The sequence below is a fragment of the Pongo abelii genome, chromosome 10 (assembly GCF_028885655.2).
Source record: "Pongo abelii isolate AG06213 chromosome 10, NHGRI_mPonAbe1-v2.0_pri, whole genome shotgun sequence".
Lineage (NCBI taxonomy): Eukaryota > Metazoa > Chordata > Mammalia > Primates > Hominidae > Pongo > Pongo abelii.
In genome coordinates, this window is record NC_071995.2 from 54,045,106 (window position 1) to 54,097,467 (window position 52,362).

At 49.5% G+C, this 52,362-nt stretch overlaps 3 protein-coding genes and 1 non-coding gene across 19 annotated transcripts; 3 read left to right on the plus strand and 1 right to left on the minus strand.

The window, feature by feature from the left end:
- The first annotated feature begins 8,983 nt into the window (after nt 1-8,983).
- Nucleotides 8,984-15,891, plus strand: MYL6B (myosin light chain 6B). 4 transcript variants are annotated; one of them, XM_063711827.1, is made up of 9 exons: nt 8,984-10,215; nt 10,290-10,515; nt 11,763-12,003; nt 12,724-12,751; nt 12,965-13,108; nt 13,331-13,504; nt 15,379-15,456; nt 15,609-15,646; nt 15,793-15,891. In XM_063711827.1, the coding sequence occupies exons 3-8, from the start codon at nt 11,830-11,832 to the stop codon at nt 15,635-15,637; spliced, it is 627 nt and encodes a 208-aa protein (XP_063567897.1). In that variant the 5' UTR covers nt 8,984-10,215; nt 10,290-10,515; nt 11,763-11,829; the 3' UTR covers nt 15,638-15,646; nt 15,793-15,891. The 4 variants fall into 4 exon arrangements, with proteins under 4 accessions (XP_063567897.1, XP_063567896.1, XP_003778107.1 ...); XM_063711826.1 differs by having other exon boundaries at nt 11,784-12,003; XM_054527301.1 differs by having other exon boundaries at nt 9,732-9,903; nt 11,784-12,003.
- A 2-nt stretch (nt 15,892-15,893) lies between these two features.
- On the plus strand, nt 15,894-19,438 carry MYL6 (myosin light chain 6). Of its 2 annotated transcripts, NM_001132731.2 has the most exon segments (7): nt 16,237-16,282; nt 16,548-16,575; nt 17,448-17,591; nt 17,835-18,008; nt 18,103-18,180; nt 18,485-18,529; nt 19,246-19,432. In NM_001132731.2, coding segments are annotated over 6 exon segments (456 nt in total). In that variant the 5' UTR covers nt 16,237-16,279; the 3' UTR covers nt 18,514-18,529; nt 19,246-19,432.
- A 780-nt stretch (nt 19,439-20,218) lies between these two features.
- On the minus strand, nt 20,219-47,359 carry SMARCC2 (SWI/SNF related, matrix associated, actin dependent regulator of chromatin subfamily c member 2). 12 transcript variants are annotated; one of them, XM_024256368.3, is made up of 30 exons: nt 47,162-47,342; nt 44,992-45,111; nt 43,953-44,038; nt 42,834-42,915; nt 42,644-42,736; nt 41,975-42,044; nt 41,662-41,731; nt 39,795-39,870; nt 39,496-39,627; nt 39,275-39,390; nt 38,772-38,896; nt 36,788-36,847; nt 36,601-36,638; nt 36,195-36,325; nt 35,814-35,885; nt 32,440-32,553; nt 31,477-31,630; nt 30,715-30,807; nt 30,368-30,484; nt 30,217-30,279; nt 29,468-29,726; nt 29,060-29,221; nt 27,937-28,001; nt 27,569-27,704; nt 27,320-27,486; nt 25,860-25,994; nt 23,178-23,559; nt 22,508-22,591; nt 22,163-22,228; nt 20,219-21,618 (listed from the first exon to the last, which is right to left on the minus strand). In XM_024256368.3, exons 1-30 carry the CDS (start codon nt 47,270-47,272, stop codon nt 21,542-21,544), a joined length of 3,456 nt encoding a protein of 1,151 aa, XP_024112136.1. In that variant the 5' UTR covers nt 47,273-47,342; the 3' UTR covers nt 20,219-21,541.
- Nucleotides 47,360-48,178: 819 nt separating this feature from the next.
- On the plus strand, nt 48,179-48,260 carry TRNAS-CGA (transfer RNA serine (anticodon CGA)). The gene has a single exon. It is a non-coding gene; the product is annotated as a tRNA-Ser (tRNA).
- The last annotated feature ends 4,102 nt before the right edge of the window (nt 48,261-52,362 follow it).

Here is a 52,362-nt window from a genome sequence, read left to right on the forward strand (position 1 = left end):
GACTTTACTATCTTCTCTTGAAAAATATAAACCTTAGGATGCTGCCCACTGGGAGAAGAGGGAAGACAGGGGAAAGGATTCCTGCTCAGCTCCACAAGTTGTCGAAATTTGCTTAATTAGCAAAAACTGAATTTAAACTCCACACTGTCCACAAACTCAGCCTCTATATTTTCAGCGACCCTTTTGTATTCACTGCTGGTTCCTCTACCATCTCCACTTCCTTCTCATCAATGTAAGAGGACCCCAAGCCTTGGCTTTGAGCAAGAAGGTCTTATTTATTTGCTCCATTCCCCAACTCCAGCTCTAAAAATCACAGGCAGAAAAACTCCAAAAACAGAGCAGAGAAAATTTTTAAGGTCTCTCGTCAAATTTCTAGATATTGGCCGTGCACAGTGCCTCACACCTGTAATCCCAGCACTTTGGAAGGCCGAGGCAGGTGGATCACAAGGTCAGGAGATTGAGACCATCCTAGCTAACACGGTGAAACCCCATCTCTACTAAAAATACAAAAAAATTAGCTGGGCGTGGTGGCAGGTGCCTGTAGTCCCAGCTACGGGGGAGGCTGAGGCAGGAGAATCACTTGAACCAGGGAAGCGGAGGTTGCAGTGAGCCGAGATGGCGCCACTGCACTCTAGCCTGGGCGACAGAGCGAGACTCCATCTCAAAAAAAAAAAAAAAATTCTAGATACTAGCTGGGCATGCAACCCAAGGCCTGTTGTTCTAGCTGGCTTCAGATAATACAACCTAGGATTTTGTAATGTGTGATTTTAAGAAAACATTCTTGAGCTAGTTTATCACTTCAAGTAATTATATTTCCAGAAAACTAGAGGACATGGCACAAATTCTTCCGTCCCAGAAGGGTCCCTACTCTTTCCTAACCTTTTTGAGTTCAATATATATAAGGGAAGAGGTACTACTCTACATATTAAATACAAGATGATGGCTAAGTGTGATAGCTCATGCCTGTAATGCCAACACTTGGGGAGGCTGGCTGAGGCAGAGGATCCAGAGAAAACCCCCACCCTTAAAAAAAAATTAGCCAGGCTTGGTGGTATGCACCTGTAGTCCCAGCTACCCAGGAGTCTGAGGCAGGAGCATCGTTTGAGCCCAGGAGTTCAATGTAATAGTGAGCTAGGCTCGTGCCACCACTCTACTCCACCCTGGGTGACAGAGTGAGACCTTGTCTTCAAAAAAAAGAAAAAAAAAAAAACTAAGATGATGACAACCAGAAAAAAAAAAAACAACGAAATACATACAAGATGAGACACAAAACACAATTGCACATTTATATATGAAGATGGAACACATTTTAAGGGTCATTAGTCACATGAATTAAATATACTTCTGTCATTTCTCAAACAACTGACTTTTGACACACATACACAATGCATACCTTTTCCGGAGAAAGACATGACTGCATATGGTTACGCTATCACTGATGTTTGCAAATACTATCCTCTTGGAATGTTTTTATTGGACCAAACAACGTGCTGTAGTTAACTAGGTGTGGCAACACAGTTGTCTACCCAACAGCCATTTCCCCTCTTCCCTACATACAGAATCCCAGAATGTCCCTGGTGGCAGTATGCCAGCCCCAGGAAATTAATCAAGATCCCTTTTGCTGAATAATCACTTTCCCTTGCAAGTTGAAATTACCCTGACCCAGTTTTGAAATTACCCAACAAGATGTTAGAGGAAGTCAGTTAGGGACTGTAGCATCTAAAGAAGAAAGCCCTCATTGCCCCTTCCTTTCTGCGTAGGTTATTGGTATGAGGATATTATGTCTGGAACTGCAGCAGCCTTTTTTTTTTTTTTTGAGACAGAGTTTTGCTCTTCTCATGCAAGCTGGAATGCAATGGCGTGGTCTCGGCTTGCAGCAACCTCTGCCTTCGGGGTTCAAACAATTTTCCTGCCTCAGCCTCCTGAGTAGCTGGGATTACAGGCACCTGCCACCATACCCAGCTAATTTTTGTATTTTGACACAGGGTTTTCATCACGTTGGCCAGGCTGGTCTCAAACTCCTGACCTCAAATGAGCCGCCCGCCTCAGCCTCCCAAAGTGCTGGGATTACAGGCATGAGCCACTGTGCCAGGCCAGCAGCAGCTTTTTTTTTTTTTTGAGACGGAGTCTCATTCTGTTGCCTAGGCTGGAGTGCAATGGTGTGATCTTGGCTCACTGCAACCTCCACCTCGCGGATTCAAGTGATTCTCCTGCCTCAGCCTCCTGAATAGCTGGGACTACAAGTGCCCGCCACCACACCGGGCTAATTTTTGTATTTTCAGTAGAGACGGCGTTTCACCATGTTGTCCAGGCTGGTCTCGAACTGACCTCAGGTGATCCGCCTGCCTCGGCCTCCCAAAGTGCTGAGATTACAGACATGAGCCACTGTGCCTGGCCACTGAGATATTTATATACATCTCACATTATTTCCTTAAGGTAAGTGGGGCCAGGCGCTGTGGTTTACACCTGTAATTCCAACACTATAATCCCAGCACTTTGGGAGGCGGAGGCCAGCAGATCACGAGGTCAGGAGTTCAAGACCAGCCTGGCCAACATAATGAAACCCCGTTTGTACTAAAAAGACAAAAATTGCCCGGCACGGTGGCTCACACCTCTAATCCCAGCACTTTGGGAGGCCGAGGCGGGCAGATCACGAGGTCAAGAGATCGAGACCATCCTGGCTAACAAAGTGAAACCCCATCTCTACTAAAAAATACAAAAAATTAGCTGGGCGTGGGACGCCTGTAGTCCCAGCTACTTGGGAGGCTGAGGCAGGAGAATGCCATGAACCCGGGAGGCGGAGCTTGCAGTGAGCCGACATCGAGCCACTGCACTCCAGCCAGGGTGACAGAGTGAGACTCCTTCTCAAAAATAAATAAATAAATAAATTTAAAATAAAATAAAAATAAAAATACAAAAATTAGCCGGGCATGGTGGCAGGTGCCTGTAGTCCCAGCTAGTTGGGAGGCTGAGGCAGGAGAATCGCTTGAACCCAGGAATGCTGGGATTACAGGCGTGAGCCACCATGCCCGGCCAACTTCTATATTTTAATGACTTTTAATACGTTCTTCCAAGCTGCATTCTAAGGAGGTTATATCCATCTTCTATATTCCCACCAGCATTATGTGAAAATGTGTTTTCCTATATTCTCTCCAACCCTGAATTTTTTTTTTTTTTGAGATAGAGTCTCGCTCTGTCGCCCAGGCTGGAGTCCAGTGGCTCGATCTCGGCTCACTGCAACCTCCAACTCCCAGATTCAAGTGATTCTCCTGCCTCAGCCTCCCGAGTAGCTGGGATTACAGGCTTGTGCCACCACACCCGGCTAATTTTTTGTACTTTCAGTAGAGATGGGGTTTCACCGTGTTAGCCAGGATGGTCTCGATCTCCTGACCTTGTGATCCACCCGCTTCAGCCTCCCAAAGTGCTGAGATTACACGCGTGAGCCACCGCGCCCGGCCTCCAACACTGAATATTATAATTTTTAAAAATCTTGCTGGGTCAGGCACAGTTGCTCACGCCTGTAATCCCAGCACTTTGGGAGGCCGAGGCGGGCGAATCACGAGGTCAGGAGATTGAGACCATCCTGGCTAACACGGTGAAACCCCGTCTCTACTAAAAATACAAAAAATTAGCCAGGCATGGTGGTAGGCACCTGTAGTCCCAGCTACTTGGGAGGCTAAAGCAGGAGAATGGCGTGAAACCGGGAGGCGGAGCTTGCAGTGAGCCGAGATCGCACCACTGCACTCCAGCCTGGGCGACAGCGAGACCCTGTCTCAAAAAAAAAAAAAAAATCTTGCCAATTGATGGGTACCATTTTGCCTAGTTTTATAGATTTTCCTGCCTCTCTCACTGTCAGACTAACCTGTCATTTAACTTGTCATTTCTGGCCAGGCACAGTGGCTGGTGCCTGTAATCGCAGCACTTTGGGAGGCCGAGGCGGGCAGATCGTGAGGTCAGAAGTTCCAGAGCAGCCTGACCAACACGGTGAAACCCTGGCTCCACTAAAAATAGAAAAATTAGCCAGGCGTGGTGGCACATGCCTGTAATCCTAGCTACTCAGGAGGCTGAGGCAGGAGAATCGCTTGATCCCGGGAGGCGGAGGTTGCAGTGAGCCAAGATTGCGCCACTGCACTCCAGCTTGGGTGACAGAGCAAGACTCCGTCTCAAAAAAAATAAATAAATAAAAATAACTGTCATTTCTTGTTGGTGTCAGTAAGACTCTTCTCCAGCACCAATCCCCTATCTGTCAATTTTCATTTCTAATCTTGGGCTAGAATCCCCTAAGATGAATGGAGCATTTCACTAGGTAAGTACTACTAGAAATAGTACCAGATTTCCCTAAAGAATTAAAAACCTAAAGCCGGGCGTGGTAGCTCATGCCTGTAATCCCAGCACTTTGGGAGGCCAAGGCGGGTGGATCACGAGGTCAGGAGATCGAGACCATGCTGGCTAACACAGTGAAACCCCGTCTCTACTAAAAATACAAAAAAAATCAGCCAGGCCTGGTGGTGGGCGCCTGTAGTCCCAGCTACTAGGGAGGCTGAGGCAGGAGAATGGCGTGAACCCAGAAGGCGGAGCTTGCAGTGAGACAAGATCATACCACTGCACTCCAGCCTGGGCGACAGAGCGAGATTCCATCTCAAAAAAAACAAAACAAAACAAAATAAAAAAGGGCTGGGTGCCATGGCTCAAGCCTGTAATCCCAACACTTTGGGAGGCCGAGGCGGGTGGATCACAAGGTCAGGAGATCGAGACCATCCTGGCTAACACGGTGAAACCCGGTCTCTCCTAAAAATACAAAAAATTAGCCAGGCATGGTGGCGGGCACCTGTAGTCCCAGCTACTTGTGAGGCTGAGGCAGGAGAATGGCGTGAACCCGGAAGGCGGAGCTTGCAGTGAGCCGAGATGGTGCCACTGCACTGGACAACAGAGCAAGACTCCGTCTCAAAAAAAAAAAAAAAAACAAAAAACTAAAACTGGCCCAGCGTGGTGGCTCACACCTGTAATCCCAGTACTTTGGCAGGCTGATGCAGACGGATCACCTGAGGTCAGGAGTTCAAGATCAGCGTGACCAACATGGTGAAACCCTGTTCCTACTAAAAATACAAAAATTAGCCGGGCGTCATGGCGGGCGCCTATAATCTCAGCTACTTGAGAAGCAGAGGTAGAAGAATCACTTGAACCGGGGAGGCGGAGGTTGCAGTGAGCCGAGATCGCGCCACTGCACTCCAGCCTAGACCACAGAGTGAGACTGTCTCAAAACAAAAACAAAAACAAAAAACTTAAAACCAAAAGGAGTAGAGAGATCAGGCAAGTAGAATAACTATAACAAGGCAGGCGCAGTGGCTCACGCCTGTAATCCCAGCACTTTGGGAGCCTGAAGCTGGTGGATCATCTGAGGTCAGGAGTTTGATACCAGCCTGACCAACATGGCAAAACCCCGTCTATACTAAAAATACAAAAAAATTAGGCCAGGTGAGGTGGCTCACGCCTGTAATCCCAACACTTTGGGAAGCCGAGGTGGGTAGATCACAAGGTCAGGAGATCGAGACCAGCCTGGCCAATATGGTGAAACCCCGTCTCTACTAAAAATACAAAAAAAAAAAAAAAAAAAAATTAGGCCGAGCGCGGTGGCTCACGCCTGTAATCCCAGGACTTTGGGAGGCTGAGGCGGGCGGATCATGAGGTCAGGAGATCGAGACCATCCTGGCTAACACGGTGAAACCCCATCTCTACTAAAAATACAAAAAATTAGCAGGGCGTGGTGGCAGGTGCCTGTAGTCCCAGCTACTTGGGAGGCTGAGGCAGGAGAATGGCGTGAACCTGGGAGGCGGAGCTTGCAGTGAGCCAAGATAGCGCCACTGCACTGCGGCCTGGGCGAAAGAGCGAGACTCCGTCTCAAAAAAAAAAAAAAAAAAAAAAAAAAAATTAGCTGGGCATGGTGGCACATGCCTGTAATCCCAGCTACTCGAGAGGCTGAGGAAGGAGAACTGCTTGAACCCAGGAGGCGGAGGTTGCTGTGAGCCAAGATTGCGCCACTATACTCCAGTCTGGGCAACAGAGCAAAACTCCATGTCAAAAATATAATAATAATAATAATAATAATAATAATAATAAATTAGCCGGGCGTGGTGGTGCTGGGATTGCACCACTGCACTCCAGCCTGGGTGACAAGAGTGAGACTCTGTCTCAAAAAACAAACAAACAAAAAAAAACTATAACAACTAAATATAAGAAATAGCCAGGTACAGTGGCGCATGAATTTGAGGTTGCAGTGAGCTATGATTGTGCCACTGTATCCAGAGCCTGGGCAACAGAGCAAGCCCCTGTTTCTCAGGGGGGAGGAAAGGAAATGTATACAGAGGCCGGGCGCAATGGCTCACGCCTATAATTCCAGCACTTTGGGAGGCCAAGGCGGTGGCTCACCTGAGGTCAGGAGTTCAAGACCAGCCTGGCCAACATGGCTAAACCTTATCCCTACTAACAATACAAAAAAAAATTAGCCAGGTATGGTGGCACACACCTGTAATCCCAGCTACTTGGGAGGCTGAGACATGAGAATCACTTGAACCCAGGAGGTGGAGGTTGCAGTGAGCTGAGATGCACCACAGCACTCCAGCCTGGGCGACAGAGCAAGACTCTTATCTCCCAAACAAAACACAAAAAGGAATGTATACTGAATAAACGCGCTTGAAGAGAGCAGCTAAAGGGCCCTAATACAATCTCCTTCTGCTTCTCTTCCTCTCAACCTTTTCCACTGTGCTCTCTGGCAGCCTATTTCCACATAACACTTCCCACCCATTCCATCTTTTTTTTGTTTTTGAGGGGGGTACAGAATTTCACTCTTGTTGCCCAGGCTGGAGTGAAATGGCATGATCTCGGCTCACCGCAACCTCCGCCTCCCGGGTTCAAGCGATTCTCCTGCCTCAGCCTTCCTGAGTAGCTGGGATTATAGGCATACACCACTGCGCCTGGCTAATTTTGTATTTTTAGTAGAGACGGGGTTTCTCCATGTTAGGCTTGTCTCGAACTCCCGACCTCAGATGATCCATCAGCCCACCTCGGCCTCCCAAAGTGCTGGGATTCATGAGCCACTGCGCTCAGCCTTTCTTTTTTTTTTTAGATGGAGTCACCCTCTGTTGCTCAGGCTGGAGTGCAGTGGCACAATCTCAGCTCACTGCAACCTCTGCCTCCTGGGATTCTCATGCCTCAGCCTCCCAAGTAGCTGAGATTACAGGCGTCTGCCACCACGCCCGGCTAATTTTTGTATTTTTAGTAGAGACAGGGTTTCACCATGTTGGCCACGCTGGTCTCAAACTCCTGACCTCAGGTGATCCACCTTCCTTGGCCTCCCAAAGTGTTGGGATTACAGGAATGAGCCACTGCGCCCGGCCTGCTTTTTTAAAAAAATTTTTTAAGGACAGGGTCTCACTCTGTTGCCCAGGCTGGAGGGCAGTGGCACAAACGTGGCTCACTGCAGCCTTGACCTACTGGGCCCAAGTGCTCCTCCCACCTCAGGCTCCTCAACAGCTGGGATCAGAGGCACACGTGCCACCATGCCTGGCTAATTTTTGAATTTTGTTTGTAGAGTTGGGATCTCTTGCTATGTTGCCATGGCTGGTCTTGAACTTCTGGGCTCAAGTGATCTTCCTACTTTGGACTCCCAAAGTGCTGGGAATGTTGATGTCTGATTAACCCCAGTTTTGGGAATGCCTCTAAGATTTCTATTTTATCTACTGTTCCTTGTGTAAGAGCATGTACTTACCATAATTTCTCCTTAGATCAAAACAATCTTGATCATAAGCCCTGGCCTTACTGAGTATTCTTGCCTTTCCCCGCAGGGTAGACTTCAATTGTCCTAGAGGTTCCTTCTCTGTGGTAAGTCCTGGGGTCAGGACTTACTCCAGGGGATAATGTCCTGGGGATCTACCATTGTGTCTCACCACTACCCAAGACACAGACATGGCTTCTGTTCACAAATTCCTATTAAATATTTCTAAGAAACTGGATTTGTCAGCCTCCTTCCTCAACCTCTTAGCTTCCTTGGACTTTGGGGGTAAGTGTGCATAGACCTGTGCACTGCAGAACAACTCCCCAGTGGCTTTCCATATTCTTTCAATCTAATGGGCCACTCTGGACAGCTGAACATGTGGAGGTTCCTGGAAGACGGCATGCCTAGGGAAGGCAAGCAAGCTCCGGACTCACCTCCCTCCCTGCCCACAAAATGCAATCTCTAAGAATATACAGGCCAATCAAGGCAGGTCACACCTATAATCCCAGAACTTTGGGAGGCACCTGAGATGGGAAGATCACTTGAGCTCAGGAGTTTGAGACTGGGTAACTCAGTGAGACCTCATTTCTAGAAAAAAACAAAATCAAAGAAAAATAAGAATATACAAATCACATGCTAAGCGGGGAGGGGAGAGAGGAGAGACAGGCATTTCTCACAGATAATTCACATATATAATCACCCTATGCCCAGTTAAGACCATGTTTCGTCCAGTTTATGTTATTTATGATCAAGACAGGGATGGCACAGAAAATGAAGGATAGCCTTCCAATCTCTCCAAGGGTCTTAATGTTTTTTCCCTGTACTACTTCTCTATAGAAAATGCTAGAAAGTCAGATGATGCCATAACCATTCATACTTGGCAAAATGCCAAAAGTGGGAAAAGGAAAGAAAAAAAAATTACAAGAGCCATATTTTGAAATCAATGTCTGCAAAAGTGATGAAAGTCACACAAAGGCATCTATAATGTGGCCCTTTCCCAGTCTTATAACCACTTAAAAATGTATTCCTTCTTCCTCTCCGTCTCTTCACAACACCTATTGATCCTTACTTCATTTATGTAAAATGGGGAAAATATCAGCGACCTCATACCTTGGGAAGATTAAAGGAAAGTTATTTAACAAAAACCTATACAGCACTTATGCTGTGCCAGGCCTAGTTTATTTTACACTTTTTTTTTTTTTTTTTGAGATGGAGTCTCACTCTGTCACCCAGGCTGGAGTGCAGTGGTGCGATCTCGGCTCACTGCAACCTCCCAGGTTCAAGTGATTCTCCTACCTCAGCCTCCCAAGTAGCTGAGATTACAGGCGCCCACCACCATGCCGGGCTATTTATTTTTTTTTTTTTTCGTATTTTTAGTAGTGACAGGGTTTCATCATGTCGGCCAGGCTGGTCTCGAACTCCTGACCTCAGGTGACCCGCCTGCCTCGCCTCCCAAAGTGCTGGGAGGCGTGAGCCACCAAGCCCGGCCCTATTTTACCAATAATAACACTTCGAATCCTCCTAAGAGCCCTATGAGGTAGGTACCATTATCATTATTTTACAGATGAGGAACTGAGGCCCAGGAGAGATAACTAAACCTGCTGAGAGTCACTAACCAGGACCTGGTAGAACCAGGATTTAAATCTGAGCAGGCTCGTCTGAACCCCATGCACTTGAGCACCCTCTGAGATAATTTAGCCCCTTCACCGGTACCAGATCTATGGCGGCCTCCAGAAATGGTTGCTAACTTACTATTATCGTTATTTCTGTCGTACAATTCATTTCTACCTTTCCAATAAACTTTCCCCAACCAGTGAACCTCACTTACTGCCCATAAAGTTCACCTGTGCCTCACCACCCTACCCTCGCCCGAGTTTTCTGCTCTGATCTAATCCTCATACGCCTGTGCAGCACCAGCTTCCAACACCAGGTGCACCGCCAGGGTATTTACTGATACAGTGAGTGAAGGTGGCCCGGCCGGGCTGGTTCCCATCCTCTGATCAACGCCTAGGGGAACCAGTGAACTCCAATGCTGACCATAATTGTCTCAGAAAGTAGGGCTGGAAAGCCCAGCTCTCCACTCAGAGACCTGTGAAGACCGAGGAGGATGGCGCATATGCAGCCGCAGGATGGTAATCTCGATCAGAGAAGGCTGGGGCAGGTGACTGGGCTTAATTGCAAATTTTAACATTTACTTCAGCAACCAGATCATTAAAAACAAACTACTCTGAGGCCTCTTTTTTTCCTGCCAAACCGCGAGAGGAAGCGAAAGAGAGTGCAGCGGCTCTCCCCGGGGCGGTTAAGTGCTTCCAACTATGTGACCTCCACGCTGCCTGCTGCAGCCTCAACCTTTCCCCAGGTTGTGAGTTCTTTCAGCAGTAGGTCCAGGAAAACAGTCGCCGCGCCCCCTCCGCCTCCCGAGACTAGGCGCCCGCCAGGGCTAAGTAGGAGGGATACCCCAGGGGCCCCGCAGGGTTTTAGGGTTGGGGTGGATTGGAAATTGTTCATTGCCTTTCAGTTCCGGGACATAAAGCGCGCTGGAAGGACACTGAGTCACCAACCACCGCCATGGGCCGGAAGCCACCGCCCTCGCGTCAGCTGTAATCTAGAGCGCGGCGCATCCCGTGAGCCCGTGGGGGACTACGACTCCCGGCATGCTCCGCGGCCATCGGAATTAACCCTTCAGGGCTGGGGGCCGCGCTATGCCCCGCCCCCTCCCCAGCCCCGGACACGGACCCCGCAGGGTGAGTTTTTGGGGGCTGAGGAGAGCCACTTTCTTTAAGATTCAGTGGGGGGTGCGTGAGTATGTGTGTGTGTGAGTGTGTGTGTGTATGTGTGTCTGTGTGTCGTGTGTGTGTGATGTATTTTGTAAAAATGGGACAATTTGCAGTCATGAGATTCAGACGCTGTTTTGCGAATGGGAGACCCAGCATCAATCCCGGGGCCTAAGTGGAATCACTGCTATCTTCCTCAGAATGCTACCTAAATCCTTTCCTAATTTCCCCCAGAACAAAATTAGCCCGCAACCCCTCCCCACTCCCAAACGCCCCCCAACTTGGACTCTCTCCCAGCGCCCCCGGCAGGGTTTGTGACCTGGCGCCTGAGTCAGGATTTTTATTATACCCCTGGTTGTGGGGTGAATACTCATGGAGGCCATAGGAGCACCCACATCCTCTTGGATTAGGGAATTTAAGCTGTCTCCCAGAGCCTGCCCTTCTCCTCAGGTGCCACCACAGGGTCCCCACAGGTTCAGCAAGCACCCTACCTTTTGTTTGTCTTGAATGACCCTGAGCTTGTGGAAGAAGGTTCCTTCCATGGAAGAATGGGTAGCAGATGTTAAACCTGATCTTTGCCCCCACTCCTGCCCCTAAAACAACACTGGGCACAGGAGACAATGAGGGATGTCATACTCCTGTTTTTATGACTATTCTTCCTTTATACTGTGAATAGTTCCAGTTCTTGGCTGGGTGGGGGCTCAGGAACTACAAGTATTAGGGATCATTAGACTCTAAGGTTAACTACCCCTGCTCTTTACAAAGCCATGGTCAGAAGGGAGTGGAGGGGCTGGGCAGATGGGCTTCTTGTTTTTGTCATTGCTCCCAGACCACACTTTAACTTGTTCCAGTTCACACAAGCCTCCCTGACTGCTACCCCTCACCCCACCCTTCAAGAAGACTAAAGCTGCTGGATCACCTGCTTTGCCTCACCACCCCCATCTCAGTGCCACTGGCAAGCATCCTTTCCTCACCCTGGAGGTTAACTACCTCATTCTGGGCAGTCTCTGGCTTCCTCCCCTACCCCTAAAGGAAACATTGTTCTTTTCTGGTCAGCCTTTGGGGATAAGGGGACAGAGGGAAGAAGACCTTGGGGCATGAGTCCTGAACCATAGGAGGCCAGGGGAGTGAGGGCAGGCGGTTATATCTCTCCTCTACCTCACCCTTGCCACAGCCAACTGGCTCCCTGCCCCTGCCCCCGCCCCTTGACATCCCAGACTCCCTGGCTATTTAAACAGAGATGGGTGCCCCCATCCGCACACTGTCCTTTGGCCACCGGACATCATGCCTCCCAAGAAGGATGTTCCCGTGAAGAAACCAGCAGGGCCCTCCATCTCCAAACCTGCTGCTAAGCCAGCAGCAGCAGGGGCTCCTCCAGCCAAGACCAAAGCTGAGCCAGCTGTCCCCCAGGCCCCTCAGAAAACCCAGGAGCCTCCAGTCGATCTCTCCAAAGTGGTGGTGAGTCTCTGGAAAGTGAAGATAGAATTGGAGGGGGTGGTTTGAGGGTGGGATACAGCCTAGGGGATTAGGGGGTATCTAGACGGTAGGGAATCAATGAGCCCTGGAATGAGATTGGGGCTTTCCCTTAGTCCCCCATTTGGAAGCATCCAGTCTTATGACTCTGCTGTTGTCTTTGCTGTTCTCTCCCTCTAACCTATAATCATGTGTGTACAGCACATACACACTCACTTACCCCCTGCTGGAGGCAGGGACTCTTAGATGGGGAACATCTGGGTTCTGAGGACAGTTTCAAGGTGAAGGGAAGAGAGCTGTTGCCTGCCCCTGGCTGGTGGTTCAACTCAAAAGGCCTGCAGCTCTGAACTCCAGGAGGGGAGGCTGAAGAGGACAGACTTGTTAGACAATCACAGCTGGGGGCCAGGGGTAAATTTAGCCTTTGTTCAGCCCCCAGTTATGTGAGGGATGCAGGGCTCAGGGCAATGGAGGGAGGGAAACAGGTGGCATGGGATTAACCCTGTTCCCAGGAAACCCTCCCCACTGTAATTCCTCTTCTTGGGATTCTCCCAAGGCCCAGAGCTGGGAATGGGACTGAGGTGGCTGGGCTTCCAGCCTGGTCCCTTTGGGCCCCTCCTCAGAAGTGGCTGCCAGTTGGTTGGGAGGAGTGTGGGAGAGGGATTGAATAAACTGTCATCTCTCCCCACCTGCTTTTTTCTTCCACAGATCGAGTTTAACAAGGACCAGCTGGAGGGTGAGGAGAAGCTGGTCTAAGCCCACTGTCCCATCCCCAATCCCCTGGTCAGATTCTCTTTCTATTCCCCTAACCCCAGTCCTGACCTTGAAACCTCCCATACTAGTCCTCTTTTCCTCCCTTGTTCTGTTCACATAGTTTCTGAAATTCCTTCTGTCTGGGGGTGATGGGAACCCTAGTCAGTGTCTACACTGATCCTTCCTTATACTTTAGAGTTCAAGGAGGCCTTCGAGTTGTTTGACCGAGTGGGGGATGGCAAGATCCTGTACAGCCAGTGTGGGGACGTGATGAGGGCCCTGGGCCAGAACCCCACCAACGCCGAGGTGCTCAAGGTCCTGGGGAACCCCAAGAGTGATGGTGAGGGGACCCTTGGGAACAATTTGGGTTTTTAGTTTTCAAAAGTTGGATGTTGGTAACAAAAAGAATGAGGTAGATCTCAGGACTTCAAAAGCTGTCAAACACAGAAGCAGGAAAATATCCTAAATGCTGTGAATAGGATGAAAGCATTGTGGTAGGGTTGGGAGCTGGGTCCTATGTGATACTACAGTGACCTCTCCTTTACCTCTCTCCAACCTCCAGAGCTGAAGTCCCGGCGTGTGGACTTTGAGACTTTCCTGCCCATGCTCCAGGCAGTGGCCAAGAACCGAGGCCAAGGCACATATGAGGACTACTTGGAGGGGCTTCGTGTGTTTGACAAGGAGGGGAACGGCAAAGTCATGGGAGCAGAGCTCAGACATGTTCTCACCACCCTCGGTGAGGCAGGCAAGGGGGACCAGAATTCCTTTAGAGTGGAGAGGGGGATGGGGTGGGCCAGAAAAAAGACTGGCCAGATAAGCAGAGCCAGCAGGAGGATTACTATCCTGCAGGTGGTCGGCAGGAGACTGAGAAGGTCAGAGCTATGGGGGTACATCTGAAGGACTCGCTCTTCCAGAGGCTAAAGTGCCTTCCGGAAGGCAGAGGAAAAGGGATGAGGCGGGAAACCTGAATTTTCATTTTGGAAGAGACGTGTGGGTTGTGTGTTTTGGTATGTCTCGTAACCTCCTGGGATTGTTTCCTTGTGGGTCAATACTTTTCACCAGTACTAGGGTGAAATAGAAAGCAAGAGGCATCCATGACCAGGGGAGGATTCCCTTGAGGACTGAGGCTATGGGAAGTCTCCGGGGTGGGAGAAGAAGAGGTACCACTCTAAAGAGCGTGTCCTGGCTGGGTACGGTGGCTCATGCCTGTAATCCCAGCATTTTGGGAGATCAAGGCGGGCGGATCACCTGAACTCAGGAGTTCAAGACCGGCCTGGCCAACATGGTAAAACCTCATCTCTATTAGTAATATAAAAATTAGGCGGGCATGGTGGCACGCACCTATAGTCCCAGCTACCCAGGAGGCTGAGGCAGGAGAATCGCTGGAACCCGGGAGTCTGAGGTTGCAGTGAGCCGAGATCACACCACTGCACTCTAGCCTGGGGGACAGAGGAATATTCTGTCTCAAAAGGCCAGACACAGTGGCTCAAGCCTGTAATCCCAGCACTTTGGGAAGCCAAGGCAGGCGGATCACTTGAGGTCAGGAGTTCGAGACCAGCCTGGCCAACATAGTGAAACCTCATCTCTACTAAAAACAAAAATTAGCCAGGCATGATGGCGGGTGCCTGTAATCCCAGCTACTCAGTAGGCTAAGGCAGGAGAATCGCTTTAACCCGGGAGGTGGAGGTTGCAGTGAGCCGAGACCGTGCCACTGTACTCCAGCCTGGGCGAAAGAGCAAGACTCAGTTTCAAAAAAAGCAAAACAGCATAGGCTGGCCGCGAGCAGTGGCCCACTCCTGTAATCCTAGCACTTTGGGAGGCCAAGGCAGGAGGATCGCTTGAGCCCAGGAGTTCGAGACCAGCCTGGGCAACATAGTGAGATTCTATCTCTATTAAAAAAAAAAAAAGTACAAGGCCAGGTGTGGTGGCTCACACCTGTAATCTCAGCATTTTGGGAGGCCGAGATGGGCAGATCATTTGAGCTCAGGAGTTCGAGACCAGCCTGAGCAACATGGCAAAACCATGTCTCTACAAAAAAATTAAAAAATTAGCCAGATGTGGTGGTGCACAGTTGTAGTCCCAGCTACTTCAAAGCCTGATGTGAATCACTGGAGCCCAGGAGGTGGAAGTTGCAGTGAGCCATGATGATGTCACTGCACTCCAGCCTGGGTGACAGAGGGAGACCCTATCTCAAAAAAAAAAAAAAAAAAAAAAGTACAATTGTTATGTTTATATTGTTGTTTACAAAAATATATGGAAAAAGCCAGGCGCGGTGGCTCACGCCTGTAATCCTAGCACATTGGGAGGCTGAGGCAGGTGTATGACTTGAGGTCAAGAGTTTGAGAGCAGCCTGCCCAACATGGCGAAACCTCGTCTCTACCAAAAATACAAAAAATTAGCCGGACGCCTGTAATCCCAGCTACTCGGGAGGGTGAGGCAGGAGAATCGCTTGAACACGGGAGGCGGAGGTTGCAGTGAGCCGAGATCGCTCCACTGCACTCCAGCCTGGGCGACAAGAGCGAAACTCCGTCTCAAAAAAAAAAGGGAAAGCGTGGCCTGGGTGAGTGAAGGAGGGAAAAGAGGGCCTCAGACGTTGTGTCTGGGATTCAGGAGAGAAGATGACTGAGGAGGAGGTGGAGACTGTTCTGGCAGGACATGAGGACAGCAACGGCTGCATCAACTACGAGGGTGAGGGGACAAAAAAGCGGGAGCGGGGCCGAGGGAGGAGGGCAGCCAGGCGTCTTGCCGCGTGTGGGCGGGGGCACCCCTGGATTACCTAGAGTCAGATGTATTATCCAAAGGCCTGCTTCTGAAGCCCCTCTTGCCTCCTCTCTCTGCAGCCTTCTTGAAACACATCCTAAGCGTCTGAGTGCTGCAGGTAGGGCCCTCCCACCCCTTCGCCGCGCCTTACGAGGCAAGTCTCCCGCTCTTCTCTCAGCCAGCATAGAAAAGCAGCGGAGTTCATTCTGCTGTCCGGTTGCTGCACAGGCTCCAGCACTTCGCAACTTTGGTTTTTTTCCACAGATCCAGTGGGGTCCGGACACTGGGCCCCGCAGGCGGAAACACGTTCCAGCCACCAGGAGGCCACCTATTGTTTCAAAATAAAGACTGGGTTCCTCTCGGTTTCAGACTGCTATTTTTTTCATGGTTGGGGGAGCAGCGGGAGACGGGGAGGGTGCTAGGAGGAGAGGGCGGGAAAAGAGGGCTCTCTCCTCTTCCAATCTGATCTTCCTGCTGTTGGGAGGTGCAGATTCATTGTGCCCCCGCCCACGCCCCCCCCACCTCCCCCCCACCTCCGAGCGGTTCTGTGCCTAGGTGACGCTGGAGAAAGGAACAGCGGACCCCGCCCAAGTCATTACTAATGTAGCAATCATCTGCATAAACCCAGGCCACGGTTCCTATTGGCTGAGTCCGCTGAGGGTGACGTCATCGGGACGTACTAAGACTAGGGTTGGGCCGAGAGTCGCAGCCATTACTGCAGGAAAAGGTCCCGCAGAGCTGAGCAGTCAAGATGGTGGGGCCCAGGTCCTGGGAGATGGGCAGGATTGGGGACGAGAGGCGGGAAGAGACGGGTGGGGGGCGAGGAGAAGGCAGGGGTAGGAGGCAAAGGGAACCTGAGGACCCGAAAGGTTGGAGGTGGGGTTGGAAAGCCTGGGGCCCTGCGGGGAAGCGAGTCTGCAGCCTGAAACAGGAGTTTGTGGGTCAGAGTTTGTGGGGCTGGGATAGAAACTCGGGGGATTGGCGTTCAGATGCTGACCACTTCCCTCTTCTCTGAGCAGTGTGACTTCACCGAAGACCAGACCGCAGGTAGGTTATCTCTGATCCTTACCGAGGTCACCCTTAGGGAGAGGGACACCCCCCCCCCCAGCACCTATCCTGTAATCTTAATCTGTCATCTCTTTAGCACCCCCATGAGATTACCCCCTGGATTATTTTCTCTTTTTCTGGATCCTCCATTTTCTTTTCTCACTTTCTTCCTCCCTCCCCTTCCACTCTAGATCTGAGTCCCAAGCACTGGGTGAGTTTTAGGTGGTGTGGGTATGTGAAAAAACTTGGTCACCTAATGCCTGCTGTGTGTGGGGTCTGGGGAGGGTGTATAAAGCTGCCTGCTTTCCTTTGTCCTTTAATCAGCTACTTCTGCCTCTTTTCTCCTCCTGTGATAACTGTCCCCGCCCTCCCAGCTTGCAGTTGTGAAGATTGTAGAGCGGTGACCTGATATTCTGTGTAGATGGGGACAAGACAGGGGAGTTTGCTAAGGATATGACTGTAGCTATACTCTCTGGAAGTTCTCTTTGTACTGGAGGGATGCGAAGTGGCAGGTTGGGATGACCCTAGTCCCAGGCTGCTGCTCCCACTTCCTTATAAGGACAGGACTGAGACTGGGCGGTGGCGAATTCCTGCCCTGAGAAGTGTAGCAGCAGTAGATTGGCAGGCCTGCTGCAGGCAGAGGGGGTGTATAAATGGATGTTACCAGGCTGCCAGAGGGGGAGGAAGGCTCTATATAGGACACCTGAGTTGGGAGGAAGAGAAATAGAGCCCTCTTAAGTAGACTTTGGTGTACAGTTTGGTGCAGATATCTGGTTTCCTCAGCATGATCAAAGTTGAATGGGCAGCAGAGCTCTGAGGTAGGGTTTGGATTAACCCTCAAATCCTGTGTTGACATTCATCTGAATCCTCAGAGTTCAAGGAGGCCTTCCAGCTGTTTGACCGAACAGGTGATGGCAAGATCCTGTACAGCCAGTGTGGGGATGTGATGAGGGCCCTGGGCCAGAACCCTACCAACGCCGAGGTGCTCAAGGTCCTGGGGAACCCCAAGAGTGATGGTGAGGGGCCTAAAGAACAACTCCTAAGTGTGGTCATGGGCCCACAGTTCTTCAGCTAAGAGCTTCCCTTTATCTTCATAGGCCCCAAACTCGGCAAGTCTGGATTAGCAAATCCCATGGATTTCTTTGCTTTTAGGGGGGAGTCATCTGTCATCTCTCTGTTCAGTTGAGGTCTCTATAATCCCCTGTCCTGAGAACTTGTGTTACTTCTCTGGCCTGACACTTCCACCTCCTTTATGGCAGAGATGAATGTGAAGGTGCTGGACTTTGAGCACTTTCTGCCCATGCTGCAGACAGTGGCCAAGAACAAGGACCAGGGCACCTATGAGGATTATGTCGAAGGACTTCGGGTGTTTGACAAGGAAGGAAATGGCACCGTCATGGGTGCTGAAATCCGGCATGTTCTTGTCACACTGGGTAAGGTTCTGTGTCCTTGTCCTTGAGCTGAGATGGCACCCTGAGATACCTCACTTATCACCCAATTCCAAAAATGCTTTCTTTCCCCCTGCAGGTGAGAAGATGACAGAGGAAGAAGTAGAGATGCTAGTGGCAGGGCACGAGGACAGCAATGGTTGTATCAACTATGAAGGTAAGAGGTAAACTGCGCTTTCTCAGAGGAAGCAGCCATATGGGGCAGGTCAAGTATAGTGTCTGGGGCTTTCCCTATCCCTGGACTTGGGCTCCAAAAAGAGCCAGGAGGCAAGGTGCAGGGCCCTGCCTAGCCCAGCCCAGGAGTGGGAGGTCAGGGTGGTATAACAGGAAAGGAAGGGGTAGTATTGTAGAGGGTGGGAAGGAATGAGAAGTGAAATAATGGAATGTCTGTCCCCACTGCCTGACCCCTCACCCCATGTCTGTGTCTTGTCTTCACCATGAATGTCTCTTCCTTCCTGCAGCGTTTGTGAGGCATATCCTGTCGGGGTGACGGGCCCATGGGGCGGGTACGGCTCCTCCCAGCCTCTCCTCTAGTTGATCTCCCCAGTGTTTCTTTTTTCCCCAACCTGTGCTCTTTATCCCCTGCCCTTACCCTACTACCATCTGACTTCCTCCTGGCATGTTTCTGCATGGAGCTGACTAGGGAGGGGAGGGATTCCTCAAAGAGGAAGACAACCTGGGGGTACGGTACCTCCTTACCTCTAGAATGGGCCCTGAGGTTTTACTTATAGGGCCCTGGGTGCTGGCGTCTGGGAACTCTCACCAGCCTGTATACCAGTCTTGCTTTAGGGTGACCTTCTGGCCCTGGAGCATGGGTAGCTGGCATAGAGGGGTATGGGTTGCCTGCCCCATTCTGCTGCTATAGCTGAACAGTCCTTTCCCCTTCCCTCGCTGGGCAGCTTGGAGGTACCCTAACCCAAAACTCTGTCCTCTCCTCCCGCCAGTGGCTGACAGTAGCTGTAGGTGTAGTGGAGAACTTTTCTGCCTCTGCTGTGTTCTTGCTGCTCAGGGTTGGGTGGGGGACTAACAGCTGGTGGGAGGGGAGCTAGGGGCAGGGAGAACTGGTCAGACTCAAGGTGGCTCCTCTGCAAACTGACCCCAGGGTTGGTTGCTGTGGGCATGTTCCCACCTATGCTACCTTTGCAGTCTGGTAGTCCCCTGGCCCTTGGCGTACCCCTCCACAGCCCTGTTCCCTGGCTCATCCCACCTTTCCTTTCCACAGAGCTCGTCCGCATGGTGCTGAATGGCTGAGGACCTTCCCAGTCTCCCCAGAGTCCGTGCCTTTCCCTGTGTGAATTTTGTATCTAGCCTGAAGTTTCCCTAGGCTTTCTTGTTTCAGCAACTTTCCCATCTTGTCTCTCTTGGATGATGTTTGCCGTCAGCATTCACCAAATAAACTTGCTCTCTGGGCCCTCGGTTCGGTTCTGCTTTCTTTCCTGAACAGGGTAAAGGGGAAGAAGGTGAGGTGGTGATGATTTCTGCCCTGAGGCAGAGTCCAAGGTCAATGGTGCAGGGGTTGAGGAAAGCTGGGCAAGGCCCTGTACTAGCCGTCTGGGCTTCATTTAAAAACTGCTGGCCCCATTCATCCATCTTACACAAGCTACCTCTTGGGAGATTAGGAAAGCCATAGATCCCAGTAGGACCAAGGCTGGCCATCCCTGTTCCGTTCCATATCAGGCTGTCTTCTCCTAGCCTTCCAGCTCCTTAAATCTGGCCCCCGCCCTCCCAAGCTCCCAATAAGGCCTTTTGTGGGGAAGCCTGTGGAGTGTTTATTGGAGCTAAAGCCAGACCATTATTAGCACTGCCTAAGCCTGTCCATCACCTCAGCAGGGCGAAGGGCCAATTATAACAAAAGTAGGTAAGGGGCTTGCCTCCTCCCTAATAAGGGAAGGAGTGAAACCACTACTTCTGAAGGGACAGAGATACAAAATTCCATGTTGTGGGAATGTCCTTCCAAGTCTTAAACAGCTTTTAGGGCAGGTGAGATTCTCTGCTCCTATACCAGCACATAGTCTTGACAGTTGTGCTGCCGTTGGTGTTTTGTGGGGAGGCGCAGTGTCTGTAGGCCGTGGTGGCTTGCAGAGTGTCTCTCCGGCCCAGGTAAACGCTGCTGCGAAGGACTCCAGGAAAGCTGCTCCCATCCCAATCCCCCTGCCTGACAGCCACAGGTAAGAACACAGAATGCACCCACAAGATGGAACTGAAAGCAAATTAATTTATAAAAAAAAAAAAAAAGAAAAAAGAAAAAAAGAGAAAATTTACAGAAAACTTTGAACAGAAGAAAGGTGCTAAGACGCAGAGGGAGAGAAACATGGGGACATGAGGAACAAAGGGCCTGGTGGGAGGAACCAAGAAGAACCAGTGCAGAGCCTGGAGTCACACCTGCCTTCCGGTCACGGGGGAAAAGCTGGGACGTGGAGCAGGAATGCAGGAAGCAGAGTTGAGCTACGAGCCAAGGGTTGGTCCAACCCAAGGTTGGGCACCCTCTTCCACTGCTCCCAAATCCCTGCATCCTCATCTGGGGAGCCCCCAGCTATCAGCTGAAGTTCTCACAGTCTTGGTGGGAGAGGGAGGAGGCTAAGGGGTGACCCACCAAGTCATAATATGGAGGTGCTTAAGTGCTTTAAAAAACAATTTCAGGTTTTAAAACTTCACATCCTCTTATAGCTCCCCTCTCTGCGCCTTCCAGGAGTCCATGGATACAGCCCAGGGAAGGAAGGAGAACAGCCCTCAGTGCCCTTTCTTCTCCTATTACCTACCACAGAAATCCCCAAAATTAGGTTTTCCCCACCAAATACACATATGCTGACATCAACTAAGCAGGTGACTTTTAAAAACAAAACTGACATTCAGAGGGAAAGGAATCATTGGCTGAGCTGGGGTGGCCTAAAACAGCAACAATGAGGAAGCCGCAGGAGGGATTATTAGTAGAATGAACTCGAATAAGCTCGGCGTAGGGTGGGGGAGGGGAGTTGGGGCCTTGACTTAAGTCACTAAAAAGGGGCTTGGGGAGAGATGGAATCTGCACCCTGTTCTATCCCCAGAGCTCTCCCTGGAATCTTTATTCCCCTTTCCTAAAACTCACTCCCCCTCAAAAAATGTAAAAATTGGTTATTTTTTAGTGGGTAGAAGGGAGCTCCAATGTGGCTTTTTAAAATCTATTTTTTTTTTTTTAATCCATAGAAAATGCAGTAGTTTGGAGGGAGGTGTACCCTTAGAAGTGGTTAATAGAACCTTGTATAAACACCTTTCACCAGCCCTTCCTTTAGGGCAGCATTCCCATCCTATCGTCTCTCCCAGACATTAGAAACATCTTTTAAACAGAAGTCCTTGAATAATCTGATATAAAAATGCATGCCTCTGTTAGGCATGGTGAGGGCTTTGGAGGGGCGGAAGGAGCTTTCCTTACGTAGTGATGAACTCTCCAGGCTGGGGAGGGTCCCAGTGGTGGGGGAAGGGCTGTTCCTGGAACCGTGATCTCCACAGGGGGTGAGGGGGAGAGATGTCTGGCTGGCTCCTCACTGTGGAGGTGGCACAGGGGTGACCGTGCCTGGGCTCGGGGCTGTGGGGTCTGGAGGCAGGGGGGTGCCTGGGTCTGTGAAGAAAAGGAAGATGAATCAGTTAGAGTACGCAGGAGAGATGGCTCCAGACCCAGACCACCACAGACAGACAGAACGAACCAGGCATGGCATGCAGTGGCTGGGTGGATGAATGAGGTACCCACAATGTTCAACTTCTGTTCCCAACACTCTCTTCTACCTCATACTGAGAAAAACTGGTTGAAAAGAGACTCTCTATATGGGGCATTTGAACGTGATAGGAATAAGCAAAGGGATGCCACTCAATCATCATGCAAACAGCTGCTTTTCAAGTTCACAACTGAGATGCTCTCTGCCACAGGACTGCTCCATGACCCACCAGTGAAAGGCCCCAACATCATCCCAAAGGTGGCAGCTGCCAGGCTGGGGAATGGTGGAGGACAGCCAGAGAGGCCCTTCCTCCTGTATTCTAATTTTACCAGAGTGTTCAAAAAGGATTGTGGAAACTCTAATACCTGACCTCTTCCCCACCTGCCCGCTCACCCTCCCTCCACGTGGACCCCTCTCCCTCACCCTTCTCCCCTCTTGGCCCCTTCTCACCTGGCAGTGGGCTGGCACTGGGCAGGAGGTTGCCCTGAACAGCTGCCACAATGGCAGGGCTTTGGGCTGCGGCGGATCCGAGCCCCGGCCCGAGAGGCAAGGAAGATGGCATGGTGGTGGTCGCCGGCAGGTTAGGATGTAGAGGGTTCGCCATGGACACAGGCAGGTTAGGTGGGGGGAGAGTGCCCGGGGCAAACGGGAGATGGTGGTGATGCCCATGCAGGTTAGGAGGAGGGGGGAGGTTAATACTGATGGAGTCAGCTAGACTACCAAATGGGATGATGGATGGAGCAGGAGGAGGAGGAGGAGGCGGCATGCCAAAAGGCAAACCCAAAGGAGCATTACCCGCCACGCCTGGGTGCCCGCTGCCTGGCACTGCCCCTGGCATCATTGAGGGAGGAGTTTGTTGGTTGGGGAACGGTGAGGGGCCTGAGAATAAAGATGAGAGATGGAGAAAATTAGGTATAAAATTTTGCTTAACAACTCACCTTTTCTATTTTTTTTTTAGACGGAGTCTCGCTCTGTCACCAGGCTGGAGTGCAGTGGCACGATCTTAGCTCACTGCAACCTCCGCCTCCCGGGTTTAAGCAATCTCCTGCCTCAGCCTCCTGAGTAGCTGGTACTACATGTACGCACCACCATGCCCAGCTAATTTTTGTATTTTTAGTAGAGACGGGGTTTCACCATGTTGGCCAGGATGGTCTCGATCTCTTGACCTCGTGATCCACCCACTTTGGCCTCCCAAAGAATAACTCACTTTTACAAACAAGCATAATCTAGCCATTCCTTGACACCATCTTCCCTTTTTCTGACACTAGAGTAAGTGAATAAAATTCCAAAGCTCTAGAGTTTGGGGAAGGATTCCTGCTGATTTAGGGGCCTAAGAAAGACGGGCCCATCTATAGAAATTGAGGCTAACCTCATCTCCAGACTCATCTTGTATCCCCTTCGAGGAAAACTGGGACATTCACCTGGATTCCTCTAGCCAACAAAAGTTCTGGAACATAACACTTACCATGGGGTCCAGGGGGGGGAACCCCTGGTGGGACTGCCCCAGGCTGGGGGGCTCCAGCTGGTTGCTGCTGCTGTGGCCCTGCAGTTGACCCTCCCTGCCCAATCTGTTCAGAAGGGCCCAAGCTTCCTGGAGGGGCCCCACTGCCAGCAGGAGCAGGGACTACAGAGGCTGGAGCCACAGCCAAGCCATGGACTGCAGGTGGCCCAGCAGCCCCTGTTGGGGGGATAGGCTGGGAGCCTGGGGGCAGGGCTGGTGGTGGCTGCTGCTGCTGTTGGTGCATCTGTTGGAAGTGCTGCTGCCGAGCCCTCATCTCTGCATACTTCAGCTGTTCCATGTGGAAGGCTTGTCTGTCGGCCAGGAGCTGCTGCCTCTGATACTCCAGCTGCCAGTGCCAATTGAGTATTGTTATCCAATTTTCAGCAGATCCCAAAGGCAAATGCCTTGAACCCTGCTTTGTCTTCTTCTGAAAGATCCCGCCTCTCAATCAGAAGGTTCCCAAAATCTACATCTTGCGCTTGTGCTTCCTCTGTCCTCCCCACCCCACTTTGTGCAAATTCCCATGACCTTTATGTCTCCTGGGTGCCCACATGGTTTCTTATTGCAATGACTTTAACCTGGCCCAAGCTCACTTCAGCTACAAGGCTCTGAACTTGCCATTACCTTGATTTGGAAAATGCTTCCAGTTCCTTTTGTCAATTCAAGTTCTTTTCTTACTTCAAAATTCACTAAAAACTCACTGTTCTTAGGAAGCTATCCCAGATCAATTCATTTGCCTCTGAGCTTTAGCTTTATTCTATGATCTCAGGACTTAGAAACTTGATGTGCAATCTCTTTATTTTTTTGAGACTGAGTCTCACTCTGTCGCCCAGGCTGGAGTACAGTAGCGTGATAGCTCACTGCAACCTCCGCCTCCCCAGTTCAAGCAATTCTCCTGCTTCAGCCTCCCGAGTAGCTGGGATTACAGGTGCGGCCAGCATGCCGGGCTAATTTTTTGTATTTTTTTGTTCTTTAGTAGAGACGGGGTTTCACCATGTTAGCCAGGATGGTCTTGATCTCCTGACCTCGTGATCCGCCCGCCTCAGCCTCCCAAAATGCTGGAATTACAGGTGTGAGCCACCACGCCCGGCTGATGTGCAATCTCTTAATGTGAATTTGTCAGATACTGTAAACCTTAACTGTTTCTGATGTCTCCATATTGTATATTCATTTGATGTCTCCCATTAAACCTTAAGTTCTCTGAGGTCCCTATCTTCTATTTCTTTTTCTTCTTTTTTTTTTGAGATAGGGTCTCACTGTGTCACCCAGGCTGGAGTGCAATGGTGCAAACATGGCTCAGTGCAGCCTTGACCTCCTGAGCTCAAATGATCCTCCCACCTCAGCTTCCTGAGTAGCTGAGACCACAGGCTCGCGCCACCATGCCCGGCTAATTTGTTTATTTTTAAAAAATTTTTGGGCTGGGCACAGTGGCTCATGCCTTTAATTCCAGCGCTTTGGGAGGCTGAGGCGGGCGGATCACCTGAGGTCAGGAGTTTGAGACCAGCCCGGCCAACACAGTGAAACCCTGTCTCTACTAAAAATACAAAAATTAGCTGGGCATGGTGGCATGTGCCTGTAATCCCAGCTACTCGGGAGGTGAGGCAGGAGAATCGCTTGAACCCAGGAGGCGGAGGTTGCAGTGAGCTGTGATTGCACCACTGCACTCCAGCCTGGGCGAAAGAGTGAGACTCCATCTCAAAAAAAAAAAAAAAAAAAAAAAAAAAAAAAAAAAAAAGCGTGATGACTCACACCTGTAATCCAGCACTTTGGGAAGCAGAGATGGGCCGATCACCTGAGATCGGGAGTTCAAAGACCAGCCTGACCAACATGGAAAAACCCCATCTCTACTAAAAATACAAAATTAGCTGGGCATGGTGGCACATGCCTGTAATCCCAGCTACTAGGGAGGTGGAGGCAGGAGAATCGCTTGAACCCAGGAGGCGGAGGTTGCGGTAAGCAAAGATCACGCCATTGCACTCCAGCCTGGGCAACAAGAGTGAAACTCTGTCTCAAATAAATAAATAAATAAAATAAATTGTTGAGACAGGGATCTCACTATGTTACCCAGGCTGGTCTTGAACTCCTAGGCTCAAGTGATCGTTCTGCCTCAGCCTACCAAAGTACTAGGATTATAAATGTGGGCCACTGTGCCCAGTCCCTATCGTCTATTTCTTTTTATGTCCTCCAAAGACAAAATGGTTCAACACTGTGTCTGTCCCATTCCCTTTCCAAGTTCACCTCCTGGATCTGAGGCCCTTACCCTCTCTCATCATCCCTTATGCCCATTCACTCAATCACTATTTGAGTCTACTATGGGCCAAGCACTGTTCAAGGACCTGGAGATGCAGCAATCAAAACAACCAACTAGAGTCCCTGCCTCATGGAGCTGACCTTCTGTGGGACTTCAGTCCCCATACTTCACTTGTGAGACCACTTAACTGTCCAACTGGATGCCCTACTCCTGCCCTGTTCCTGCCCTGCTCTGCTTTGAAGCCCTCTAAGTCTCAGGCTTTCCCCACTGTTGCTTATCTCTCTTTCACTGAAACAAACACACACACACACACACACACACACACACACACACACACCCCTCTGATTTTAAACTGAGGCACAGTGCAGCAGGGTTCCAGGGCTCCTGCTACTCACTGCTTCTCGCTCCCGGTCCATGATAGTCTCCAGCTCCTCAAAGTGCCGAAGTTTGATCTCCAACTTTTTCATCTGGGTCTCCACCAGCAGGGCCACCAAAGATTTGATCTTCCTTTCCTCAACAGCGGCCAAATGCTAGGGAAGGAGGGGTGAGACAGCACATCAGTGGGAGGACCCAACTGAAGACAATACAGAAGAAAGGTAGGGTGGATGCTGGCAGGTATAAGAACAAACTTGCTGTGGTCACAACCCATGGTGAAAGGGCTTGACTTTTTTTGTGCTGGGATTATAAGCGTGAGCCACTGTGTCTTTTCTCTCTTTTTTTTTTTTTTGAGACAGTCTCACTCTGTTGCCCAGGCTGGAGTGCAGTGGCATGATCTCAGCTCACTGTAACCTCCACCTCCTGGGTTCAAGCAATTCTCGTGCCTTTCCCTCCCCAGTAGCTGGGATTACAGACATGCACTACCACGCAGACTAATTTCTGTGTTTTTAGTGGAGATGGGGTTGGCCAGGCTGGTCTCCAACTTCCAACTGCAGGTGATCCAACCGCCTCAGCCTCCCAAAGTCCTGGGATTACACGTGTGAGCCACTGCGCCCAGCCTTTTTAAAAAATTAAATTATTTTGGCCAGGTGCAGTGGCTCATGTCTGTAATCCCAGCGCTTTGGGAGGCTGAGGCGAGCAGATCACTTGAGTCCAGGAGTTTGAGACCAGCCTGGGGCAACAGGGTGAAACTCCATCTCTACTAAAAATACAAAAATTAACTGGGCATGGTGGCACGTGCCTGTAATCCCAGCTACTCAGGAGGCTGAGGTGGGAGAATTGCTTGAACCTGGGAGGTGGAGGTTGCAGTGAGCCGAGATTGTGCCACTGCACTCCAGCCTGGGCAACAGAGTGAGACTCCATCTCAAAAAATAAATAAATAAATAAATAAAAGAACATGGAGGCTGGGCACGGTGGCTCACGCCTGTAATTCCAGCAGTTTGGGAGGCCAAAGCAGGTGGATCACCTGAGGTCAGGAGTTCAACACCAGCCTGGCCAACATGGTGAAACCCCGTCTCTACTAAAAATACAAAGAGTTAGCCAGGCGTGGTGGTGCACACCTGTAGTCCCAGCTACTTGGGAGGCTGAGGCAGGAGAATCACTTGAACTTGGGAGGTGGAGGCTGCAGTGAGCCGAGATCTGACAGAGCAAGACTCCGTCTCAAAAGAAGAACATGGAGATAGTGTGGCAAAGGGTAACACGGAGTCAAATACTGACAGGGTTGAAAACAGGCCCAATGGTGATATATTTTTTAAAGCTTAGAGAAGGGATGACTAACTTTACCTCTTCCTGAGATAAAGATAAAAAATAAACAGGTCAGCATTATTTAAGGTGTGAGTGAGGAAAGATTTCCTCTAAGTGAGACGAGACTAGAGAAGTGGACATTTTCTTCCCTGAGGTCTTCAAGGTCTGGCCTCACCTTGGCTTTCACTGCGGCGGCGGCCAGGGCGGCAGCAGCAGCGGTGGAGAGGTTGCCCTCGCCAATGTCCCGCTCCACCTTTGTCTTCCTTTCCCCCTCAGACTCCACCACTTCCTTCAGCACTTCCTCCTGCCCTTCCTTTGGCTCCTTCTCCTTCTCAGGATCGACTGGGCCAGGACAAGGGTTGAGTTAGCCCCACAGCTTCACCTCTCTTTCCTGCACCCCCACCTACCCTTGTGGGAGGCTCACCTATTGGGTCTCCATCACTCTTCTCGGACTCCTTCTCACTGTCACCTTCTTTCCCTTTCTCCTCATCCTTCTTGGGAGCCTCGCTGGTTTTCTCTTTTGCTTCCTCCTCTATAGCACCCCCTCCTTCTCGGGGTTCCTGAAATTCCAGTGATAGAAAAGGAGAGTTATCAGGGATTAGGGTGATTAGTTCTCACACAGAGGGGCCAGATGGGGAACTAAATTTATTCCTCTTACTTTGGAGGTGATCTGATTCTAGGAGACAACCCCGTCCAAAACCAGCCCTTGCCCACCTAAGCTGAACAAGGCCAACTCCCCCATCACCACAGTGCTGCACGCAGCCCCTGCAGCTCCCAGAAATCCCTCTATACCTTGGGCTCCTTCTTCTCATCTGTGGCCTGGCCTTCCACCCGAGCCTCGTCATTCCCGCTCTCCTCTGGGCCCATGAGAAAAGAAAGAAAACAGGAAATGTCTAATACACAGTTGTCTGTGTTTAACACTTTTCTTTTTTTTAGAGACAGGGTCTTGCTGTGTTGCCCAGGTTGGTCTCAAACTCCTGGGCCCACACAATCCTCCCACCTCAGCCTCCTGAGCAGCTTGGACTATGGGTGTGAGCCGTTGCACCCAGCTTCTCCATAACACCTGTTTTTTTTTTTTCTTTTTTTTGGTGACAGGGTCTCATTCTGTCGCCCAGGCTGGAGTGCAGTAGCACAATCATGGCTCACTGCAGCCTCGACTTCCCGGGCTCAAGTGATTCTCTCACCTTAGCCTCCTGTGTATCTGGGGCTGCAGGCGCATGCCACCATGCCTGACTAACTTTTTTGGTATTTTTTGTAGAGACGGGATTTTGCCATGTTGCCCAGACTGGTCTCAAATGATCTGCCCACCTCAACCTCCCAAAGTACTGGGATTACAGGCATGAGCCACTGCGCCCAGCCTTCACAAGACTTTTCTTTTCTTTTTTTTTTTTTTGAGAGAAGAAGTCTTGCTCTGTTGCCCAGGCTTGAGTGCAGTGGCTTGATCTTGGCTCACTGCAACCTCTGACACCTGGGTTTAAGCGATTCTCCTGCCTCAGCCTCTGAAGTAGCTGGGATTACAGGCGCATGCCACCACGCCCAGCTAATTTTTGTATATTTAGTAGAGACGGGGTTTCAGCATCTTGGCCAGGCTGGTCTTGAACTCCTGACCTCGTGATCCACCCACCTTGGCCTCCCAAAGTGCTGAGATTACAGGCGTGAGCCACCGCGCCCGGCCTTCACAAGACTTTTCTAATAGCCCCTTCTACAAGCAAAGATTTTTCTACCCAAAATCTTCATGAGAGGACCAGTAGGGCTCCAGAGCCCCTGAGGTAAACTCATGGGGAAAATTAAAACCTTACCAATTTTCTCATTCATGTTGTGCTCTAATGCCAACTTGAGGCAGAAATGGCACAGGAGGCCAGGTGGCTCTGGATCTTGTGAAAGGCAAGAAATCTGGGAACCTGCCTGGCCTTACCAATCCGTTCAGGCTCATCAGAGGTGGTTCCCGCAATGCCACTACTTTCCAGACCGAAGGCAGGGTCCGCCTTGCCTGTTACTTTGGCTGCTTCTTCCACTTTTCGAACATGGGCCTCCACCAAGGCCGTGGGTACCTCTTCCTTCATTTTGGAGAACTCCTCTGCAAGACCCAGAAAGGATGAGGCTGGGAGCAGCACAGGGGAACAGTTCTGGCAATCCCTGCAAAAGCTTACTCATAAGCCCATGTCTTCATCTAAGCTAGTATGACGCCTAGACAGGTGCCCGAGCTGAGGCCCGCAAAGACAAGGCCAGCAGGGCAGCCAAACTTGAGAGGATTCACAGTCTGAGTAACCAGCCCTTCAAAAGCAAACTAAGAAGGCCAGGTGGAACCGCCCACCCCCATTACCTAGGGCTGACTTTGCAGCAGCAGAGGCGACTCGGGGATCGACGACAGAGGCCAGGAAGGCAACAGTGCTCATAACAGGGTTGCCCGACTGACTGAAGGGGATGGGTTGGTAGGCCAGGGGGCCTAGGGAGGCCTCTGAGTCCTCCAGGTATGGGTCTTCAATGGGAAGACGAAGAAAATGCAAGATGCACTCGTCCTGTGTGCGGCTTCCCACATGCTCGGACACTTTGTTCCAGTCATCTTTGTACATTTCCAGTGCCTGGTGGTAGTGGTGGAGACATAACTCCGCTTACTTAGCCACTTTTCTTGAAGGCTGACTCCCCCCATCCTACTAAGGGCAGCTGGTTTCAAAGTTCTCTATGTTCTGGTATTTGTGTACTCTGCTAGGTCCAAGGGGGATCTTGAAGTAGCACTAAGAAAGGATATGAAGTTAATGAAATGGCCCAAATCCCCAGCCTGGAGCTGGTCCTGGAGCTCACTGGAGCCTTAACCTCCTAGGCTCAAGCAATCCTCCCACTTAGCCTCCTGAGTAGCTGGGACCACAGGTGTGTGCCACCACACCTGGCTAATTTTTAAAATTTTTCGTAGAGACGGAGTCTCACTATGTTGTCCAGGCTCATCTCGAACTCCTGGACTCAAGTGATCCTCCTGCCTTGGCCTCCCAAAGTGCTGGGATTACAGGCGTGAGCCTCTACACGGAGCCCACTTCTGTTTTCAGAGAAAAACTCTCTTTTCTTTGCCCCAATTACCTCCAGGAGAAGCAGGGTTTCCTGTTCTGTCCACTCACGAGTGGCACTGGCTGCAGCTTTGCTCTGCAGGGGAAACACAGGCAGGTGAGAAGAGAGGAGCCTGTGACCTCTCAGGAGCGAACATTCTCTACCCCTAAAGTCGGCCTCCTACCTTGGAGGGAACATTCTTTTTTGTGTACATGTCTGTGCGCAGCCCAAAGTTTTGCATGTCTGTTGGTTTCTCTTTGCCTTTGTCAGGAAAGTTGAGCATTTGTTGGGAAGCAGAGGTCTGCTATTTGTGGAGGGAAAGAAACAGGTGAGTACAAGTGACCACTGGGAGCCAGGGGCTGACAGAGAGAAAAAACAGAGGAGCTTCTTTCCCAAAGCCAGGGACACCCCTGGGTGGGACTTCCTCCCTTACTGCTGTAGTTCCTCTGCTCTCATGTCTCTTCTTCCCGGGCAGGGGCCCCCCAATAAAGGGGAAAATGAGCAGCCCAGCAGGGTCTGCACCCCACCTACCAGCTCTGGCTTGCCCTTAGCCGTCTCTGGCACCAGGTCATCCAGCTCTTTGCCCTTTCGCCCAGCCTTGGTATCAGCATCAACCTGGCGGCCCTGGGGGACAGAGCTTGGCGTCATGGAGGCTGGGCAGGAAATGACCAGGCCAAGGCCCTGGAGGCCTCAAGACCAAATGCTGGGCGGCCCGCAAGCTCTGGGGGCACTCATGCCACTGTTCCATGTTCCCTTCATGATTAATAAGACATGTCGTTGGCATGATATCCATACATATTCACATTATCTTTACAGGTTCTCTTAGGAGCTGGACAATTAGGTTCTAATCCTAGATTTGGTACTCTGTGACCTTGGGCAAGCCACATAACCTTCTTCCTAATTTTTGTAATGGATGAAGTGGAAATGGAAAAAAAAATGAAGATGATAATTATGAGGCAAAAATGAAAAAATGTGGCAAAGATGACAAAGTTTAAAAATTTCATGCAAGTTAATTTTAAGCCATTTTTCTCTATCTATTGACTCCCCTACATTAGCCAGTCTGCTCCTTGAGTAAAAGGATAATCTCTTCTCCCTCAGCAATTACAGCCTTAGGTACAAGGGCTGAGAGAAGATGCTAAACACACGGGGCTGATTCCTGTGACCCTTTGCATCCCATGGAAAAGGAAGAAGCCTCAAAACACTCCTGAACCATTACCCCAAAACCAGGAAAAGAAAAGTTCAAAGAAGCCCAATCTTCCCAACCCGCCCTGTCCCCATAGCACCTCACCCTACCTGAGGTGTCTTGGGCTGCAGAGGCACCAGCCCTGATGGTGTGTCAGCCAAGACATGGAAGTGAGAGGTAGGCGGAGGCCCCATTGGGGTTGGTCGACTCTCAGCATCCACCTGGTAGTTAATAAGACCCCACTGTTCTAGGAAGGCATGGACCCTGTGCAGAGAGAGGCAAAGACAGGGTCACACGGATAGCCAGAAAGGTGCACAAGGAAGAGGAAAAGTGGGGGGTAGAAGGGGCATAAACCCCCTCCCCACCCAACCCTGGCCTTTTCCTCTGTTCACTGTACTCCTTAGGAAATCTCACCTACTCCAGTTGTTCATTTATCACCTAAATGCCAGTGACACCCAAGTCTACATCTCCAGCCTGGGCCAATCTCTATATCCACCTACCTACTCAACATTTCTTCCTGAATAGCTAGTAAAACTGAACCAGTTTCTTTCTCTCTTTCTTTTTTTGCCTAAGAGAGACTGAAGTGTAGTGGTGTGATCACCGCTCACCGCAGCCTCCACCTCCAGGGTGCAGGTGATCCTCCCACCTCAGCCTCCTGAGTCACTAAGACCACAGGCACGTGCCCCCACGCCTAGCTAATTTTTTTGCGTTTTCTGTAGAGATGGGGTTTCGCCATTTTGTCCAGGCTGGTCTCAAACTTCTGGGCTCCAGCGATCCTCCCACCTTGGTCTCCCAAAATGTTTGGATTATAGGCATGAGCCACCACACCTGGCCTGAACCAGTATCTTTCAATTACAGACGTGCTCCTTCTTTGTCCTATATTCTACACTTCAGAGAATGCCATTGCTAATCCCTCAAGTCATTCATTCCCCAAATCTGTACTTCACCTTTCTCTAGAGGTGCTTTTTTCTGCCCGCTCCTCTATGTTCCTTGCTGGCATCTCTACTGTTGCCAAAACACATCCATAGGCAGGCATCCTCATGTACCCCCTTCCCCTCAGCCACAAGACCCACCTCATGATGGCACAGACATCACCCGCTAGGTTTCGGCGGCAGGCGGTAGAGGTAAGATACTCTTGGGGGTTCAGTCGGTAAGTGTCAATCATAAAGTTTCGATAGGCCAGGTAGCTTAGAAGAAAGAGAGAGAAAGAAGAAAAAAGAAAAATAAATGTTTGTTAAAGGGCTAAAGGAAAAAATGGTAAGAGAGCTAATGACTTCTCCTGCATGATAAAGATGGAAAAAAGTAGATTATTTGACTCAACATGCTGAGTGCCTGCTATGTGCTAGATGAAAGGGTTTCAAATGTCTTACTTTTCCTTGATGGGGTTTTCTTTAAATGAATTATCTCCTTGGCTATACTTATGGATATTTCATACTTTTTTTTTTTTTGAGATGGAGTGTCCCTCTTGCTGCCCAGGCTGGAATGCAATGGCACGATCTTGGCTCACGGCAACTTCCGCCTCCTGGGTTCAAGCGATTCTCCTGCCTCAGCCTCCTCAGTAGCTCTGATTACAGGCATGTGCCACCACAGCCGGCTAATTTTCTATTTTTAGTAGAGACAGGGTTTCTCCATGTCAGTCAGGCTGGTCTCAAACTCCTGACCTCAGGTGAGCCTCCTGCCTCAGCCTCCCAAAGTGCTGGGATTACAGGCATGAGCCACTGCACCTGGCCATTTTATACAATTTTTAAACAAGGAATTAGAAGTTAAGAAAAAGTACTCATTTCCAAACTCAGATGTTAAAAGGAAGTCCTTACTCATGCATATAGCTAGTCAGCATACCATGGTAAAAAACATATGTTTTGAAGTTGAAAAGATCTAAGTTCAAATCCCAGTTCTACCATGAGGACCTTGGCAATTTACTTGGAATTTTGAAACCTCAGTTTCCTCATCTGTAAAATGGAATGTCTGTTGAGAGGTCTATAAAGTACTAGTACAGTGCCTGGCACATTGTAGGGGCTCAAAAAAATGGCAGCTATCATGTGGTACAGTGTAAAGTTTCAGATCATGGGCCAGATTAAAGGATTCAGATCCTGGTTTTATTTACTAGCTCTGTGACTTTATGCAGGTAACTTGACTCCTCTATACCCTATCTGTCAACTGAAGATGATATCTACCTCTAAGGTTGATGTAAAAATTAAATTACTCAATGTATGTTGGACATTTAGTATAGTGCCTGGGAGATACTAAGCTCTCAATAGACATAGGCAATGATCATGATTTACTATTTTTTTTTTTTTCTGAGATGAAGTTTCACTCTTGTTGCCCAGGCTGGAGTACAATGATGCGCTCTTGGCTCACTACAACCTCCACCTCCCGGGCTCAAGTGATTCTCCTGCCTCAGCCTCCCAAGTAGCTGGGATTACAGGTGCGTGCCTCCATACCCAGCTAATTTTTGTATTTTTAGTAGAGACGGGGTTTCACCATGTTGGCCTCGCTAGTCTCGAACTCCTGACCTCGTGATCTGCCCGCCTGGGCCTCCCAAAGTGCTGCAGTTACAGGCGTGAGCCACCACGCCTAGCCCATTTACTATTTTATACCAAGAGTTCAGTTCCTACTCCAACCCTGCCTGCATGTCATGTTGAATTCATTTCACCTGAACACTACTTTCACACATACTGCTTTCTCCAGGAAGAGAAGGAAGAGAGAACCATAGCAAGCTATGAGGAAAAAACATGGAGGGACCCCCAGAGAGGGGAAGCTGTGGAATAGCTGGGAAGAAAACTTGTTCAGTTCTCAGTCTCACCCACCTCATCAATGTGGTTATCTTGAAGTATTCCTAACCAAAGAAGATTGCCACGTCTTATCCAAAGCCAAGCAGGTTTGGCCTGAGGCAAAATCTTTTTTTTTTTTTTGAGATGGAGTCTTGCTCTGTCGCCCAGGCTGGAGTGCAGTGGCGCGATCTCGGCTCACTGCAAACTCTGTCTCCCAGGTTCACGCCATTCTCCTGCCTCAGCCTCCTGAGTAGCTGGAACTACAGGCGCCTGCCACCATACCCAGCTAATTTTTTTTTTTTTTTTGAGACGGAGTCTCGCTCTGTCGCCCCAGCTGGAGTGCAGTGGCGTGATCTCGGCTCACTGCAACCTCTACCTCTCAGGTTCAAGTGATTCTCCTGCCTCAGCCTCCAGACTAGCTGGGACTACAGATGCATGCCACCACGCCCGGCTAATTTTATTTGTTTTTTTTTGGTTTTTTTGAGACGGAGTTTCACTCTTGTTGCCCAGGCTGGAGTGCAACGGCGCAATCTTGGCTCACCGCAACCTCCGCCTCCCAGTTTCAAGCGATTCTCCTGCCTCAGCCTCCCTAGTAGTTGGGATTACAGGCATGTGCCACCATGCCCGGCTAGTTTTGTATTTTTAGTAGAGACGGGGTTTCTCCATGTTGGTCAGGCTGAGCTCGAACTCCTGACCTCAGGTGATCAGCCCGCCTCGGCCTCCCGAATTGCTGGGATTACAGGCATGAGCCACCGCACCTGGTCTTTTTTGGTGTTTTTAGTAGAGACGGGGTTTCACCATGTTAGCCAGCATGGTCTCGATTTCCTGAGCTTGTGATCCGCCCACCTCGGCCTCCCAAAGTGCTGGGATTACAGGTGTGAGCCACCACGCCCAGCCTTGTTCATTAATTTTTTTAGATATGGGGTCTTGCCATGTCAGCCAGGCTGGAGAGCAGTGGCATGATCATGGCTCACTGCAGCCTCAAACTCCTGGGCTCAAGCAATCTTCCCATTTCAGCTTCCCAAGTAGCTGGGACCACAGGTATGCCCCACCACGCCCAGCTAATTTTTTTTTCACTTCTTTAGAGATGTGAGTCTTGCTATGTTGCTCATGCTATTCTTGAACTCCTGGCCTCAAGGAATCCTTCTGTCTCAGTGACCCAAGTAGCTGGGATGACTTAGAGTCGTGAGCCACCATGGCTCCTACACTTCTTTCCCAGAGAGCCCTCTCCATCCCTTAATTTATATAAACTGGTCTTCTATTAGTTCCTTCTCTTGTTTTTCTATCAAAACCTACTCTCAGGAACCAGCCTGGTAATAGTAATTTACACTTTAATCAAAGCTTTTGTGCTAGGAATATCTGCAGTACAGACAATATCAGTCATATGGATTTAAAGGCTCTATACCCTGTTAAACAGAATTTGAGGCACTGGAGTAGGTACTTGTTACGTATAGAACATGCTTAATATCACCCTTGGGCAAATCCTAAAGAACATGTGTCTACATGCTAGGCCAGGGCTGCCTAAAGGCAGATATTGTGCCTTTGTAAGCCTAGCATAGTGCCTGGCTCATGGAAGATGCTCAAGAAATGTTTGCTAAACTGAATGTTACTGGATCAGGAAGGGTGAATGTGGGGACAGGAGGGAGAAGGAGAATCATGAGATGAGATTTCCTTACATCTCTGGAGTCTTGGACTTGTTCTTGCCGTTGAAGAACTCGGGGAGAGCCCTCCGCTCAATGGCATGAACGCTGCAAGAAAAGCAGAGTGGTTTCAGAAGAAGGCATTGGTGAAGGGATGGGGGCCCTAAAGAGAGGAAGAGCCTAGAAGGCAAAGAAGGAAAAGAGCTCAAAATTGCTGAAGTTAGAAGCTTGGGGAGAACATCCCACAGGCTGTAAGACTCAAAAGGACACCAGGAGCTCCCCTAAAACTAAAGTGTACTCTGGTCTATCTGGGTGAGGAAAAAATAACCTATTTGGAGGAGGCAGGGAGAAGAACAGCCTGTTGACCCCTGGAGGCAGGGAAATAAGGACTCAGTGAGAAGTTGGGGACAACCATACCTATTGTAGTCAAACCAGGCAGCGTAGCTGGGAATGATGATGTGGTGGGTCTGTTCAGTCACGTTGTCCTCATGCAGGTCTGGATTCTTGGTCTGCTCTCCCTTGTTCCCCGTACTGTTCTCATCCTCATCCTACGAGTATGGAGGCTGCTGGACACTCAGCATTCCTGTTTCCTTCCTAGCAACCCTCTGCTTCTCCCACACCCCAGGAATGTGGACACTAAAGATGGGTGATGGGACTGAGCAGTCATGGGCCCCAGGACTCTGAAAGGGTCAGAGTTTTGAACCAAGCTAGAATTAGTCTACGGTGGGTAAAGTCTGGGCAGTGAAAAGTTTGGGCAGAATGAACTTTATAATCACAAATCAGAATCACATAGAGAGGTAGGGCCTCTCTAAACTGGCTCCACCTTGCCCGTCGTCTCCATGCTTTCATCTTCCTGTTCATCTGAAAGAGAAAGACCAAGATGTAAGGCTGGAGCCTCCTGAGGGGCAAGAAAGCCCTACCAAAAGCCCATCAGGCTAGCGAAAAGGGGGCAGCTGAGCCCTCCCCTTCCCTTGGCTCTGACTGCCTTGCCCAAGAGGCTCCTGTCTTACCCAGGTCAGTCATGGTGCCGCCTTTGACTGGGGCCGACTCTGAGTCTTTCTTTGTGTTGACTGCAAAAACAGAGAGTCATTTTATCAGACAGATTTTGCCTAATTCAAGCCTTCAATTTAATAGTTCCAGAGATCCTACTTTCTCCAAAAATTGTCTCCACCTGATTGCAAAATATAGTAATTCTCTCCGGTCACAATTATTCTAGGGCTTCAAACTTCTTGCTACTTTCCCCACTTCTCCAACCAAAAATTAATTTAACTTATTTCTCTGTGTACATTCATAAATGATTCTTGTCTTTCACAGGCCTCTGTCTCCATCTATGTATCTGTAAGCTTTTAACGGTCTGATACTGAATCTGACCAAATCACTCTGTGGAGGAATGGTTAAGTGTTAAACATTTTTGAAAGCAGAGAATACTTTCCTCAACTGAATTCATATGCATATGCTCAGGAGCAAACATAGAGAGGAGAGCTGATTGATGAGGAGGTAGAAGCCAGAACTCTTCTTGGTGGCACCCCTAATCCTACCCCTGAAATACACTTCTGGAATACCTGGGGTGAGTCTATAGAATACAGACTGTAAACCAGTATTGGTGGAGCAATGTCTCCAAGGTGGGGTTCTAACATAGGACGCAAAAGATGATCCACTGCAACTCAGGGAGAGAATACAGAACTTCTCTTCATGTTTTGTTTTGTTTTGTTTTCTTGAGATGGAGTCTCGCTCCGTCGCCCAGGCAGGAGTGCAGTGGCGCAATCTCAGCTCACTGCAACCTCCGCCTCCCGGGTTCAAGTGATTCTCCTGCCTCAGTCTCCCAAGTACCTAGGATTACAGGTGCCCACCACCACGCCTGGCTAATTTTTGTATTTTTAGTAAAGACGGGGTTTCACCGTGTTAGCCAGCATGGTCTTGATCTCTTGACCTCGTGATCTGCCTGCCTCGGCCTCCCAAAGTGCTGGGATTACAGGCGTAAGCCACCATGCCCGGATTCTTCATGTTTGTTTTTATCATTCTTTACATTTTTCAATTTTTTAGATATGTTTGTGTTTTAAAACGTTCCCACAGTAGTGGCTTAACAGTACATGTACATAATTAATGCATATATACATATTTTTTTTCTTTTTCTTCTTTTTTTTTTTGAGATGGAGTCTCACCCTGTAGCCAGGCTGGAGCACAGTGGTGTGATCTCAGCTCACTGCAAGCTCTGCCTCCCAGGTTCACGCCATTCTCCTGCCTCAGCCTCCAGACTAGCTGGGACTACAGATGCATGCCACCACGCTCAGCTAATTTTTTGTATTTTTGGTAGAGACGGGGTTTCACCATGTCAGCCAGGATGGTCTCGATCTCCTGACCTCGTGATCCGCCCACCTCGGCCTCCCAAAGTGCTGGGATTACAGGCCTGAGCCACCGTGCCTGGCCCTTTTTTTTTTGAGATGGAGTTTTGCTTTTGTCACCCAGGCTGGAGTGCAGTGGCGCAAACTCGGCTCCCTGCAACCTCTACCTCCCGGGTTCAAGCAATTCTCCTGCCTCGGTCTCCCAAGTAGCTGGGATTACAGGTGCCCACCACCATGCCCAGCTAATTTTTGTATTTTTAGTAGAGATGGGGTTTCATCATGTTGGCCAGGCTGGTCTCGAATTCCTGACCTCAGGTGATCCGCCCGCCTTGGCCTCCCAAAATGCTGGGATTACAGTCATAAGCCACCGTGCCTGGCCATGCTCAAATATATTATACTGTCAGAAACACGTAATCAAAGAGTTTGGAGACAACTACTCTCAGGCACAAAGCACAGTCCACAACTCAGATATGAATATAAAGTTAGAGGATTTTCCAGGGTAATGACTATAATTCCAATAACCAGCTAAATTTAAGGAAAAGATCCTGTAGACTGGGAGGTGGACCTGAGAAATCAGCTCACTCGGGGTTTGGCAAAGGAGAGTGAAGACGGGGAGTGGGGGTGGATCCCAGGAGCTCAGCCTGGCCTGTACCTGTTTTGGGAAGCGTCACCTCTTCTACATTGGGGACTGGTGATGGCTCGTCCATGTCCTTTGTCAGGTCTTCTTGCTCCTCTTCTCTGTGGCCACGCTTTGACTTAGTGTAAGGTGTTGAGGGACTGGGAAGGAAAGAGTGAAAGAGAACCCAGTCATCCTTGGACAAGGAGTCCCTGGAAGTTGAAGTTCAAGGGAAGGGAAGTGACAGAGAATTCCAAAGGTAGAGCTAAGTACAAACAGAAACCAGTAATCACAGAGTAATGGGAAGTGGCAAAGGCTTTTCATTTGATAAAGCTCTCTTTAAATTTACTAGTGGGGCCAGAACCAGAACTAACAACTGAGCAGCTAAAGATCTCCTCATCTTCCCTCTCAGGACACCTGCAGTATTATGGCACACCCAGGTCAGGGCCAGGTGGTTATAGGAAGGGATTTGTCTTTCCTTCCTTCAACATGATGTGGAGAGAATGGTGAACATGGGGGCAGGCTAGGGGCTGGCACACCCTTTCTTAGCATTTTTCTTCTTCGCTTCTGGGGTTGGTGAAGGAGAGGGAGAGCGCTTCCTCTTCTTATAGTTTCCCCCCTTCTTGTCCCGTCGATCTGAATCCGGGCTGTTCACCTATAGGATGGAGAATTAGGACAAATGTCAGCCTACAACCCCCATTGAAGATTTGTTCTGAGACTTATGCTAAGGGCGCCAGGAAAAAAGAACAGGATTTGTCACCTCATCTGTCAGTGTCTTGGCTGAAATCTTCTTTCGGCGGGAGACAGGGTTTTTGTCATCATTTACTTCGTAGTCTTCCTCATTCATCCATTCATTGAAGGTGTCGGTGTCCAGGATCCACTTTGCATGAACCTAAAGTACAAAGGCAGATCACGCTGCAGAGAAGCTGGAAGCCACAGCTCTGTCTGGGGACCCTTAACAGAAAAAGCCCAAGGACACACAAGCCTCTGTTTCACTTCCAAAGGGTAGACTGGTCCTGGCATTCTTTTTGGGGAAGAGGAGATACAAGAAAAGCTCACCTTCCTAGGTTTCTCAGGAGTTGGAGCATCTTCCACAGATGCTTCAATTTCACTTGCTGGGATCCATGTGTCATAACTGCCATGGGAAGTTGAGCACACAGTAGAATCAATGGGATAGAATTGTGGAAAAGTAAAGTGCAGATCTTTTACCCTTTCCATTTACAGAAAGTATTGGGTTCTTGGCTTATTTTTTTTGTATTCTATTCATTATAAAGTAGTAAAAGCACATTATGAAACATTTCAAAAATAGAGAACAAAAAGAATCACCCTTACGTAACTACTCTTGATACTTGTTTATCTGTTTTTCCTCCTCAGTAATTTTTTTTTTTTTTTTAATACGGAGTCTTGCTCTCGCTCTGTCGCCCAGCTTGGAGTGCAGTGGCGCCATCTCGGCTCACTGCAATCTCCGCCTCCCGGGTTCAAGCGATTCTCCTGCCTCAGCCTCCCGAGTGGCTGGGATTACAGGTGCCTGCCACCGTGCCCGGCTAATTTTTATATTTTTAGTAGAGATGGGGTTTCACCATCTTGACCAGGCTGGTCTCAAACTCCTGACCTCGTGATCCACCCACCTCGGCCTCTCAAAGTGCTGGGATTACAGGCGTGAGACACCGCGTCCACCTGGGGTTTTTGTTTTTGTTAAGACAGGGTCTCACTTTGCTGCCTAGGCTGGTCTTGAACTTCCAGGCTTTAGTGATCCTCCTGCCTTGGCTTCCCAAAGTGCTAGTATTATAGGAGTGAGCTACTGTGCCTGGTCCACAATTTTATTTTTACATAATCATAACCATACTAAATGATGTTTTTACATAATCATAACCATACTAGATGATATTTTACACACTTTTTTTTCTTTTTTTGAGACAGGGTCTTGCTCTATTGCCCAGGTTGAAGTGCAGTGGTGCAATCATGGCACAATGCAGACTCAACTTCCTGGGCTCAAGCAATCCTCCCACCTCAGCCCCCTAAGTAGCTAGGACTACAGGTGCGTGCCACCATGCCCAGCTAATTTCTGTATTTTTTTTTTTTTTTGTAAAGACAGGGTTTCACCGTGTTGCCTAGGCTGGTCTCAAACTCCTGGGCTCAAGCAATCTGCCTGCCTCAGCCTCCCCAAGTGCTGGGATTATAGGCATTAGCTACTGCACCCAGCCTACCTGCTATTTTTTGTTTTGTTTTGTTTTGTTGAGACAGAGTCTCGCTCTGTCGTCCAGGCCAGAGCATAGTGGTGTGATCTTGACTCACTGCAACCTCTGCTGCCCCGGTTCAAGCGATTATCCTGCTTCTCAGCCTCCCAAGTAGCTAAAACTACAGGCGTGTGCCACCACACCCTGCTAATTTTTTTTTTTTTTTTTGTATTTTTAATAGAGATGGGGTTTCAGCATGTTGGCCAGGCTGGTCTCGAACTCCTAACCTCAAGTGATCCGCCTGCCTTGGCCTCCCAAAGTGCTGGGACTACAGGCGTGAGCCACCATGCCAGGCCTACATGCTACTTTTTGCAATTATTAACAATATTCACTTATAAATTATGCATGTTATATCACTTTAAAGACTGCATAATAATCCACTGAGTAGATAAACAAATTTACTGAAACATTTTCCTACTGTTAGACATTTAGATTGTTTCTAACATTTACTTATCAAAAATGATGCTGGCATAATCAAATCACATATAAAGCCTCAATCTTTTTAGCCCAAGGCTTGTCCAGTAAGTCCAAACCTCCCCCAAGACAGAGGTTCACTTACTAGGTGAGAGGAAAACAAATTAAGTGATCTAAAAATAACTCTGAAAGAGTGGCCTCTTGCTCTGCTAGATGTTCTAGGGCTTCTGGGTCTGGCTCTTATACTTAAACCTGCCCCAGGAACCCATCCTCACCTGTCAGGATAGTAGCCCCAGTGCAGAAGAACCTGCTTATCCCTCTTCATGACTGGTCGTACCCATTCCTCTGGGGATAGAGGAAGAGAAGGGAGAGATATAAGCTAAAGGGGGACACAGAAAAATACTGTACAAAAGCCCTAACTAATGCACTCTCCTGTTGTAGCAGGGGACTTGGTAATAGGAACTTAAGGTGGTAGGAGGATTCAAGATTGAAAGAAGAGGAGGAGCCCAGGTACTGAATGGTGATCTTAGTCCTCTGCCTCCTAGTCCAAACCATCCACTCAAGTGGCCAGGAAAACCCAGGTCTCACCTTCTTCTAGATTCCCCGGGACAGGATACACAACATGGGAGGCATTGTTCTTATCCTCAGTGACTGTTCCCTGGATGGTACAAGGAGAAGCAGGTAAATTATGGTCCCCTCTGAATTACTCAAGGTTTAGCCACAGAGCTGCCTTCCTAACCATATTTTGCTTGTAATAGTATTAAAGTTAGTTTGCATTCTCTAAGCACACACCAGCTAAGTGGCAGAGGGAAACAGCTGGGATTGTGCTAATAATGGAGAAAAGTCAAAGAATTAAAAATTGCTACAAATAATCTTCTGAACAGATAATCTACAGATGGGAAATTTAAAGTCAACTGTACATCCTTATCAATGACATCTGTTCATTATTATAAAGTTCCAAAGAGCAGGGATTTCATTTATCTGAGATCAAGCAATCTCTAGCTCAGTAGAAGTGGATACTATTTTTCCCCAGGCCAACATAGTCTCTAGAACAGTAATGCAAATCTGTCAGGACTGAAAAATGGGAGAAGCAGACAGAAAAAGACAGATTCAAGGCTTTAACTCAAGTCTTTTTCCAAGTAGACAGAGCCACCTCTGAAGCAGAAAACATGGTAATTCGGGGCTGCTGCTTGGTATAGAAAACACTGGGAAAACAGTCATGGAGTTTCTGAAACCTCTCCTCACCAGACCATTTACCTGGTGTCTCTTGATAATGTCCTTTAATTTCCCTAGTAGTTTGGGCTCAATTTCTGGGCACAGAAAAATGTTAGGTCGAGACAGGCAATTATTCTGTGGAGAGAAGAAATAGACAGAATTAGATTATAGGAAAGGGGTATTTTAGATTCTCACTGAGGGAAGGGAGATAAATAGGGGATATGCCTGTTACCTGCACCAAGGACTTCTCAATGGTCATAAACATTTCCACATTGCGGTCCATGCGTGATGGATTCTGGAAATCGTAACGCCGCCTTGTGAAGAGGCAATAATCTAGTGAGTGGTATAGCTCAGGTCTGCAGATGAGGTGAGGGCATGTGACTTTTTTGTTTGTTTTTTGAGATGGAGTCTTGCCTGTCACCCAGGCTGGAGTGCAGTGGCGCGATCCCGGCTCACTGCAACCTCTGCCTCCCAGGTTCAAGCAATTCTCCTGTCTCAGCCTCCCCAGTAGCTGGGACTATAGGCACACACCACCTCACGTGACTAATTTTTGTATTTTTAGTAGAGACGAGGTTTCACCATATTGGTCAAGCTGGTCTCGAACTCCTGACCTCAGGTGATCCACCTGCCTCGGCCTCCCAAAGTGCTGGGATTAGAGGCATGAGCCACCACACCCGGCCTTTTTTTTTTTTTGAGAGGGAGTCTCGCTCTGTTGCCTAGGCTGGAGTGCACTGGCGCGATCTTGGCCAGCTGCAACCTCTGCCTCCTGTGTGCAAGCCATTCTCCTGCCTCAGCCTCCCAAGTAGCTGAGATTACAGGTGCCCGCCACCACGCCCGGCTAATTTTTGTATTTTAGTAGAGATGCGGTTTCGCCAAGTTGGCCAGGCTGATCTCAAACTCCTGACCTCAAATGATCCACCCACCTCGGCCTCCCAAAGTGCTGGGATTACAGGCGTGAGCCACTGCGCCCAGCCATGACTTCTTAATATGGGAAATTAGGAGGTAAGCTTGCTCACAGCTATTGCCAAAAATCACCTGGGATCTGAGGTTCACTGATCTCAACTCCATGAATCACTCTCTGTGCTTACTCCAAAGGGACAAAAAAAGGTTTGAGATGCCAACCTAAGAATCCCTTTTCCTCTACAAAACACACACTGATACTCACACACTCACTCTTGGAGACTGTTTTGGCTCTGACTCCCAACCATTTTTCTGACCTAGTAAGTCAGGTCTACTGACCTAGCAAAATAAAGAGACTCACAAGAATTTCTACCCCAGAAAGATCCCAGGGAATCAAAAAGGGGGATTTCCTCTAAACTAAATGTAAGAATAATAGAGAGAATCATCTCACCATCCCTGGTCACTCTTGAATTTGTAGGCAGCTGCAAGAATGTGGCACAGGGAGCCTCCCGCTTTGAAATCTAGGAAACATTTGATCTACAAAATCAAGATACGGAAGAAGCATGTCAGGGTTCCACTGCAAATTCTCTCATCACTTAATAATCTAATAATCCTTTCACAAAATCCCATGCTGAACTCATCTCCCTCTTTTTTTTTTTTTTTTTTTTTTTGAGACGGAGTTTTACTCTTGTTGCCCAGGCTGGAGTGCAATGGTGCGATCTTGGCTCACCGCAACCTCTGCCTCCCAGGTTCAAGCAATTCTCCTGTCTCAGCCTCCCGAGTAGCTGGCATTACAGGCATGAGCCACCACACCCGGCTAATTTTATATTTTTAGTAGAGACGGGGTTTCTCCATGTTGGTCAGGCTGGTCTCCAACTCCAGACCTCAGGTGATCTGCCCGCCTCGGCCTCCCAAAGTGCTGGCATTACAGGCATGAGCCACCACGCCCAGCCTCAAAGCTGAAATTCCTTAACCCTTGTGCCATTGCATCATGTGGCCTGGAAGAGGGGAGTGAAACAAACCAATATACAGAAAGCACCACCTTGTGCTAACACTTTACTGTATTACCTCAGGTACCATTATAGAAACTCTACAAGGTAGGTTTACTAATCCCATGTAGAGATGAAGGAACCAAGACTCATAAATGTTGCCCAAGATCACAGAGCCATCCAGTGGCAAAGCCAGGATTTGAACATGAGCCCGTGCAAATCCAAATCTCAAGTCCCCTTTTAACCATGCCATGAGAGACTTGTGGACTGATCCCAGGTACTCTGAAATAATTTGTTGCACAAAATATTACTAAGAAAAAAAGAATGGTAAACTGGAGACTAGGCCAAGCCAATAATTCCCTGACCAGGGATAGGGATGGTGGAAAATAACCCAAATTTCAAAAATTACAAAATTCACAAATCTTTTTTTAAAATACAACTCTCCAGTTTGGAGGATTCACCACCACCACCCCCCACCCACCCTGCTACTTCTGCACTCACCGGCAGTTTAGTGAGCGGTGCATTGCTGACATGTTTGCCAAAAACTTCTTCCTGAAATTGTAGCAACTGTACAACCAGGCTAGACAGGGACTTGTTGGTGGGTGGTTCAGCTTGTATATACTAAGGAAAAAGAGGAAAAGGAAAGAAAAATAGATCTCAGATAAATTGTCCACTATCTCCCATATTTCTCCCCCAGGGGCTCTGGAAGCATGTGGAGCAAAGAAAATAGTGCCTTTCTCCCCATTTAGTCTCTATAAAGAAAATGGCAGAAGGGAGGCCCTGGACACTCCAACCAGGAAGCCGAAATTCTGCTGCCACCAGCTCACGTGGCCAGTGTTGGGGGGAACAGGGAAGCTTACTACTCTTCCTCAGTTATACTCTGAAATTGGAGTTGCAGGACCCTATTATCTTGGCACCTCATCTTTAACCAACAGCACTGAGAGTTGTAAAATTCTGGAGGTTTATAGAGTTCAGGTCATGGAAGCAATACCTGGGGGCTCTAAGAGAGACATTTCTTAGGGGAACTCTGTGTAAAGCCATGATTCCCCCTATAATGTAGCCTAACAAGAAAAGGTACAAGAAAGTGAAGGAGGGCAAGCTGACTGAGAGAGTGAGCTTGTGCATTCTGCTTCTGAAGACTGGGTATAAACGTCTTTATAGGCCCTCCTAGACAGGAAGGGCCATCCACTACCCAGCCTGATGGAGAAGAGCAAGACAACATCTACCCTGTCCGAGGAAACTGTATCTGAGACAAGTAACCCTGGCCCTACTTCTATGTTTCCACACTCTGCTACCTAGTAGCATCCTAGCCTTCCATTCTAATTTGAACCTGAGCCAGGAGACTTTCTTTTTACTTTTTGACCCGTTTTCTCCCCACTCATCACAAAGAAGACAGTGCCTCTCAGTGAGAGGTGAAAAGAGATAGATCTGTGAAGGGAAAGGTAAATGACAAAGAGCTAAGAGCATGGAAGCTGAACCAGGTCACAGTTGTCAATTCCCCCAAGGCCGGAGGCTAAGCCCCTAGCCTGACCTCCCTGCAAAAGGTCAAAGGTAGAAGCCTGGGGATAAGAGCCCCTCACAGGCGTAGAGACATGCCATAGAAATAGCAGCTATTTGTCAGGATTCTGACACCCAGAGAGACCCCAAGGGCAGGGCCAGGCTCACAACCAGGATCAGTAGGAAGTTCTCCTAAGCCACTAAGCACACTTCTGACGAGCTGCAAAGCCGGCAGGAAGAACTGGGGAGCTGAAAGAAAGCCATAAAGAGAACCCCTCTCTGAGGGTAGTGAGAAAAAGAGGCAGACCATTTCCAGAGAAAACCAGGCCTAGAGACAAAGACGACACCAGGAAGAGGTTTGGTAGAAAAGACAGGTAAGGATTCTTGAACCTTTTGTTCACCACCTTATGATCTCCAGTTATGGGGTTTGGGGGTGAGGGGCTAGAGATAGAAAGCTCACCCTAACCTCTCGACCCCAAACCCAGGGTACTGCAAAGCTAGGTTGCAGGGTGACTTCATTGTAAAATCGAGGAAAGGTTTCGGAATGGGCCCCTACCCAGGAACTCCTATACGCCGGCTCCCTGAGAGATTCTGTTGCCCCTTAGATGAAGGTGGGGGGATGAGCGGCGGAGACAGGTGATCCCTGGGTGGGGACCTTTTACAGGCTGATGAGCAGCCAACGGCTTGCTCTGTGACTGTTTACCCTCCTGCTTTCCATTCTCTCTCTCTCTGAACACACACAAAGCACCGGAGAGGCCTCAGCCCCGCTGGTACCTGGCTCCGTGGGGAGCTCTGGCGGGCACGCTCCGGGTTGCGGGGGAGCCCAGTGGGCACCCGGTCCACACCCGGCCGGCCGCCTCTCCCAGAAAAGCCAGGAGGGCGATGGCTGAGGGGAAGGTGGGCTAATGGCACCGGGGCCCGCCGGGCAGTAGAGAAAAACAAGGGGCAGAGGGCGCAGCAGTGGGGGCGGGGGCTGGGCTCGGAGGCTGGGGGTGCGGGGAGAGGGAGGCTGGGGGAGGGGCGCGGGAGCGCGGGAGGGCGCGCGGGGGGCTGCTCCGGAGGCCGCGGGGGAGGGGCCGGGGCGCCTGGAGGGTGGGCAGGATCCCGGGGCTGCAGGGCCGCGGTCCCTTTGTCCCGCCCCCGGTCCCCGCGCGGCCCGGCCCGGTCCGCGTACCTTCTTATAGTTCTTGCCGAGCCACAGCCGCACGTTGTCGAACTGGGTCACGGTGTCCGCGGCCTCGTAGTACTTCACGTTGGGGCCGCCGTCCTTCTTCCGCACCGCCATCTTCTCCGGCTCGGGCCCCGCCGCCGCCCGCCCCACTCAGCTCAGCTCCCGCCTCCTCCGCCTCCTCCTCCGCCCGCCTCCCGCCGCCTCCCGCCGCCGCGGCCGCCGCCTCCCGCCGCCTGGGCCGGCCCCGGTCCGCGCTGCGCCCCCTGCCGGCAGGCCGGGCGCGGCGGCGGAGCTCCAGGCGCGGGCCGACCCTGGCGGCCTCCCCGGCAGCGGCGGCGGGAGCCTCCGGGGAGAAGGACGCTTCCTGGAGGGGGCGCCATTCTCTTGAGGTCGCTCTTACCAGACGCGAAGCCCTTTCCCTCTTTTTGCCTCAGCTCGGAAGTGTCACCTCGCTATCCCACCCCAGGCGGCCGCCAGTCGCTGGAGCAGCCCCAACCCGTAGACCCGAGTGGCCCTCACCTTGCGCATTCCTAACCCGACAGAGCCCCTCGTCCCCCCAAACCCCAAACGCCTTTCCCCAAGAAGTTCCTTCCTTCCGTCCATTCACAGCAGCTCCCCATTTAAACTTCTCAGAGTCTCCCTCACCCCTCGCGCCTTGTCCACCCAGCACCCCCCTCACTTGTTAACCCAAAAGTCCCCTAGTCGCCACCCTGGCGGCCCAGTGCCTTCCCTCAACTGCTTCCTCCGCAGGCCTCGCTGTCGCCTCCTAAGTAGGTGTGAGCTCCTACTCGAGACCCCGACTCTTCGCTAGGCAGGAGACCCTCCCTCCCTGGGTCACCCGGTCCATCCGACTCTTTTTCTTTGGATGGCGTAGATAGGAGGTAAGGAACCGAGGGGTGGGGAGTCCTCAGGTGTGTGTGTGTGTATGGGGGCCGGTACCCTGCTTCCGGTTCCCGCACGCATTCCCGGATTGCAGTGCGGACCCCTTCTGTAAGTGCGCGGCAAAGTGCGGTTTTGGAAGTCACGGTGGCCGAGTGGTTAAGGCGTTGGACTCGAAATCCAATGGGGTTTCCCCGCACAGGTTCGAATCCTGTTCGTGACGGTTTTTTTTTTTTTTTTTTTTCCTTTCTTATTAAAAGGGAGTCTCGCTCTGTTGTTCAGGCTGGAGTGCAGTGGCGCGATCTCGGCTCACTGCAACCTCCGCTTCCCGGGTTCAAGCAATTCTCCTGCTTTAGCTTCCCGAGTAGCTGGAACCACAGGCATGCGCCACCACACCTTGCTAATTTTTGTATTTTTAGTAGAGACGGGGGTTCACCATATTGGCCAGGCTGGTCTCAAACTCCTGACCTCAGGTTATCTGCCCGCCTCGGCTTCCCAAAGTGCTGGGATTACAGGCGTGAGCACCGCGCCTGGCCTGACGGCGACTTTTTTAACCCCTTTCACAACACATAAAGGTAACCCCAGTTCTCACACGTGTCTTTCGTGCACTTTCTCTCTCCAAAAGGGAAGCCGCCAAAAGGTCTTAACCCCTGGATTTGGGAGGATGGGAGTGATCTTGGGAAGTTTAATTATGCACGACTGTATTGGCTGCTAGACTGTGAGGCATGTTCAGAATTTTGTAACTTCAGGCTTGCTGGGAGAGCTTTGGCACTGTCTCATTCTTCTGAGGGCATAGGGAAGGATTTGGTTGAAGGGTTACATTTTGGGAATGTGAGTGGCTGTTTTGCAATATTAGTCAAACCTAGAGTTTCCTCTAAATTTCATGACCAGAAGTCACACCTTGTAGGTCTGATTACACCGAAGACCCAGGAAACAGGATTCTCTCATCTGGATTTCCTTGAGGTGTACAGGGCTAGAAGGGAGTAGCCTATTGAAACATCATTGCAGATCCAGCTAGAGCCAAGGTGTGGGAAGATAATTCTCACTTTTTATTGAGTGCTTATTATGTGCCAGGTACTGTTTTAAATTATGTGTATTAACCAAGCAAGGAAATTAATTTCATCTTTAACCTTTAACCCTCCTATACTCATCTCACCCCATTTTTCCTATCCCCTAATTTCTGATTGTGGGGAGGATCTAGGCTGCTTGTTGAGGATTTTGTTGTTTGTTTTGGGGGGTTGTTTTTGAGACAGGGTCCTGCTCTGTCGCCCAGGCTGGAGTGCAGTGATGCGATCTCAGTTCAGGGCAACCTCAAACTCCCAGGCCCAAGCAATCCTCCCTTCTCAGTAGCTGGGACTACAGGCATGCACCACCACGCCCAGCTAACTTTCTGTATTTTTAGTAGAGACGGGGTTCCGGGATTTCGCCATGTTGCCCACACTGGTCTCAAACTCCTGGACTCAAGCAATCTGCCTGCCTCAGCCTCCCAAAGTGGTGGGATTACAGGTGTGAGCCACTGTGCCTGGCCAAGGATGTTCTTTTTGTATTTCTTGCACAGCCTCTTGTCCAAAAGGAATCCCAAAGGGCAGGGGGCTCTAGGGTAATACATAGAGCTTTCTACACATTTATACCTTAGAGTTTCCCACCTTCATACCACTGCTCAGGCTGTTATTTCCAGCATGACCCTCACATTGCCTCCCTGTCCCTCACCATTAACACTTTCCAAAATCCTTTAGGCCCATCCTCTTTGATGCTCTTGATCACTCCAGCTACCTGTCAGTCTACCAGCACCACCATTCACTAAATTGCATGCAAGGACTTCTCCCTTGATATGCTAACATAAAAATAAAATAAAAACGGGTGGGTGTGGTGGCTCACGCCTGTAATCCCGGCACTTTGGGAGGCTGAGGCAGGCGGATCACGAGGTCAGGAGTTCAAGACCAGCCTGGCCAATGTAGTGAAACCCCATCTCTACTAAAAATACAAAAATTAGCTGGGTGTGGTGGCGGGCGCCTGTAATCCCAGCTACTTGGGAGGCTGAGGCAGGAGAATCGCTTGAACCCAAGAGGCAGAGGTTGCAGTGAGCCAAGATTGTGCCACTGCACTCCAGCTTGGGCGATGCAGCGAGACTCTGTCTCAAATAAAATAAAATAAAAATAAATAGAAACATGTTCCATTTATTTTACCTTCTAAATAGATATGTCTCAAATATGCTCACTTTTCTCAGGGGTGAGTGCAGGCTGAGCTAGAGCCTTCATTTGGAAGGTAGTGGTATTTGTGAGCACCATACGAGGTAATATATAGAAAGTTGCACTAAAGCATCCACGCTACAGTCCGGGACCTTAAACCCTTCTATGGCTGCTTTCTGTGTTGCAGGATATGACCCCTTTTCTCTCACCACTCTTCCATATTCACTATATTCTGTCCACTGGCATTCTTTTAGTTCTTCCTGGTAGTTATTTAGCCTTGCTCATGGTGTTCTCTGCCTGGAATAATCTTTCTCTTCCACACTTTCTACTCATTCTCCACCTAAATGTTGGTTCTCCTGTGGATTTGTTGCCTACCACATCCTATGCTCTCAACTTATTATGTGAAGTCTTTCTTCCCCTGTGGCATATAAACACATTAAACACAGATAAGCCAGTCCGTTTTTAAATTGTTTTGCATAAATGGGTGTTTTTTACAGTAGTTACGTGTACATGTTTCAATCTTTAGACTGGTATATAAGCTTCTTGAGAGTTAGGGCTGTGTATTTTATTTATTTGTATCTTCTCTACAAGGCCTTATAGATGTGATCAGCTATGTGTTGAATGAATTTATAAAATCTCATAGGCTCATGATTCTCCTTCCTACCAAATCCCAATTTGCACAGGTTCTCATATTTAAATATCTGGCGAGCCAAGACCAGAACTGACCAGCAGAGGGCAACCAACAACTATGTTGTGAAGGGAAGAAGGCTCCATGGTTTACAAAATGGAGGATCTGGACCAAGAAGGGAAATATGGCAGAGGGAGTTTGCTACTTGAAGTTCATCCCTTTTACTCTCAGATGCTTCTCTTGTAACTTTTGTGGGTGAGAGGCCAAGGCTTCAAACCTTCATATACAATAGATCATTTTAAATTTCCACCATCCCCATGTACCCACCCCATCTCCCCAATTCCTTCACCCTTCCTCTTCCACTCCAACAAATCCTATCTATTCTTTTACCTTTCTTTACCTTGCATGATCTGGCCCCCTCTCTCTCACCATTCTTACATATTTACATATCACCCACTGGCATTCTTTAGTTCCTGCTACAGTATGTGGCCCTGCATATTTTCCCTGAAGTAATCTTCTCCTCTTAGGCCTGTAGTCCCACTCATTTAAACCTCCTAAGGAACCTTCCATAAATATCCTTCCATAACACCTTCAAATTCCTCTACTCCACTGGATCAATCCTTCATGAATTCAGAACAAACAAAACCCCACCTTCATTTGACACTTTCAAATTTCCACATTGTTTTCTACTTCCTTTTATTTTCGAATAAAATGTATACCTCTCTGCCTCCAGTTCTATGCTATCAGATACCCTGTCATCTGGTTTCTGCCTCCTGAAGTGTTTTGGTTGTTTTTATTTTTTTTTGAGACAGAGTCTTGCTCTCTCGCCTAGGCTGGAGTGCAGTGGCACAAGCTTGGCTCACTGCAACCACCACCTCCCAGGTTCAAGCAATTTCTCCTGCCTCAGCCTCCCGAGTAGCTGGTATTACAGGTCCCTGTCACCATGCGCCTGGCTAATTTTTTTTTTTTTTTTTTTTTTTTGTATTTTTAGTAGGGACGGGGTTTTGCTATGTTGACCAGGCTGGTTTTGAACTCCTGACCTCAAGTGATCCACCTGCCTGAGCCTCCCAAAGTGCTGAGATTACAGGTGTGAGCCACCGCGCCCGGCCTCCTGAAGTTTTTTAGACGTTAATAGAAACCACTGGACAAATTTAATAATCTCTTCTCAATCTCCATCCTTTCTGTGTTTGAAACAACATTGATTTCTTACTGGCCTTCAGAAACACTTCTTGTTTTTCTCCTTCTCAGTATACTGCTTCTCCACCTCATTTGCTTTCTTCTTCCTCCTGTGGAATTCCACCAAAGCTTCATTCTCCTCCCAAGACAAAATCTCAGAGCCACCTTTCCAGGTATGTCCTCAGCTAAACCATGGTCCTTTATCTCCAGCTGCTTACATCTCTGCACAGCTGACCTAGTGTCACCTAATATGCAAACAAATCTTCTCTTCCTCTCCCACAATCATCGTTCTGAACTTTTCGCACTTTTGTTGATACCACTATTCACTCAAT

What these genes read in the sequence shown, in the direction of transcription:
- MYL6B (XM_003778059.3), top strand. Translation starts at nt 11,830, where the DNA reads ATGCCTCCCAAGAAGGATGTTCCCGTGAAGAAACCAGCAGGGCCCTCC. An exon ending in GGGGAACCCCAAGAGTGATG is followed by an intron (nt 13,109 to 13,330) that starts GTGAGGGGACCC and finishes TCCAACCTCCAG; the next exon opens with AGCTGAAGTCCCGGCGTGTG. An exon ending in ACATGTTCTCACCACCCTCG is followed by an intron (nt 13,505 to 15,378) that starts GTGAGGCAGGCA and finishes TCTGGGATTCAG; the next exon opens with GAGAGAAGATGACTGAGGAG.
- MYL6 (XM_009247870.4), top strand. An exon ending in GGGGAACCCCAAGAGTGATG is followed by an intron (nt 17,592 to 17,834) that starts GTGAGGGGCCTA and finishes CCTTTATGGCAG; the next exon opens with AGATGAATGTGAAGGTGCTG. An exon ending in TGGTTGTATCAACTATGAAG is followed by an intron (nt 18,181 to 19,245) that starts GTAAGAGGTAAA and finishes TCCTTTCCACAG; the next exon opens with AGCTCGTCCGCATGGTGCTG.
- SMARCC2 (XM_024256363.3), bottom strand. Translation starts at nt 47,272, where the DNA reads ATGGCGGTGCGGAAGAAGGACGGCGGCCCCAACGTGAAGTACTACGAG. An exon ending in CTCCTGAGAAACCTAGGAAG is followed by an intron (nt 39,628 to 39,794) that starts GTGAGCTTTTCT and finishes TTTGTACTTTAG; the next exon opens with GTTCATGCAAAGTGGATCCT. An exon ending in CGGCACCATGACTGACCTGG is followed by an intron (nt 36,639 to 36,787) that starts GTAAGACAGGAG and finishes TTTCTCTTTCAG; the next exon opens with ATGAACAGGAAGATGAAAGC.